The sequence below is a fragment of the Musca autumnalis genome, unplaced genomic scaffold (genome assembly GCF_047663935.1).
Source record: "Musca autumnalis isolate F117 unplaced genomic scaffold, ASM4766393v1 scaffold_1, whole genome shotgun sequence".
NCBI classification, from domain to species: domain Eukaryota; kingdom Metazoa; phylum Arthropoda; class Insecta; order Diptera; family Muscidae; genus Musca; species Musca autumnalis.
This window is the reverse complement of record NW_027411644.1, coordinates 125,226,829-125,298,917: the sequence shown is the minus strand read 5'-3', so window position 1 is coordinate 125,298,917 and position 72,089 is coordinate 125,226,829. Positions and strand designations below refer to the sequence as shown.

At 35.1% G+C, this 72,089-nt stretch overlaps 1 protein-coding gene across 1 annotated transcript; it reads right to left on the bottom strand.

Annotated features, from left to right (window-relative positions):
- Positions 1-21,415: 21,415 nt before the first annotated feature.
- LOC141406574 (uncharacterized) lies at positions 21,416-46,779 on the bottom strand. The gene is made up of 3 exons (XM_073992306.1): positions 46,536-46,779; positions 21,803-21,919; positions 21,416-21,744 (listed from the first exon to the last, which is right to left on the bottom strand). The coding sequence occupies exons 1-3, from the start codon at positions 46,662-46,664 to the stop codon at positions 21,565-21,567; spliced, it is 426 nt and encodes a 141-aa protein (XP_073848407.1). The 5' UTR covers positions 46,665-46,779; the 3' UTR covers positions 21,416-21,564.
- Between the last annotated feature and the right edge of the window lie 25,310 nt (positions 46,780-72,089).

Sequence of the window (72,089 nt, the reverse complement as noted above, 5' to 3'; positions counted from 1 at the left end):
GGCCTACAGAACGTCGGCCATTCAGAATTCTGTTAACAACTTTTGACAACAAACATAATAGATTTTGCATTATTGTGATTTGAGTTTCTTTGATCAGGGGCTCAATTCTGTTTCTATGAAAATGTGAAATGAAAACTTTTATAAAGGAAAAACCTGTCAAATGAAAAAATTAAAAAGAAAATATTTTTCATTTCAAATTTTCATAGAACAAGAATCCAGCCCCTGGTGAGCTTATTGGCCGACCTTGTACAGGCCTTGTAGCCAACGTTGGGAAGGCATTGGGTTTGTCCCTGTACATGATAAAACAGTACAACAAAATTTAAAATTACAAGAAACCCTGCACAGATCATGAAGGAGGACTGAAAAATAAAAGACACGTGTATTGGCGTTTTGCAACTTTACGTCGGGATGTACCAAAACCTCAGAAATAGAACCAAATCTGCAAAGAAACATCCCTTTAAGTGTAGAATGGAAACACTTCATGAAGAACCCAGTTCCAAAGCTCTGTTCCAATTTGTTCGTGACTGTAAAAACCGCCAATTGCAACAACAAGTGGCAATATAATAACAACAACAAATTTCTGCTTCACCACAGGGACTAAGTACATACCGCTTTTTTTCTTTCAAATATCAACCTAATAATAAACAAGGGAGCCAAGGCTATAGTCGGTTCGGGACAGACTATGTGATACCCTACACCACTACCACTATGCATAAGCTTTTGCCTGGTAAAATTCAAAATATTAAAGTTGGGATAGCTTAGCGCCTTTGCTCTGAATGTCTTCATTAATACAGGTCAATTTTGTTGAAACGCATTTAAACACAGTATCAGAACACCTCAAATAAAAAATGGAAAAGTGGGATGTACGCCAACCATCAATAGGATTCTTTCTCTGTGTGATGGGGATCAACCCCCAAAATTTCGTGAGGATCCGATCAAAATTGCACAAAAAATAGAAAAAGGGATGCATTACAGAGTATTGCGATATCTCTGTTGTTTGACCACTTATGACAACCTAATTCACATAGTTGTAAAGGTTATATTTTCTACTTTCCTTACCAGGTTTTGCTTTCGATATACCTCTTACAGAAGAGCGATATTCGCTTTGAAATAAAACGTTGGCCTTTTCTTCAAATAAGTTTTTCATATTCCGGCCCTGAATAATATCTGACCATTACCAAAATCAATAGGTTTTTCCCCTGTGGGACCCCCATTAACCCAAAATTTCGTGACGATCCAATCAAAATTGTGACGTGTAATGTGATTAAAAAAAAAATTTAAAAAATGGGATGTATTACCGACTATTGCGATATCTCCGTTATTTGGCCACCTACGCCAATCTGCTTAACATCATTGTAAAGATGGGATTTCTTCTTTCATAGTCAGGCTTTGCTTTTGGAAGGATCCCAACCAAAGCTGTGATATTCGTCATTATAATTAAAATCGCAAAAATGAAAAGTTATGTTCTATTAGCGGCTACGGCTATTGCGATATCTTCGTTGTTAGACCACATACGACAACCTACGTTACATCGTTGCAAAGCCGATATTTTCTACTTTCATTAGGGAGTTTTGCTTTTGCTATACCCTTATAGAAGCGGAGATATTCGCTTGAAATAAAACGTTGACTTTTTCTCCAAATAAGTTTTCCAAACATCACTAAAATCAATAGGCTACTTCCTCTGTAGGACCCCCATCAACCCCCAAAAATTCGTGACGATCCGATCACAATTGCGACCTGTAACGTGATTACGAGAAAAATGGAAAAATGGGATGTATTACCGACTATTGCGATATTTCCGTTATTTGGTCATCTACGCCAACCTACTTTGCATCATTGTACAGATGGGATTTTCTACTTTCATTGTCGGACTTTGTTTTTGGAAGGTCCCCAACCAAAGCTGTGATATTCGTCATTATTATTAAAATCGCAAAAATGAAAAGTAGTGTTCTATTAGCGTCTTCGTTGTTTGACCACCTACGACAACCTACGTTACATCGTTGCAGAAGCAGAGATATTCGCTTTGAAATAAAATGTGTTTTTTTGCCCATTCTGACCCCTGAATATTATCCGACCATCACTAAAATCAAAAGGCTTCTTCCCCTCCGGGACCTTCATCAACACCCAAAATTTGGTGACGATCGGATTAAAATTGCGACCTGTAGCGTGATTACAAGGTTTAGATGGACAGACGGACACACATAGCCAGATCGACTCAGCTAGTCGAGACATTCATTTTGGTATGACGATTATTTCGATGCGTTACAAACTTTTTGGCCAAACCCAACTTATAATACCCTCCCCACATAGTGTTGTAAGGTATAAAGATCGTTCACAAAAATTCATTGATAAAAAACATTCTTTCACAAAACACGTATGCCTTCAGAAAGCACCAATCTGCATCAACGTGTATAAACCACTTATACCCTAGACAGACGGCAGCGTTAATTTGCATTAACTGCCTTAATTCAAATTAATTCGTGCATTATCCACATTCTTAATGCACAAAATCGAGCTGCATTTAAAAGGCATTTAGGTATTTCAATATGGCAATGCCGTAGAAGAGAGCCCATATTCATATGGAGGAGAGAGCATATTCATGCTCTGAGACACTGATGGGCAGAAATGCTCGGCCTCACACACAAAAGTGTAAAAAATACATGAGTCTCTCGCAATTTGCCCACCATTGCTCTGAGACACAAGGAAAACAAAAAAATACATTGCAAACAACAACAAAACAGCAATCAGCTGTTTCGTAAATGCAGAAACTGTCGTCTGTCAGGCCAAAATTAAACACAGTTATTAATGCAAATTAACGCTGCCGTCTGTCTAGGGCAGGGTCGAGCTTCTTTGCTTTGATCGTATAGTGAGGGCGCTCACTGAGTTGTTTTTGCATTTGCTTCTCTCTCTCACGTACAGTGTAAATTAATGAAAACAAACAAAAACATAATGTGGTTGTTGCTTTTTTCACTCATACGTTCATACATGTCTTCGCTTTGGTTGTATTTCTGTGGTCGTCGCTGGTCTAGGGTATTACTTTTTACAATAAGTTAACGTAAAGGAAAAGGGGAAAAGGCTATTATTCTGTCACTGGACATTGAAAAAGCCTACATTCTACATGCGTTTGACACGCCATAAGATATAAAAACTGATCGTCAATTTCTTAACGCACCTTTGTAATGGACAAATGATCATTTAGAAATATTCAATGGGCTACCTCAAGGATGCTGATTGAGTCCCACCCTATTTCTATAGTCTATACGCTTGATCTACATTGTATCACAAACTCCAACACATACTTGTTCCACTTCCAGATGACTTCATCATAGTATCGGCTCATATAGATTTCGAATCTGTAAATATATAATCTCCAACTTAAAGCAAATAGCTTCCACAATCTTTTAACACGTCTTAATTTAAAATAAAACGCTGCCAATACAAAAGCTCCAAGCAAAGTACCCTCCATCAGGCTACATGATACAACAATCTCTCATGAGATTGCCTTCTTGGGAAGGCATATTAAAATTGGTTTATCATTAAAAGAACACTACGACGAAGTACTGCAGTCTAACCCTCAACACATTAATAAACAGTAACAAACAGGGTATTTATACAAAAATCTCCATCAACCTAACAAAATCGTTAGTTTTATCAAAAACAAAATGCTCTATTTATTCAATGGCTCACATACCTTCATACTTGAACAGAAAACTCACATCCTTTCAAAACCAGCTATTAAGAAGTAATCTTGGTCTCACTCTTTCAACACCACTGCAAAATATTGGAATAATTTACAATAAATTCAAACATATTCTCGATAAAATAGTAATTAATCAGACAGAATATCCCGTCGATAAAATCGTAATTATTTTAGATCTTTTCAAAACTACAAACCAGTAAGGAAACTAATATATCAAACATTGATGACTCGTTCACGACATATCCAATTCGTTGAGGACTCTTGGCAGACAGCCCTTCGGGACCGTTGATGACATTGTCACACAAGTGTCCCAGTATAAATGCACGGAAACGTGGGCGAAGTTGTCGTCGACGACGATCTGGATGACTAGAATCCCCGTGTTCCGTTGACGATTATTTCACCGCACCTGTCTTACTACTAGTCATCGATGACCGAAGTAAAGACAGTTTCGTTAATGTTGTCATGTGTCAAATTTTTATTTTTTTTTATTATAAAATATATTATTTTTACAAATTATTTAGTTAAATAATTAACAATACTTAGCTCCCGTACCGGCAGCAATCCACCATTTTCTTCGAGTTTTACCAAGCCTTACACTTCTTACCCCAGCCGACCAAAGGGCGACCACTCGCTATTTTTGGATTCTGCAAAAAATGATTTTAAATGAATGTTATGAATAACCACTAAATATTCTAATTTGTATCATGGTGTTCGCTCTCATAATAACGTACACGAATTAACCGGTTCATTCGACATGGTATACAATTCATAGCAACATGATTCATATTTTCATACTTTTTATTTACTGATTTTAAAGAAAGTTTCTGGCAAAAGATATTTGTCCTTTTTTCAGATATGTATCTAACATTAAATTATATTATTTTCATTCATGTTTTTTTCAAAATGTTGGTGTTTTCAGAACATTTTTTATTTTTCTATTTTCAAAATTAACGAGAGAGAGACCTGCCAAAATAACTTTTTGGTATACAGACTTTCTGGCAGGCATTTGATTTTTGTTTCTAAATTTATACGCGAATTTGAAACGATGGACAAGAAATGCAACTGCAATGAAAGAGAAGACGAAATTTGCCATGATTTGAATGTACACTAGTCGTTAAGCCGTTTTCCATTTATGTTTTGAAGTTTTTCTAAAAATGTTTGGGTTTTTAATAAATTTTTAAATTTTGTATTTTTCCTGTCATATTTAATTTATTTCGATAAATTCTCTCATTTGTTGAGATGGGAAATATTTTATCGCCGTTCTGAAAGCAATTTAAATTGAAAAATGTACAAAAATCGTTGTTCGTTCTCTAAATTTTGTATGGCAAATGAAGTAATTATATCGTAATTTGCGTTCAAACAACGAATAGAGAGCGATTTAGCTTTAGTATGAAAAATGCGTAAAATCTTGCCATATACCCATGGTAGAACAATAAACGGTAACAGCAATACACAGCTGACTGAACTGGGTTGTAACGTTAGTGTCAAATTCCATACGACATTTTATATATTTATTTCTATTTCGATGTACATTAGGGATGTATATTTTTTAAGAAAAATTATATTCATCAGAAAAAAACTATTTCCCATAACGACTTCTTCATATCATTGACATGTAACCTCCTCCAGGTCCGAACGACGTGCCGCACACTAAAACACCGCTTATAGAGGCGGTACAATATTTGTGGTATTTTGTTAAATTTGAAAAACATAATGCCCTAATAAACACGTGCTTCTTTGATTGGTGGTGTGGTGAAAAAAGTAGAACACATGTATTCTTATTAGAACTACCGAAATACGTCGAGCGTATACTTTTTGTAAGATTAAAAAAATTTACTTTGACAGAACGTTATTGTGTGTATGTTTTGTATTTTAAAAACAAAAGCCCAACAAAACATAAATTACAATTCGTTGCAAAGGAAAATTATTTGTTTTACGAAGGAAAATATTTAAGTTTCGGTCGCGGATTTTGTGTTATAAATGTGATTTTGGACTCAACGTATTTGGGTAATATGGACGCTCAGAGAGCGTTGTTGTGGTAGGTTGGTGAATAATTTTTGTACGTCGCGCTGAGAGTTAGGTATACGTAGCTGTCAAAAACAAAAGTTGGAGACAGCTTCTCCTTTTTCAATGAATTTCCAGCGACCCCAAACATTTTTGCAAGAATTCTACTTTCTGCGAGAAATTATGCATTTAGTGGAATGCTGTGGAAACATTCAAGTTGAAAATGTAACGAATCTTCATTCATGTTTTGCAACATTATCAATCAAATGTGAAAAATATTAGTTTTATAAATTCCAATAATTTATAGACATTTCCTTGTTTTGTTTACATGTACCGGTGACAGTAACGTTACAAACAAAAACAAATTCCTTTGTGGTTGTTGTTGAGTTGTATTTGTTGTAGTAGTTACTTTACCTTATATTTGTTCTACCATGCCATATACCACAGACATTGTATGGCATTTCCTGGCATTTTCAATGTTCTCCATGACATCAACCTACATACACGTATTCAAAAAATTGCTACAATTTATTTCAATGTATTTTAATCTATTTATTCTAACTTACCCTTTCTCTTCATAATGCAGTTGGTATAAATTCAAATTTTTTCAACAGTAACATTTATTAAAAATCAAAAATGTTATATTTGAATATATATGTATATTAGGGTTATACCTTTTTACAATTTTTGCAAATATCAGAAATACCACCGCATAGCCGTGTAGAGCATGAAAAACTACTGTGAAATACGGTGTCATTTTTTTCACTATGGCGAAAAAATTTCCGCACCAAATGCATTGAATGCATTATTTAATTTTATTTGTTATAATGATATATACTCTTTTCGTATTAACTTATTGATAGTTTTAGTCTAATTTAAAATCAATGTCGAACCATTCTGGACCAAGTAGTTATCAAATCGCGATATTTCAGAGCATTTAATGCACTTTTGACAATATTGATATTTTTGTTTTTCTTTATAAACTTGCGAATTTTATGTTTATATTTATTGTAAACATAAACGTCGTGTTTTGTGCCTGAAATTTATTTCTTTACTTTTTTATTGTTTATTGAATAAAAAAAAAACAAGTAAGAAAAGCGTTAAGTTCGGTCGTGCCGAACTTTTTATACCCTCCACCACAAATTTCAGCCATTTCGGTGGATTAATGTGGCCACAACCTTCAAAATACCGAAATGCGGAAGGTACCTTTGTATGGGGGCTATATGATGGCGTGGACCTATACCTAAAAATTTCTGGGGGAAAGTTTTATACGCCTAAAGAAGACTAAATATCAAATTTCAGCCATCTCGGTGTGATAATGAGGCTAAAACGTTCAAAATATCGAAAATCGGGAGATATTGTATTATGGGGGCTATATCAACACGTGGACCTATATAAACATTGTATTGTAGAAATGTTTCTTAGCCTCTGGAAACACAAAATACAAAGTTACAACCGATTCTTTGGTCAAATGGATCTAATACATTCAAAATATATTAAAATGACGCGTACTTTATAAGGGGCCTTATGGGGGGGCTATACCAAAACGTGGACCTATATAACCCAACTTTGGTAGAAATGTTTTCTGGCCTCTGAAAACACAAAATACCAAATTACAACCAATTCTGTGGTCAAATGGGTCTAATACATTCAAAATATATTAAAATGACGCGTACTTTATATGGTGCCTTATATGGGGGCTATACCAAATCGAGGACCTATATAACCCAACTTTGGTAGGAATATTTTTTGGCCTCTGGAGACACAAAGTACCAAATTACAACCAATTCGGTGGTAAAATGGGCCAAATATCTTAAAAATTCCTTAAATCGACGACGCGTCACGCGTCATTTTGTATGGGGGCTATACGAAAGCGTGGACCTACATAGCCCGCTTTCAATACCAAAAGTCCTACGTAAATATAACATATTTTCCTATAATTTCATCAACCTACGTCAATCCGTTCGGACGCTAGAGTGATTTCCACAGACGGACAGACGGACGGGCATGGCTATATCGATGTAGAATTGCACGCTGATCAAGAATATATATAGTTTGTGGGGTCTACAATGATTATTTCGAGTAGTTACAAACGTAGTGACAAACTTAATAACCCCCATCCTATGGTGGAGGGTATAATAAAAAGTGAATGCCGTCAAACTTGAGTTTAAATGTTTTTCTTGTCAATATTCCAATGAGTAACAGTCGAGTCCGACGGTTTCTCTTAAGACACCACTTATAGAGAAGTTTTACATGGCTGAAATACTCAGAAAATGTCGCCTATATTACTGAGGGGTATTTAGACACCACTGAAAATTTGATGTTGCCTGGCCAGGGAATGGGACCCCCGACATTCTGCATGCAAGACGGGTGTGTATACCAATGCACCACGGTGGTGGAAGTAATATACAATATATTAAAAAAAAATACATTAAATCACATTTTCTTTAAATTTCTAAGAACTAATATATTTATTCCTTTAAACTCCTATAAGGAGCATAGGGCCAGAACTAATAACCTAAAAATAATATTGAGTGACAATCATTTATAATTACTTACAAACTGTTGAGTATTTTCTTTCTAATAAAGAAGCTACACAACTATTCTAGTGCCCTAGAAATTCCCACAAAATTATTCCACGGAAAGTTATGTCGTTTTAATGTAGATAGGATGACATTTCAAATATCTTAAAAAAAGGGTCTTAAGTGTAGCCGTTATGCGGATCAAACTGCCTGGCTACCTCTGTCAAACCTTTTCGCTCTTTCCTACAAATCGAAATAATGTTTTTACCGATGCAAATTTCGCTTAAAACCAACCTAATACAATAACATGCCGCGTGTTATTTCAGCACCCTACGTGTAATCGTTTTCGACGATTTTTCTACTTCTGTTTATGATTTATGTAGAGAGTTTATATTACAATGTATTCAATTTAAAAATAGTGGCATTTAATTTAAAAATATGTAGAGAGTTTACAATATACCCCTAATGTATATGTACCCCTAATGTATATGTACAACACCAATAGAAAATATCTTTAAGACAACATTGATGAATCGTACACTACATTTTTAATTTGTTCAGGACTCTTTGCAGACAGCTCTTTGAGATCGTTGACGACCTTTTCACACAAGTGTCCAGTATTCATGCACGACAGCTTGGGCTACAGGGTAAGCGATTTCGATGACAAAATTCCCCTATTTCGTTGACGAAGATTTAACCGACACCGTCTTGCACAAATTCGTTGATGACAATTTTTCAGACCCTGTCTTGTACTCAGTCGTTGATGACAGTATTAAACCACTTAGCGCCGAGATTTTTTTTGCGTGAAAACTTAAAATTTTATATGAAAATTATATATTTGAGGCTTTCTAAGCATTTTTTAAAAAAATATTTTTTTTCTTTAAAACGAGGATTTTCCTGTAATCGGACCTTCTTTTAAAAATGCCGAAAACTTGGATGGGTAATATCTGTGTATTCTTACATGACAATCCTTTGGTTTTTTATGAAGAAACTTCTCTTACCATATTATAGCTTTGTTCCAGAACTACAAAGTTTTTACAATTTTTACGACTTTTACACATTTTACCCGAAAAACCGTTCTCGTATACAAAAAAGTTGTAAAATGTTCACTTCTCTTTAAACAGAAAAAAAATTGGCTGGTACGCCGACTTTGACGTTTGTTCCAATTTTTTGACGTATTTTCCATTTTTCCGTTCCCGAACTATTTCAAAAAACTTTTGTGTGTAAACAATTTTTTTACAGTTCTCTCTTTTACGTGTTTTACTATTAAAAAGTACGGGAACGAAGCTTATATTTATTTATATTTTTTGTGGTGTTTAAACGACCAGTGGCTTTAAGTGCGTTAAAGACACTGCCTTGCAATCAGTCGTCGATGACAGTGTGAAAGACAATGTCTTGCAATTAGTCGTTGGCGACATAATACCTTACTTTGTCGCCTATTTTCTCTTCAATGGCAATGACAGTTCCTCCAATAAGCCCATTTAAAAACAACAACAAAAACATTTTTTAAATATTTATTTATGTATAATTAGAATAAATTTAAACAGTGTATTTTTCAAAGAGTTATGCCTTGTTCATACTAAGGCTAATTCGTTCTCTATTCGTTGTTCGAACCCAAATTACGATATAATTACTTCATTCCCCATGCAAAATTTTGAGAACGAACAACGATTTTTGTACATTGTTCAATTTAAATTACTCTCAGAACGACGATAAAATATGTCCCATCTCTAACAAATGAGAGAATTTATCGAAATAAATTAATTATGACAGAAAAAATAAAAAATTTAAAAATTTATTAAAAACCCAAAAATTTTTAGAAAAACTACAAAATATGAATGAAAAGTAAACCGTTTAACGACTAGTTTACATTCAAATCATAACAAATTTTGTCTTTTCTTCCATTGCATTTGCATTTCTTGTCCATCGTTTCAAATTCGGGTACAAATTTAGAAACAAAAATAAAATGCCTGCCGGAATGTCTGTAAAAAGTTATTGTGGCAGGTCTCTCTCTCGTTAATTTTTAAAATAAAAAAAATTGAAAATATACTGAAAACACCAAAATTGTGAGAAAAAATAGAAAACATGAATGAAAATAATAGATTTTAATATTAAATAGATATCTGAAAGAAGGATAAATATTTTTTCACTTCATATCAATTAACTTTCCTCGTCTTTTGGCTGAAACTTTCTTTAAAATCAGTAAACAAAAAATATGAAAATATGAATCATGTTGCTATGAATTGTGTACCATGTCGTATGCACGGCTTAATTCGTGTACGTAATTATGAGAACGAACGACGTAATTCAAATCCTGGTATGAACATGGCTAGAGATGGTATTTACCGGGTATTTACCCGGTAAATACCCACACGGTGGGTAAATACCCATTTGTGGGTATTTATTTGGGTATTTACTATATTGAATGGCAAATACAACATTTTACACCCTATTCCTGGGTTTAGGTTGTAAATTCGTTTCAAAATGGATAGTTTTACAATACGTTAAACTAGTGGGTAAATACTTGGGTAAATACCCGAGTATTTACACAAGTGTTGGGTAAAAACTCATTAACTGCCGAACCACTTGACGTAGGCTGACAAAATTTGGCTTACATCTTTCTTATGTCAACAGAACTTCTGGTACTGAACATGGGGTCTCTGGGTCCATGTTTTGATATAGCCCCCATATAGCCGTACCTCCCGATTTAAGGTATTTTTCATCTATTAGCCACATTTTACAACCAAATTGGCTGTAATTTGGCACAGTGAGTCCTCAAGGAGTATAATATATCCTTGCACATATTTGTCAACGTAGGTCCACGTTTCCTGTAGCCCCCATACAAGGGTACCCCGATTTCGAGTATTTACCCAAATGTGGGTAAAAACTCATTAACTGTCGAACCACTTGACGTTGGCTGACAAAATTTGGATCAAAACTTTCTTATATCAATAGTAATAAAGGTATTGAAAATGGAGTCCCTGGGTCCATGTTTTGATATAGCCCCCATATAGCCGTACCTCCCGATTTAAGGTATTTTTAACTATTAGCCACATTTTAAAAAAATTCTGCTAATAGATGAAAAATACCTTAAATCGGGATGTACGGCTATATGGGGGTTATACCAAAACATGGACCCAGGGACTCCATTTTCAATACCTTTAATACTATTGATATAAGTAAGTTTTGAGCCAAGTTTTGTCAGCCTACGTCAAGTGGTTCGGCAGTTAAAGAGTTTTTACCCAAAATTTGGGTAAATACTCGAAATCGGGGTACCCTTATATGGGGGCTATTAGAAAACGTGGACCTATGTTGACAAGTTTTTGCAAGGGTATTTTCTATATATTGAGAACTCACTATGCTAAATTTCAGCCGATATGATTGTACAATGAGGCTAATAGGTAAAAAATACCTTAAATCGGGAGGTACGGATATATGGGGGCTATATCAAAACATGGACCCAGAAACCCCATTTTCAATCCTAGATATTCTTTTGACATAAGTAAGATTTATGCCAAGTTTTGTCAGCCTACGTCAAGTGGCTCGGCAGTTAAAGAGTTTTTACCCAACATTTGGGTAAATACTCGAAATCGGGGTACCCTTATATGGGGGCTACAGGAAAACGTGGACCTACGTTGACAAATATGTGCAAGGATATTTTCTACATATTGAGAACTCACTTTGCCAAATTTCAGCCACTATGATTGTACAATGAGGCAAATAGACAAAAAATACCTTAAATCGGGAGGTACGGTTATATGGGGGCTATATCAAAACATGGACCCAGAGACCCCATTTTCAATGCTAGATATTCTCTTGACATAAGTAAGATTTGAGCCAAATTTTGTCAGCCTACGTCAAGTGGTTCGGCAGTTAATGAGTTTTTACCCAACACTTGGGTAAATACTCGGGTATTTACCCAAGTATTTACCCACTTGTTTAAAGTATTGTAAAACTATCCATTTTGAATCGATTTCATAACCTAAACCCAGAAATAGGGTCTAAGATGTTGTATTAGCGATTCAATATAGTAAATACCCAAATAAATACCACAAATGGGTATTTACCCAATTTACCGAGTATTTACCCATTGGGTATTTACCCACTGTCCATCTCTAAACATGGCATTAGCATTAATAATTGGTCTGTTCCACTACTGCAAGAATCTACTAATTTTTACTATTTTTTTCGATAACATAAAGGAAAAAATGTTATCATAGTAAAAAGTAGTAGCTTCTTGCAGGTTCTGGAACAGAGCAAATAATTAGAATAGTACTTACTTACTTACTTAGCTGGCCCATTACAGAACATATGTTCCATAGGCCGAACTATGAAAAGATCTCCATTTCTCTCTGTTTATTGCTTCGCTTTCTGAAATACTGCGCATTTTCACCCCTTCATCCACTTGTTTGCGCCATCTATTCCTTGGCCTGCCAATTCTGCGTGCACCGCCAAACGGCCCGTATTTATACGCCTTTTTAGAATAGTAATATAATTATTGGTCTGTTCCAGAACTGCAAGAATCTACGAGTACTAATTTTTACTATTTTTTCCGATAACATAAAGGAAAAACTGTTATCGTATTAAAAAATAGTAGCTTTTTGCAGGTTCTGGAACAGAGCACATAATAACAATTAAAATAGTATTTTTACTAGGCGTTTACACCAGACAGTTTGTCTTCAAATACAACTCTGATTTACTAACAGATACATACATTTATCGGCTGTCTTCCAGCTGTCCATCATTTTTCACAGACAGTCGGGTTAACAAATTTTTGACATTTTTATGAAAAAGAAGTGAGACGATAATTCAAATACGTTGAAAACAAAAGAACATGAACAAAAACAAAGTATGTGAACGGAAAACAAAAAGAAATCCACGATTTTTATTCATAATTTTACAACTGTTTTTGCAGTTGTCTGGACGCCTACGTCACACGGGCAAGTTTTGGGTTTTGACAATCAATACATGAACTCAACTGTCCTGTCATGTGTAAACGCAGGGTTAGTATTTAATTTTTCCTAGAATTTGTTTTGTTTACATTTGCTCTGTTCCAGAACCTGCAAGAACCTACTACTTTTTACTACGATAACATTTGTTCCTTTATGTTATCGAAAAATAATAAAAATTAGCGGATTCTTACAGACCAATAGTTTTTAAATCGTTTTACCCTGCGTTTACACATGACAGGACAGTTGAGTTGACAGTTGACTTCATGTATTGATTGTCAAAATCCCAAAACTTGCCTGTGTGACGTAGGTAGAGATGGTATTTACCGGGTATTTACCCGATAAATACCCACACGGTGGGTAAATACCGGGTGAATACCCATTTGTGGGTATTTATTTGGTTATTTACTAAATTGAATCGCCAATACAACATCTTACACCCTATTTCTGGGTTAAGGTTTTGAAATCGTTTCAAAATGGATAGTTTAACAATACTTTAAACAAGTGGGTAAATACTTGGGTAAATACCCGAGTATTTACCCAAATATAGGGTGAAAACTCTTTATCTGCCAAACCTCTTGACGTAGGCTGGCGAAATTTGGCTCAAAACTTTATTATATCAATAGTATTAAAGGTATTGAAAATGGAGTCTCTGGGTCCATGTTTTGATATAACCCCCATATATCCGCACTTCCCGATTTAAGGTATTTTTCATCTATTAGAAACATTACACAACCAAATTGGCTGTAATTTGGCACAGTGAGTCCTCAATGAGTATAAAATATCCTTGCAAACATTTGTCAACGTAGGTCCACGATTTCTTATAGCCCCCATATAAGGGTACCCCGATTTTGAGTATTTACCCAAATATTGGGCAAAAACTCTTCATCTGCCGAACCACTTGACGTAGGCTGACAAAATTTGGCTCAAATCTTTCTTGTATCAATAGTATTAAAGGTATTGAAAATGGAGTCCCTGGGTCCATGTTTTGGTATAGCCCCCATATAGCCGTACCTCCCGATTTAAGATATTTTTCATATATTAGCCACATTTTATAACCAAATTGGCTGTAATTTGACGCAGTGAGTCCTCAATGAGTATAATATTTCCTTGCACAAATTTGTCAACGTAGGTCCACGCTTTCTTATAGCCCCCATATAAGGGTACCCCGATTTCGAGTATTTACCCAAATATAGGGTAAAACTCTTTATCTGCCGAACCACTTGACGAAGGCTGACAAAACTTGGCACAGTGAGTTCTCAATATGTAGAAAATATCCTTGCAAAAATTTGTCAACATAGGTCTACGTTTTCTAATAGCCCCCATTTAAGGGTACCCCGATTTCGAGTATTTACCCAAAAGTTGGGTAAAACTATTTATCTTCCGAACCAATTGACGTAGGATTGGAAAAATTGGACTGAAATCTTTGTTTTATCAAATAACTTTTGGTACTGAAAATGGGATCTTTGGGTCCACGTTTTGATATAGCCCCCATATAACCGTACCTCCCGATGTAGAAACCCATATAGGGCCTACTAGAAAACGTGGACTTACGTCGACAACTTTTTGCAAGGATATTTTATACATATTGGGAACTGACTGTACCAATTTATAGTCAGTATGATTGCAAAATGTGTCTAATAGCACTGTGCAGCAGCATTTTTGGGGGGTGGAAAATTTCTTTTGGAGATGAAAGCCCTTGATGAGTAACTAAGAAGCCAAAAGGAAATTTTCGCCATAGGTCAAGTTTCTGAGATATCGCGCGATGAAGTTTTTGATTTTTTCCCTATAATACTTGGGAAAATAGCTCCATATCTCTGTTTGGCGTTGTTGTAGCTTCGTTTTGAGGTGACATGTCTTCAGTCAAATCGATTGGCGAAACTTTTTGTAGAACATTTCATTCTTCTAACTCAATGCCTTTCATGTCCTTTTCGTTCTTCATTTTTTGAACCGTAGTGAAAGTACCACAAGATGAGATTTTTCAGCATCCAAATATTCTAAAAAATGTTGCTCAGAAGATTTTAGTTACGGTTCTCTTTGACAGCTAATCGATTTTGTCCCGTTTTCATTGTCCTTTTTGACATTTAATCTGTTTTGGTTCAGAAATAAACATGGCGTTGTCTAGTTTCTGTACGTATTTTTAATTTAGTTTTTAGAGGTTTATACGGACTCTGAGTTAGTATAATTTAAATTTATTGGCAGATTTTTTAAATTTTTTTGATTTTCCGCGAAAATAAAAACACATTTTGGAAATTTTGGTTCATCTACGGATGGATATCAAATGCTGTTACTGATATATGCTTACATTTTCTCAATACATAAAATAAGAAATTTTAAAATATTTTTTCTTTATAAGAGGATAAAAACCGCGATAACTTTTGTGCGCATCGGCCAATTTCGAGAACGCGAGCAGATTTGAAACCAGATTTTTTCCTTTAACTCTATACCAAAAATCGTAGATGTGCTCGCGAAAAAATTTTTTAATTTTTTTCAAATGGAATTGCAAAGGAATTTTGTTATTTGCCATATTTACATGTTCAATTTTCAAGCAATAAATGCAAAGATGGACAATTTTTTTGTCACTTTGTTCCATGTGATTTACAATATTTCACATTTGTGTCATAAGTTATATAGACTTAGAATATTACCCTGATCAAGAATATATATACCTTATAGGGTCTCCGATGAATATTTCGAAGTGTTACAAACGGAATGACAAATTTAATTATACCCTCCATATCATGGTGGAGGGTATAAAATGACGAATATCACAGCTTTGGTTGAGGATTTTGCAAAAGCAAAGTCTAACTATGAAAGTAGAAATTGCCATCTCTACAATGATGCAAAGTAGGTTGGCGTAGGTGGCCAAATAACGGAGATATTGTAATAGTCGATAATACATACAATTTTTTAATTTTTTGGAAATCAAGCTACAGGTCGCAATTTTGATCGGATACTCACGAAATTTTGGGGGGTTATTGGGGGTTCTGGATGTGAAAAAGCCTATTGTTTTTGGTAATAGTCGGATCACAGTCAGGGGTCGGAATGGGCAAAAAACTTATTTGGAAACAAAGTCAACATTTTATTCCAAAGCAAATATCTCACCGTCGATAAGGGGCATACCAAAAGCAAAACCTGATAATGAAAGTAGAGAATATCGCCTTTCTAACGATGTAAAGGTGGTAAACCAACGAATATATTGCAATAGTAGCTAATGCATACCTTTTTCCATTTTTATGCGATCACACTACAGGTCGGAAAAGGAAAGCCCGTCAATGGATCAGGAAAGTATAAAATTTATTATGATTCAAAATAAGTTGGCGCACATCCCACTTTCCCATTTTTTTATTTGAATTGTACTGGCGAATATCTCAGCTTTGGTTGGAAGCTTTCAACAATTAAGACATTCTGAGCCTTAAAATGTTCCTAATTGCGCTACCAAAATTGGTGAAATGCTTGAGATGTTGAAAAAGACTCTGGGATATCCCAATTTTATTTCCATGTCAGATATTTCTGGTTCTGTTGGACATATTCCAAGAAGGACTTGGTAATGAAACTAAACCATCTGAGCTTAAAATTAATACAAAATGTGACAAATACCTCTGCATCTATTTGGTGTATTAAAGTCCCAATTTACATTAGGCGAGTTTACTTGCGGCAATTGTCAGTTTGTAGGTGAGAGAGGGTGCTGAGAGGCAAAGGGTTACCATATGCCTCACCTCTCTCTCTCCTACAAAATGACAATTGCCGCAAGTAAACTCGCCCAATTTAAATTGGGACAAAGACATGTAAAATGCCAATCAAAAAGACTAGCAATGCTTCCAATCAATACCAAGTAGATGTCGACAGTAGTCAAATATAAAATTAAATATTAATTATCTTGGTTCAGTTCGCCTTCAGTCACTTGGAATAAAAGCCAGATAGGTGAAAACTTTAGTATCTCCCTAAAAGAAATGTTTACGAGTGAAAAGCTTATGTACAGGGGTAGTGGTGTAGGGTATCACATAGTCGGCCCCGTCCCGATAGCATTTTCTCACTTGTTTCTGTCTGCAAATTATGGTTTCGCTGGTTTCGCCGAAGTAAAACGCTGTGCTCCCCTAATATTTTTACTATCTCTTCCTGCCGTGCAAAAATCTTATTCAATTTTTGCGTTACAGTTGAAATTTCTTGTTCAATGTAATTCATGTTTGTTACTATATCATACATCTGTATAAAATTACAACAATTGTTTTAATGTGAAATGAATAAATATAATTTACACACTGTTGTGTAGCATTGGCAAAAGAACAAATCGTTCTTTATATGGCAATTACATTATTTTACACCTAGTATTTCTACAATCGAACGCGATTTCAGTTCCCGGAACATCTAAGCGGTCGATAAGTGAAATACCTAACTGGGTTCATGGAACAGGTAATGAGAAAAAGTTTTGTTGTCTTCCGATTTCAAACCCGTATACAATACTGTCCTCAATCCTTCTTATTTTTACCACGGAACCCAAGAAATCGATATTTTGTAACATAACAAACGACCTTGTTTGTGTGGCTTGATAGAGTGTGGCTTATATAGCAAATGGTATTGTTAACACTAATTAACTTTCCCTTTCGCTTGCTGTTCTCTCTTCAAAGTTGTTACGGATTTGTTGCAATATTTGGTGGTTTTTCCTTACAAATAAAATCGGCGATAAAATTGAAATTTTGGGTGTAAACTTTATGCTGATAAATTTGTTCTAGTTATTTCATGAATTAGTTTGAATTAATAAAGAGTTTTGTTTGTCATGAAAATCATATTTCAATGCAGAATTTTCCATTTTCCAAACAACAAGACAAGAAAATGTCATGCCAAATGGTAGGTGAAAATGACATGTCAAAGCATTGGTCAAAATGACATGTTTAGGATCCGACAATGAATGTCATCTTAAGATCCGAAAATGAATGTCATCTTATGGTGGTCAGGCTCATATAAAATTTATGTGTGAAAATGCTAAAAAGATGACATGCCAGATCACTTGCACCCATGATTCAATAGCATCCTTGGCATCGAAGATTTTGCTGGGATTGTATATTCCCATAGTTCATTTTTTCAATCATTATATTTAAAATTTTTCTCATTACTCCCAAGTCAATAGCATGCATAACGTCGATAGAAAATTGGGTCTCCATACTAGTTCCAGCCTACTCTAGATCTGTAGCAGTTGTCCTAAATCTAACATTATGATGCTGTGGATCCGCTCTTTTTTTAAGCATGTCATCAGTTCGATTTTCAGCCGCCTCTTTGGAAAAACCTCTAACATTGTTTTACGTCCAATCTGTAAGCTGGCCTACATCCATCCTCTGACGAATGCACTAGCATGGGCATCGCAAATGAACATACTTAAAATAAACTTTTTATTCTTGTCTCCATATGTTATCCCCTCCCGTAATAGGTCTTTTAAAAATCATGGAAATAAGAATTAACACACACAGGTTGTTATAGATGGGATTCTACCCGGTATTTACCCAAAACTTGGGTAAATTCCAGCTAAATACCAAATAAATATCTTTTTTGGGTGTTTATTTGGGTAAATAAAATTTTATTTTGAAATCAAAATTTTGTTTTTTTTCTGTCAGACAGAAAATCTAAAATGTTACCAGAAAAGCGGTAAAACCACGCGGACTAAACTTTTTATACGTTAAATTGGTCGTTGGAGTTGCTTGGGCGAAACAGTTAGCGAAGAATGCAAAAATTATAGCTTTTTTCGAAGAGGACTCAAATCTCAAGATTATCCGCTGAACTCGTGGGTTAATCCATCTGATATATCATAAAGTTTGGATTTCGGTCCACTATTTATGATTTTCTGCAAGAAGATATACAACAAATTGCTCTAAAAGTTGTCAAATACCGAAAATATGATGTCACAATATATGAGAGATTTACCAAAATATGGACCAAAATTGATCATATTTTAACTTGCCCTCGTATCCAAAAACGGTCATTTTATTCATAGTCATTTACAATTTGGTAAAACACTGCGTTTTCGCATCTAATTTCATGATTTTAGTTTCTGTGGTTTATACCCACAATTTGGGTAAATACCCGGGTATGTACCCATTTCTACCCAATTTACCCATTTTAATGGGTATTTACCATTTGGGTATTTACCCACTTCCCATCTCTACAGGTTGTTTAACCCCACAATGAACTCCAATAAGGAAAATTGATGGAACATTCAAATTAACAGTTTTGCCTAAAATGGGCCATAGAGAGACTGAACTACTTTTGGACAATGGCAGACCATCAATACATTTATCTAGCACAATGCTATCTGTATTATCCAGTATGTTACCAAGCTTTGAAATCTGATTTTAAGACCAAATGGTAATATTGACCTGGGTTCGCACCCTGAATATAATATCGTAATAGCGAATTTATCGTAATTTAAAATTTGGATGGATGAGCTGGGAACATTTAATTTTTCTTCATAAACAGGTAAATCTTCAAGCTATGTTGGTTCAAATTGGCAAAAACTTCAACTGGCAAAACTTCAACGCTGTTTCCGTTCTCAAATTGATGTAAGTTATTTTGGTTAAATTCTTTTCCCCGAAGCCGTAGTCTTCATTTGCTGTCAAATTTTTGCGCGAAAAGATAGAAGAAAATGGTAAAATATTCTTCTAGAAGCTTAAAGAAAGCTTAAAGAAAAAATATGCATATTTTTGGTGCATTAACGGGAAATAAGGCCTAAAGTACATTGTTAGGGATTAATGTAATAGTTCAGCCCCCTAAAGAACTTTCGGCGGGGGTAAAGCAGGAAATCAGTTGAATACACTATAAACGAGCTATTCTTGTATAAAAATGTGCATCAATTAACCTTAAAGTTAATTTTACTACTAATTTCCCTAATTAGCTGGCCAGGCTAATATGGACCATTTTTAGAAAAGTGGGTTGTACTTCCCCCACATATTGGGAATCTCAGTACGTTTTGACATTACTCGATAGTGCTTATACCAATACCTTATATGCAAATTTATTTCATCAAAATCTACTCATTTTTAAATGAAATCGAGTAATCTATTAAATTGAGTTTATTGTCCTTAATTACCTGGCCGCCACTTTTTTTGATAGCAAATGAGGACATCAGTTGGTATTGTTGTATCACCTTCTATCTTGCACCATGGTTTTACTTACCCCTTTTTATAGTATGCAAATTTATTAACTTTTATTTATATTGCCAAATTTCTTATACGAGTATATTCAATGGTTTAATTGAAAATAAGATTAGTATTGAAAACAAGAAAATAATTTTATGTTTGTTTTGTTTTTGTTGAAGATTCAATCATATGATTGCTTAAGTCTGGAGTATTTCCCATTGGCTTAACTTCATCATTACTTTCTTTACAGAGAGTAATGTTTACAAAAAGCATTGACAGCCTGCAAAATTTACTGATCGCTACCAATATCATGATTTCATCCCGGCTAAGGGAATTATCAATTGGCTTTTTAGTTTTTGAAATTATAATTTTTCTAGTGAAAACCCTGAACTCTTTAAGCATCGAGTGTTCTCATGTTAATGAGAATGATGCTCACTTTTCGGCTTTCGCAAAAAGACACGCGCAAAAAGGGAATTCCTAAATAAATTCCAACAACATACTCACAGGTAACTGTGTTGATGTTACTTCAACTTACAGAAATCGTTGATTTCTTAGTTTAATCGTTCTGTCAGCTTCAAATATTTTGTTCTGGTGTTTTCAGCTGAAATTCACGAACCTGAGCAGGAAAGAATCATCTAAAATAATCGAATTTTGAGCTTGAAGGACCGTTCCTAGAATCTTTTTATGTTCTAGAAAGTTGTTAATTGAAATCTTAGGTACATTTTTGTAGTTGACTGTATCCTTAATTTTTGGGAGGTTCGGTATCTGTGGACCGGAATCGGAGAAAAAAGTATAAAAATAGAATATTTTCAAAAGATTTTAGCTATTTTCAAATTTAAGAACCGGTCATAGACATTTCGTTTGTTCCAGAAAGTTGTTTGCTGATATCTTTGCGACATTATTGTGGTCCATTGTTTTCTTGAATTTTGAACGGTTTAGTATCTATGGAGCAGGAACCGAGAAAAGAGGATGCAAATCGCATTTGATTTGCTGTTTTGACAATTAAGAACCGTTTCTACAGAGTTCGTATGTTCTAGAAAGTGTACATACTCGTATAATCTATGCATGTATTACCTTAATTTATTTATTTTTTTCGTTTATTCTCTGAAACATATTTTTTTCTATTGGAGATGTACATATTGTTTTATTTTGTGTGTAGATTTTGTGTAAACATAATTTGCAAATATATATTGTGGGTTTTATTAGGAAGACGTTCTCTACTGCGATTTCTTTGCGAAGTAATATCAAGTATACATATGTGTTTATTTTACATCCCTCAATATCATAGCGTAACGCAACATAGCATCAATGTCGGCAGAAATCGAGGCTTCCGAAAGCAGAGAATGAGTTGATGTAGTATGAGTGAACACTTTCTCAGCATCGTATTCGGACCATTGGTTTCTTTTTGTCGCTTTATTAACCAAATCCAATTGTTTGTTAATCTGAAAGAAAAAAGTTCCAGTTATATTGTCGACAATAAAAAAGATTGAACAAAATTACTTTGGTGACCAAAAGAGGAGAGTTGTTACAATTAAAGAGCGCCGCCGAAAATTCGTAGATATTCGCTGGTTGTTTATCGATCATTTCGTGAAGCAGAACTCGTATAATTGCTCTTAACTATATGTTGAAATGTTGGAATTATCAAATAATTGTTAAAATATAAACTAGAGATTGCATTTGAAAATCAGTAAAAAAGGTTTCAACTCGGAAAATCCGACTGTAAGAATGTCTGCGCCACATTGGCCTCAATTTGACCTCGAATATACTATGCCTATATATTCGATGACCAATATGTTATACAAAATTAGGGCGGCCTAAAAAACGACAAAAAAATTCCTCCTAAATTAGTTCCATTGATCCAAAAACCGTATATATAACATTTTAATGCGATAAGTAAACGTTAAGCCGTGCCACCTAAGCGATCTTTGTTTCCATAGCAATTTGTATGAGGCCAAAGGTTCATTTTCATGAAAATTCTCTAAAGGCCACACTTAAGGTCCAATTGTTGAAAAAACGTTACCAGTTCTTTGTTGTGGCTAGAAAGCGAATTCTACAATTGTTTGTTCTTTTTTTTTGCCGCCCTAATGTACATATACAGTACACATTGACTTAGAAGCTCCGAACCTAGAGATTAGACTTGATAGACATGCATGCTCACTCATAACACTACTCGTTATTAAAACCAAGTAAAAACAATACAGGTCCAACAATATCGCTAAGGCCGGCCCCAATGACAGGTTTTTGAGGCAGAAATCATTTTTTCAAGTCAATCATTTAAACGAAACAATAACCGAAATCTGTTCTTATGACAAGTTTCTCTAAGATGTTTCGAAAACAAATTCGTTCGTATTACGCGACCAAACTGCTGTTATTGTAATAGCCCAGTCAAAATAGACAACAATTCTTACAAAACAAGTTAAAACAAAATAAACATAATTAGGAATTGATTGAAATATTTTGGTCATAAAATCCATGAAAGCCAATTTCATTATATATTAGCCGACCCGGTCCGCGTTGCTGGCCCTTTTCTTAAATCATCAATTATATTTTTCTTGCATCGCTAATTAGTCGGGATCACCGACGTACGCAGGGGGCCCCCCGTGCCCCCCCACCGAAATGTTTTGGTCGAACAAAATTTGTTAAGCTGCTGTAAATAGTTATTATATTTTATTCTCATAAAAATGTTTGTATTTTTGGAGATTTCAAATTAAAACTTATATTTTCTTAAGTTTCTGAAATGAAAATGTACATCATTAAAAGTTTTGTAAGAAAATATTTAAAAAATTTTTATTTGTATGCTGTTTTTGAGAGAAACTTGCAATGAAATCTGAATTACTTCATGTCATATCATTCCACTATCAAATGCGAATTCCTTAATGAATATACTCCAAGTTTATGTCATATTCGAACTATATAGAGCTCTCGAGGCTTAAAACTCATCCTGTAACAACAAAAATAACGAGTTCAGTTTTGTGGGAATGCACACTGGTCCCAACCTGCGACAAAAATCGATATCAGCAAATCTCTGCGACAATTTAGCAAGTTTTCTCTAAACATATTATGTTTTAGTATTCCAGCACTGTTTTTGTAATTTATAACACTATTTAACAAAACAATGCAGAAGAAGTTGGCATTTGCGTATAATCTCTTAGAAACTTTAAAAACATCAGTAAGGTTGTGACTTCTTACGCAAGTAACTCAAAATTGAAAGGATAAAATTATTTTTTTTCGAAATGGAAGTTTTAGTACAAGGTTTTCTAATTACTTTTACATTAAAAATTGTACACATTATTCGCATAAAATGTGCTGGAAATCACATTTTTATAATACTTTCTTGTGGGGTTTTTTCCAAGTCCTAAAAAAGGTTTTTGATCATTGAGAACTCCAAATGGCAAATTACAACCAATTCGGGCCGAAAATTTTGATAATATCTTCAAGATACCTGAAAACGGGAGGTATCGTAATATGAGAGCTATACCGAAACCTGGACCTAAGACCACAATGTTTGGCGCAGAAGGTTTTTGATCATTGAGAACTCCAAATGGCAAATTACAACTAACTCGGGCCCAAAATTTTGATAATATCTTCAAGATACCTGAAAACGGGAGGTATCGTAATATGAGAGCTATACCGAAACCTGGACCTAAGACCACATTTTTTGGCGCATAAGGTTTTTGACCATTGGGAACCCCAAATACCAAAGTACAGCCAATTAGGGCCGAAAATGTAGATAAAAGCTTCAAAATACCTAAAATCTGGTGGTACCGCTACATGGGGGCTATAGGAAAAACTGGACCCATATTGATGATGTTTTGGCTAAAGTATTTTTATACCCTCAGCCTTTAGGCTATGAAGGGTATATACTAGGGTGGGGCGATTTGTGTGGAAGCAAAAAAACCTTAATGAGCCCTTCGCGTTTCTGATTCCTGGGATTGAACTGAGCAAAAAAGTCCACTGGACCATATATCTACCGCGAAAATCGAGCCTCCCGATTTTGACTTTAAGTTTTTTATTGACGTTTTTTGGATATTTTGGCATATAACAGCCAAACCATTGGGATTTTCGATCCAACACAATGAAAAACATTGTAGCCAAGACAGTAATTGAAAACTCTCTAATACATCGCAAAAGCATTGGAACGCTCCTTCAGGCAGTTTTGGCCCTAAGAATGTGCAAACTTTTCGGAAAATGTCGATAAATGAAATTGTGCTACAAAATTTGACCCGAAAAATATTCAAGTGTTCTGATGCAAAATTATATCGTGTTGGGATCCATGGACAACGACAATGCCTTTATTTCGCTTGGGTCACTTCGTTTTATTTTTTTATAACGGTAAAAGTAGTGTAAATCTGGGTTTCTTACATTTTCAAATTTAAACGGGCATATCTTATTTTTTCCACAACGGATTTCTTTTGGTCCTTCTTCCTTTTAAAGGGGTGAATAATGTCTTTTGAATAAGCTATTATTGTTTTAAATCGGTTAACAAATGGCTAAGTTATAGTGGTTTATGTCTGAAAAACCCCACAAAAAACCTATAAAGGAATTTCTCATAATTTTCAAAATAATTATAGAACAAAACAAAAAAACATTATATTTTTGAAAATTATAAGAAATTCCTTTATAGGTTTTTTGTGGGGTTTTTCAGACATAAACCACTATAACTTAGCCATTTGTTAACCGATTTAAAACAATAATAGCTTATTCAAAAGACATTATTCACCCCTTTAAAAGGAAGAAGGACCAAAAGAAATCCGTTGTGGAAAAAATAAGATATGCCCGTTTAAATTTGAAAATGTAAGAAACCCAGATTTACACTACTTTTACCGTTATAAAAAAATAAAACGAAGTGACCCAAGCGAAATAAAGGCATTGTCGTTGTCCATGGATCCCAACACGATATAATTTTGCATCAGAACACTTGAATATTTTTCGGGTCAAATTTTGTAGCACAATTTCATTTATCGACATTTTCCGAAAAGTTTGCACATTCTTAGGGCCAAAACTGCCTGAAGGAGCGTTCCAATGCTTTTGCGATGTATTAGAGAGTTTTCAATTACTGTCTTGGCTACAATGTTTTTCTTTGTGTTGGATCGAAAATCCCAATGGTTTGGCTGTTATATGCCAAAATATTCAAAAAACGTCAATAAAAAACTTAAAGTCAAAATCGGGAGGCTCGATTTTCATCGTAGACATATGGTCCAGTAGACTTTTTTGCTCAGTTCAATCCCAGGAATCAGAAACGCGAAGGGCTCATTAAGGTTTTCAAATCGCCCCGGCCTAGTATATACACTTTCATACGGGCAAAATGTGCCTCATCGAAATAATGGTTTTAGACCCCAAGTATGTTTGGACGAAATGTGTTTCAGACAATTTGGAGTCGATTGAGCAATGTCCGTCCGTCTGTCTGTCTGTCTGTCTGTCTGGCTGGCTGGAGCGCACGATAACTCTCGAACGAATGAACCGATTCGGTTCAAATTTTGGCTTTCGTAATATTTTGCCCAAACTTAGTTTAAGTTCGAAGATGAGCTATATCGGTCCACTCCTTCCGGTACCTCCCCCACAAAAATTCGAAAATGTTCGGAAAATTTGTGCGCACGATAACTCTTGAAGGGAGTAACCGATATGGTCCATACTTTGCCCATCGTGGAGCGTGTACCAGACTTAGATCAGGTTTTAATATGGACTCAATTGGTCCACTCCGTCGGGTACCTCCCACACAAAAATTTGGAAAAGTTCAGTTTAGGACCATCTCTCGAATCGCTTTGATTTTTGCTTTAGCAACTTGTATTCACTGCCCTCCATACGACGGTATAAGTTTCCTCAGGGGCAAACCCATACTTCCTGAGAAAAGAGCCTGAAAGTTGCAAAAAACCCCTATGACACCGTGTGAGGAGGTTGGAGGGCAAAATAACTCTCGAACAGGTCTGCCGATTCGGTCAAAGTTTGGTCTTAGTAATATTTTGTCCAAACATAGTTTAAGTTCGAAGATAAGTCATATCGGTCCACTCCTTCAGGTACCTCCCCCACAAAAGTTCAAAAATGTTCGGTAAAATTGTGCGTACGATAACTCTTGAAGAGAGTGGCCGAATTGGACCATACTTTACACATCTTAATATATCTACCAGATATAGATCAGGTTCAAATATGGACTATATTTGTCCACTCCATCCGGTACCTCCCACACAAAATTTCGGATACATGTTCACTTTAAGACCTGCTTTCGAATCACTTTGATTTTTGTTGAAGCAACTTGCATTCGCTGCCTCAATTGCGATGGTAAAAGTTGTTTCAGGGGCAAGTCCATACTTCTTGAGCAAACATCCATTCTTTTTAGTATCTCCTCCGCAAAACTTTTGATCTCTAATCCTAATCAACATTTTTGTCAGTTCAAACGCCCAAAATTCCCTAAATACATGCATTTTTTTGGGAAAAAATTGTTTCAATATACACAGGCTGAGGGTATATCTCTGTCGGCCAAGCCGACTGATACTTTTTTACTTGTTTTACTTATTTTTAGCATATACTGAAAAAATCAGATTGATCCGACGATTATCAATATTTTTGTCGCACCTTCCCATACTAGTGGGACCACTGTGGAATGGAAGTATATGAAAAAATGTCTATTGGATACAATGTATGAAGGGTCGGTCCTTCGTGGACTACATCTTGAAAGCGAATTAGAAATTTGTTTTACTGCCATCGCCAACATTTTGTTATTCTATTTTAGACAAATTTGCTGCTAAACAGTATGAGAAAATAATGAAGACAAATGAATTTTTGTGCGTGACTTGTTTTTTTTCCTTATCATCACCGACGTTTAATTGTAGCCTCAGACTTTAAGGTTACGAGATTATATACACTAGAATACGATGCAAATAGGTCTCATCAAAATAATGATTTTAGACTCCACATAAATATGTTTGGAGATGATGGAAGTACTTACCACCGTCCATCCGTCTGTATCTCTGTTTGTCTGGCAGGTTGGAACTCATGATAACTGTCGAACGGATCAACCGATTTGGTCCAAGTTATGGATCTCGTAATGTTTTGTCCCAATTAAATTTAAGTCATATCGGTACCTCCGCCATAAAAGTTCAACAATTTTCAATAAAATGGTCGAAGGGACTAACCGATTCGGTCTAAAATCGAACCTAATATGGACTATCTCGGTCCACTCGAAAAATTACTTCCAAAAGTACTTCAAGTTCCAATAGAATATGTTTGGACAACATCTTCAGGTCACTCATACAAGTCTAACATAACTGCAGTTTAAAGACTGTTCGAGGATCCTTTGGACATTTTGTAGTCTTGTTTACAGCGATATCCTATTTTTCGTGGACAAGTTCATGCTTCCTGACAAAGCTCTCAATGCTACGGTGACCAACTAAAATAGCTTATGGGCGCGGTAACTATCCAGAGGAGTGTCTCTCAAAATAAGATTCATTTCTAAAATGAATTAGCTTATTATTAGCAAATAATTAAGTGGGGTTCAATAAGGATCGATTGTTATTTGTCAAAACTATATAGAACTAAGTCCATCAAAGTGTTTGTCATCGAGTCCAAAAACTTCTAATCGTACAATTAAAAAAAAAATATAATGCTTCTTTTTTAACATTATATTAAAAGTAAAAAAAAATCCTGAATCATAGTACGGTTACACTATAGTTTTATGCCGGGTTAACCCACTTCGAGAGGATTTATTTGACGTTTGCGTAATGGAATTGACATTTGAAATCCAAACCCACTTGGTTAATCCGGTTAAGTATAACAGGGGTATCAGACTGTATCTCTTCTGGTAAATAACACTATGCAGCATTTTTAAGGTAATCTTATGCAAACAATTTGAAGTGAGGATTTTTTGAAAGTACAGACCCAAAGTACAAAAGCCCTAGTTGCGTTTTGTTGAGTCAGATCTAGCTTGGATTTTATGGCCCCCGCTAAACATTGTTAATTATCGACTTTTTAAAGCAACACGGGGATATGTCCCTGAAACCAATGCAAATCTTCTTCTGACCTCTGACGCAAATTTGTAGATAAGGGTCAGAATAAAATACTTGGACAAATATTGAACTGGAAAAAACTACAATTATTACCTCAAATTTTATAATATTTCTAAAAATTATATAATTTGTATAGATTTCGCACCATATCTCCAAAACCGTTAATTTTTTCTTAATGTTTTCATTAGGAAACATGGCAACGAAAACGGCAGCCGATATTCTTAAAAATTAGGCTAAGATCCTAAATATTATGAATTCTTTCTATTGAATTTATATACTTTGTACCAATATTTCATATAAAATTCGAAAAATCGAACATGTAGAATGGAATATGTGCCAAAATGTTCCTGTCCATCGGACAAACATTTACGGAAATATTAGCTTTCGAAGGGAAACATTTATTGTGTTCTGTAAGTAGAATATAATCTAAAAGCGTCTTTTCCTCGAAGTGGCACTTTTGAAAGCGGTGTCCACTGTAGCTCGAAAATGGATGCTCCGGTCTTTATATGTTTTTTGGGACTATTATACACATAAACCATGTGCTTAACCGAGAGAGTCTTTAAAAAACTGCTGACGGAGTCCGTTTTTTTTAAACCGAAATTTTGATTTCAACTGTTCAAAATTTTCAAAAATTGATTTTTTTAATTCCGTTTCGTTAATGGACACGATTATTAGGTTCGTAATGATCCCACAAAAATATATGCAGATCGGTTTATTCTTTTTCGAACTACAGAGGGTACCGCAAACTGCTTTAGTAAAACAGTGCTTTATAGGCGGGCATCAGAAAGATTATACAAAAAAAAGTTAGAAGGTAACTCAAGGTTTAATAGATTTCTTATAAAAAATGCATGAAAATGGCTTTTCTGATACTTATACGTGGCCATAACCCCTTAAAATAGCTCAACGTAACGCTACACAACATTTGAATTTTTCAAGATTTTTGGCCAAGTTGGGCCCCCCCCGAAATCCTGCGTACGTCCCTGGTCGGGATCTGCAAGTGACTATAAAGAAAAAATCTTCCGAAATGTAGGTGTCGATATGCAATTTTAATATACCGCCAAAAAGCTGATGACTTGAGGCATACATTTATTTCATAACTGGAAGTGTTTTTCTGAAATCTAAAGGTGAATTGCTTCTTAAATCCTCAAGAATCGATCTAAAGCTTCTAGGTAATTTTTTATGTGGCATCGTACATTCGTTCCAGATGATAACTTCTATTTAATATTGCATGTGTGCCCTTCATTCAAATAAATGTCCAGTGGCAACTTAAGCGCCGACTGTGTCGTCCTTCCAACTTCTAATCTAAACACTTGCTTTCCAATAAGACATCATCTGAAAAATTACATCAAAATCGGCCTAGAAGTTTTGGAGATATAACATATTTAAAAAAAAAGGCATGATCGGACCTTTAGGTCCCAAATAAGGACCTTGGGTGGGAGACACAACTACCATTAGATTTACAAAAACAGCGTTTAAAAAAATAGGGCCAAGGAGAGGTACCCCTCCGAAATTCAACAAAATATATAGCCTCTTTTCAGAAGGGGTCACCCCTGTACATTCTTTGAAATTTTAAAGAAAATCGGTTAAGTACTTTTGGATTTATAACTTATTTAAAAAAGTGGGTGTGGTGGGGTCTTTATGCCCCAAATGAGTACCTTGGGTCGGAGATACAACCACCATTGCCTCGCAAATGAATTTTCTCTCCGATACGTTCGTCAATTTTGTTAAAATAGCGTTTTTAAAAAATAGGGCATAGGGGAGGTACCCCGCCACCTCCGAAATGCAAAAAAATATATAGCCTATTTTCACCACCCGTGTTCCCTGTACATTCTCTGAAATTTTCAAGCAGGTTAAGTAGTTTTTAGTCTATACGGAACATACAAACATACTACACATTGCCTTTTATATATAAGATTTGCTATCTAATTTTATACTAAATTCCGTTACATATTCCGTGTGTCATTAATATTGGATTAAATACGTGTTTGGTGGATCAAATACATAAAATCGGTCGAACATATACATGAGAAATGTTGCCAATTTCTTTCATATTCCATTTCCAAAGAATTTAAAATTCCGTACTATATCAACGATTTTTGGTATGAAGGATAAAGGCATGTTTATATTATAGCTTTTTGCTGAGTTAACCTTCGTTTTGAAGATTTATTTGAAATATAAGCAATGGAATTGACATTTGAAACCCAGTGGGTTTTTAAAATCCGTTTATATATAAACGTACTATAAGAAAAAATTCCTCAGTACGAATCTGTTTGCGGGCCTATTTTTGGTTGTTGCGACAATCTGCAGAAGTAAACTGAAGGGAACAGTCCTTCTAACCCAATCCACTTCTAATAATTCTAACAATATGCGTTCAAATGTTGTTATTGTTCTGATCAGGTATTTAATCAAGAAATTCAGTTAAGCCAATTAAGTTCGAAGAAAGATCTCCGACTCATAATATCACCGACAATTGTCGGTAACTCAAAAATTGAGTTAGAGAATCGCTCTACTGATATCCCAATGGTTGTTGTTCCGCCTTATTTCTATCTTAATTGTACGATTAGATGTTTATGAACTCGATGATATTTAAAACCTTCCAAGGACTATGACTTCTGTCGGCACAGCGGAGGTAAACTTATGAAAATTCATAACTTTTGTTTTCTCGAACACAAGTAAAAAATATCAGTCGGGTTTGCCGTCAGCCTGTGTAAGTTGAGACTTTTATCTATAGACAGATCGAATACGGGCTTCATATCCAAAATCTTTGTCCTATAAATTGTGTTGTCAGGGAGTTTCAGAATTTTGTGGCTTTTTTGGACGTATAAACTTTCCGACAAAAATATCGAAACATTTGGGCATAAAACTTCAAGATTGTGAGTGTTGCGACTAAATGCTTTTGCTGAGCTCATAAGTTTGACTTCGATAAGAGCGCAAAAGTTTTGCACTTTTGTGGAGAATATACCTGAAAGAATGGTCCATTTTGGAAGTGGACCTAATTTTGGAAGTCATTCTTTTGATAGTTATGGTGTCAAGCCGTTATTTTAGTTGATCATTGTAAGATTTAGAGCTTTTGAACCGTTATGTCAGGAAGCATTTACTTACCACGAAAAATAGAATATCGCTGTAACCAAGACCGCAAGCAGTAGCATTGGTCAAAATGTCCAAAGGATTCTCGAACAGCCCAAAAAATGCACTTATGTTGAAATTTTGTGAAGGATGTTGTCGCATATAGCCCCTCTTGGTACTTGATATACATATCGCTCATTTACTCAAAGAGTGGCATAACTCAACAAATGCACTTTCTGCGTTAGCAATTTCTATTTTTTCTACGACTTCTACTTTATCTTGTGTCAAATTTTCATGCTGATATCTCTAAAACTCGACGAGTTACAGCTGATTTACTACGAGTTTCGCATAGTTCAACACAAAAGTTTTTGGAGTTTATGAAGCAATAAAACACTTCAAATCATCTGGCTAGGTGTTTGAAAAATATGGTGCACGTAGTTATTTTGTTTTTTATATAATATTCTTTTTAAGTTGGGAAGTCAAATTTCAATCGCCAACTTAACAAGCATTTTTCTCGAAACTCGATTTTTTGAAATGTGCCACTCTTTGAGTAAATGAGCGATATATACTTCCGGAAGTAATTTTAGGATGTTCAAAGTTTCGGTGAAATCGGATATTGAAATTTTGTGTGCGAGGTACCTGAAGGAGTGAACCTATATAATCCATATTCGAACCTAATCTATGTCTCGAAGAAATCGATTTGGACCTTCGAGAGTTATTGTGCGCACCATTTTCACGAAATATTTTGTAGTCTTGTGGGAAAAAGGAATGAGCCAATAATACTTAAAGTTCGATTGATCCGTTCGAGAGTTCTCATGCGCTCGAGCCAGACAGAAGAACGAACTGGGCTAAATCGACGCCAAATTATTTGAAGCGGCTTTTGTCGAAAGATATGAGAAGTAAAAGGTCATTATTTCGATGAGGTACATTTTTATCGTTAGCCTAAAGGCCGAAATTACAGCAGATTTTAATACCATTTAACTAATGTTTGAGCATTAATTTCGGTTGCTTTCAGCTAATGGTAGGAAAAAAATTCTGGTGGGTATGCTATTTAGCAGATATTATCACTTTATGACGCACAACAATAAATTTTTCTCCAGTAAATAAATAATACAAAAATTAAGGTAGTAAAACAGTTTTCTAATTGGTTTTAGAGATATACTCCACGGAAAACACTTGATAAACAATAATAAACTCATCATTTTTTGAATACAGAATGAGTTTAAAGCCTCAAGACCTTTATATTCATTATAGAATTACTCGACCCTTTATTATTTTATAATGAAATTACTTGAGATAAAGAAGTAATTCTGATTTTACTGGAAGTTTTCTCAAAAAGAGTATTCAAACAAAAATTTTTTTAAATATTTCTTAGACAACTTGTTCATACAGTACATTTTTAGTACATAACCTTCAGAATAATCTACCTTTTCTTTTCAAAATTCCAAAAATAAAAATTATTTTAGAGAAAAAACGTAATAATTTGTTAAAGTAGCTCAAACAAATGTAGTCGACCAAATCCCTGGCTCGGGTGCTTGTAGACTGTCCACTAGATTGTGGCAGGGATGCTCATGGCTGTAGCAACCACGTAGGTACTACAACAATATCCTGTTGTGCTGATGCACCGGAAACACCTTTGGCACGTTTTAATATTTTCCACTGCGTAGCACTCACATTTGCATACCACGCTGGCGCCGCATACCTTACCACAGACCTGCTATTGCTTTATAAGAGGTCAATAATGCCAAGAAAAGTATCGATACTGTCAGCGGAAGTATAAAGACACATCCTTTTTGTCGCCGAATCTGAATCTAATCAAATACACAGAAATGTGGCAGGGACGTACGCAGGATTTCATTTCGGGGGTCCCAACTTGACCAAAAATCATGAAAATTGAAAATGGAGTGTAGGGTTACGTATAGCTTTCTTAAGGTTTTGCTGTTGATTTTATATGAAATATTGACACAAAGTATAAAAATTCAGTAGAGAAAGATCACAATATTTAGGATACAATTTTAACTTTTTACAGAGTATGAACTATAAGTTAAATATAAGATATTTAGAATTGAAATTGAAACCACGATTGGTATAGTCGCCATATAAAAGTTGCGCCCCGTTTTCAGTATTTTGGACCTATATGATTAAAAAATATAGGTCAACGTTTTGGTATATCCCAGAATTTTAAAAGTACAGAGAATTGCTATTATTTCTTTCAGTATTTCAAAGCTCTTAATCTAATTTTTAGAATATCAGCTGTAATACAGATTTTGGGATTCCTTTTTGTGAAAGAGCCTCCATGCAGAAAGTGGTTAAAATATATCCACGTTTTAATCCAATCCCTACTTAACTATATTCGCGAGTAGGGCGAATTGAGTTATACAGAAGTTATAGGGTATAGGGGTATAGTTCGACCGGAACATAACGCCTCATTTTTTTAATTACATATCGAAATACGCATACGACTTCTATAAATTAATTACCTTTAAAAAGAAGAATAACACGAATCTGCGAGCACAGATTGGACTTCTATATCTAGCTATTGTGTCGATAACCTAAGAATAAACTATTCTTTAATGCCATAAAAACACCAAATTTGATTAATTAAAAACTTTAGAAATTTAAAAACGGACAATACAGACTACGATTCATAGACTCCAAATCCTTCTCAGAGTACTGTTTGAGACTACAAAACTCATGTTTGGACTAAGCGCCAGCATGGTCGATCATATATCTCAGAAACCAATTGGCAAACTCTAGCTAAGTCGTGACAAAATAATATAAGTCGAAAATTTTCATGATTGTTGTTCCGGCTGCATTCTTTACTTTTGGTATAATGTTAAAGAACGCCTTAACTAACTTTAATTGAAAGGTGCTTACACTTGGGAAGTTTTTGCAGTTTCTGAAACTACAATGTTCATAGATGAGAAAAATCCAAAAACAAGAAAAAAATTTTTTGTTTTTTTTTCTCATCTATGAATAGTTACTGCGCCCACAAGCCATTTTAGTTGGTCTCCTTAGTATTTAGAGCTTTGAAGCATGGACTTTCCCCCTCAAAATTTGATATCGCAGTAAACAAGACTACAAATGTCAAAAAAGTCAAAAGGATCAGTCTTAAGCTGCACTTATGTTGAATTTTGAGAGGGACGAACTTGTTGTACATTTGGAAAAAAAAAATTATTTGAAGAACTGGACCGATATAATCAATTTTGGGTTCGATATATTTCTGGAAGAAATACTGCGATGTGCAAAGTTCAGATCGAATCGATTACTACCATTTTAGCGAAATTTTTTTCTTTACGAGATCCAAAACTTTGATCAAATCGGTTGATCCGTTCGAAAGTAATCATGCGCTCCAGCCTGCCAGAAAACTGAGATACAGACGGACGGGCTGTCCGTCCAAACATATCGCTCATTTACTCAAAGAGTGGCATAACTCAAAACGGGTTTTTTGAGTTAGCAATTTCTATTTTTTCTACGACTTCTATTTTATCTTGTGTCAAATTTTCATGTTGATACCTCTAAAAATCAACGAGTTACTTGTTTTCTGGGAGTTTGGCATAAATCAACAAAAAGGTTTTTTGAGGTTATAAAGCACTAAAACAATTCGAATCATGCTTGATCTTGCACAGAAATTTAGCACGAATATCTGGCAAGATCTGTACAAAAGATGATCCCAATAGTTATTTTGTTTTTTGTGTATTAACCTTTTTAAGTTGGGAAGTCAAATTTCATTCCGCAACTTAAAACGCGTTTTTCTCGAAACTTGATTTTTTGAAATATAAGTGAGCGATATGTGCAATTATAGGGAAAAAATGCAAGTGAGTATGCTACATATAGCAGATTTTAGCAGTTTTTGACGAACACAAATTCATTTTTCTTCATAATTTTCTCCTCTAGTTTAGCAACAAGTAAAAAAAATGTTGGTGAACGCAGCGAAACAAATTTCTAATTGGCTTTCAAAACATAGTCCACGAAGAACGCTTCATACATTTTGTCCCATAGACATTTTTCATGCACTTCCATTCCCACAATACTGAATTATTCTGGATTCAGGATGAGTGTAAAGCCTCGAGACCTCAATATAGCTTGAATAAGACATAACAAATATGGAGTATATTCATTACAGAATTCGTATTTAATACTGCAACGCAGTATCTTGTTCCAAAGTTGTCGTGCACTCCAGCCACTACACATGTGACCGTAGGGGTTTTACAGTTTCGACCAATTTTTTCAGGACCTCTAAACAATCAGTTTCAACAAAAATCAAAACTATTCGAGAGCAGATCTTAAACTGCACCTATCCGAAGTTTTGTGTGGGAGGTATCCGAATGAATGGACCGATACAGTCCATATTTGGGCCTCATATACGTCTGGTAGAAATTTCACCATGTGCAAAGTATGGACGAAATCGGTTACTCCCTTCAAGAGTTACAGTGCGCACAAATTTTTCGAACTTTTGTGGCGGAGGTGCCTGAAGAAATAGACCGAGATTGCCCATCTTCGAACTTAAACTAAGTTTGGACAAAATATTGCGAAAGCCAAATCGGTTGATCCGTTCGAGAGTTATCGTGCGCGCCAGCCAGACAGACAGACTCCAAATTGTCTGAAACACATTTCGTCCAAACATACTTGGGGTCTAAATTCATTATTTCGATGAGACACATTTTGCCCGTATGAAAGTGTATACATATACCCTCGTTTGCATAAATGCTGAGGGTATAAAAAGTATGGACCAAATGGGTTAATTTCATCGAGAGATCCGGGCAATGATGCGCACCATTTTTGCGAAAAATTTTGAACTTTTGTGCATCAATATTTTTAAACTTGATCTAAATTTGAACAAATATTAAGAGGACAACATTTTTGACCAATTTGTTACCATTTTAGGAGTTTATTCGTTTACCGAGGGCTGGTATTTTGACGTTTTTAGCTGCATTTTCAATCCGAATTATCTATAAATTGACATTTAGGGTTCCTATGGATGCATTAACTTACCAAAAATTTGGGTATTGGTCAATGTTTTGCAATAGCCCCATATAACGGTACCGCCCATTTCAGGTATTTTAAATTTTTAAGCTAACCGAATTAAATAACATTAGGTATATAGGGTTCCCACATTAGGTATTTAGGGTGTCCACCTAAAGTTTTGGACATTAGTACTTCCTAAACAGAAAGACAAAATATCATCAAATTCGGTCCAGCCGTTTGGGAGGAGTCCAACACCGTGAGAGGAGAATTCCCGCTATCGTTAAGATATATAAATAGAAAGACAGATATATTACTAGAATTTACACGGAGAACCCAAACAACGGGCCAGCAACTCGGACCCGGGTAAGCTACTATATATATTGTTACGAATGTAACTGCTAGACTTAAGTAAATTTAGATGAATTTCTTTTAATTTAAGAATTTGAATTTTAACGTAAATTTTTGTCAAGCATTTAGTTTATTTGTATCAGTTCTGCAACAACAACTATGACTGCAATCATGAAATTGCTGCTTAGTCTTGATTTGCACTCTTTTCTTAGATAAATTGTTTTTGTACTCTCTCTCTCTCTCTTACTCTCAACTATTGACTATTCCATTATGCTTCTACATTTCTAAGTCATTGTTGACACTGGCGCATTGATGCGTTGTTTACATTAATTCGTCTGTTTGTATACGAGTATGTGTGTATGTGCATCTGGAACTCGTTTGAACCAGTGTTCGAAAAGAAACAGTACACTAAAATAACGTACCGAACCAGGTACGGTATCACTAAAAAATATTTTAGTGTACCGTACCGGTACGCAACCACTAAAAAATATTTTAGCGTACCGTACCGGAGCACAACGAAAATCGTAGTGAACCGCAGTCGGTACACTAAAAAATCGTAGCGTACCGCAGTCGGTACACTAAAATATCGTAGTGTACCACTGGTCGGTTCACTAAAAAAATAACGTACCGGTAATGTACCACACATGTGTTTTTTTTAATTATGAGGAAATATGAATTGTTATATGCTTTCTTGGGAAAGAAGGCAAGTATAATAAATAAAATTCAATATTGTATAAATAAATTACATTTTAATCGTTTATAAATATTGAGAAATTTACTAGAAAATATAATGTTGTTAAAAAAATCGTGAATTATAAAATCATTTACATGAATGAGTAAAGAATAATTTTACTATTTTGATGTCATTAGCATTTTTTGGAAAAAGATTATTCTGAAAAATTTAATATTTGCTATACAATCCACATTAATATTACCAGTACCAACAAAAAATTCTATTTTGTTTGTAGCGAACAGTACTGTTCATCACTAAGGTTTTTTTTTTCCAAGCTATGTTTATTTACACATTTAAAAGTATTTGTAGCCAAATTACAAATTTTAATATGAATTTTTCAATATGGAATGTATTTATCATAACACCAGTATGAGGTTACTAATTGACGTCATAAGGATGTTTAAAATCCCCTCGTGTAAAATCATTATTATTGGCGGCACCAATAACAGAAAATCTATTCATAGCAAGGTAATGTGGACGATCAACGAGAATTTTGCCTGTTACTTTGTGGTACTACTGAAAAGGACGAAGCAGTAAAAATTCGTAGTTCGTATTGTTGGAACAATGAAAATAATATACATACATATCTGTAATGTAACATACATGTGTTTTTATGAATTATGAGAAAATGTAAAATTTTTAATGGTTTTTTGTTTTATTATGGAAGACTATATAAATTGACCCCATAATTGTGTTATATACATATGTATATCCAAAATATTTGTATAAAGTAATAAGGCACGTGTTGGTGTCACATTGATGTTTTTTGGGCCAAACAAACAGTGGAAAAAACACCGATATAGCGCGCCAAAACTGAAAAAATCACATACGCCGATTTAAAAATTATTGGTGCAGTATTGATCTAAGGTGTCCACAGAATCTAACGACAGTTAAAATAATTTGTTTACATCAGCCAAAGCGGAATAACGGTTTATTTTTTGTTCACAATTTATGGACTGGTTTTTATAATATATTTTAGTAGTAAATTTGCGATCGTCGTATGCAGTCTTCCTACAAAGTAATTTTAAAGGTTTTCGTGAAGACAGGTGAGTAAAAAATATTTTATATAATATGTTATTTATTGTAATTCGGATTTTACACATATGTAAATCACGTGACATCCGCTTTTCTTTCAAATTCTGTACTTTGTTAAAGCTATTTAGTAGGGAGTGTCGCGGGATGGCGCATAGATTTTTTATTTTATTTTTAGTACATATAGTTCTTACCAAATTTGTAAAGTTTTAGCTGCAACAAAGTGCAGCAACATATTTTATAATTGTTTTTATTATTATTTTCTATCTAAAACAAGTAAAAAAGTATCAGTCGGCTTTGCCGACAGAGGTATACCCTCAGCATGTGTATATTGAAACAATTTTTTCCCAAAATACGTATTATTTAGGGGGTTTTAAAAAATTTGGGCGTTTGAACCGACAAAAACGTTGATTAGGATTAAAGATCAAAAGTTTTGCGGAGGAGATACTAAAAGGAATGGATCGACATTGACCGTTATGGAAGTGGATCTCCAGCCACAACATATGGTGTCATAGGGGGTTTTTACACTCTTCGGGCTGTTTGCTCAAGAAGTATGGAATTGTCCCTAAAAAACTTTTAATATCGTAATTGAGGCAGCGAATGCAAGTTGCTTCAACAAAAATCAAAGTGATTCGATATCAGGTCTTAAAGTGAACTTGTCTGAAAATTTTTGTGTGGGAGGTACCGGATGCAGTGGACAAATATAGTCCATATTTGAACCTGATCTATATCTGGTAGATATATTAGGATGTGTAAAGTATAGACCAATTCGGCCACTCCCTTCAAGAGTTACCGTACGAACAATTTTTCCGAACATTTTTGAACTTTTGTGGGGAAGGTACCCGAAGGAGTGGATCGATATGGCTTATCTTCAAACTTAAACTATGTTTGGATAAAATATTACTAAGGCCATATTTTGGACCGAATCGGCAGATCCGTTCGAGAGTTATCTTGCGCTCCAACCACGGAGTTTTTCTGCAACTTTCATGCTATTTTCTCAGGAAGTATGGACTTGCCCCTGATGAAACTTGTATCGTCGTATGTAGGGCAGTGAATACAAGTTGCTGAAACAAAAATCAATGCGATTCGAGAGATGGCCCTAAACTGAACTTTTCCAAAATTTTGTGTGGGAGGTACCCGAAGGAGTGGACCTATTGAGACCATATTGGAACCTCATATTACTCTGGTAGAAAGTTTACGCTATACAAAGTATGCACCAAATCGGTCATTCCCTTCAAGAGTTATCGTGCGCACAAACTTTCCGAACATTTTCGAACTTTTTTGGGGGAGGTATCGGAAGGAGTGGGTCGATGTAGCTCATCTTCGAACTTAAACTAAGTTTGGGCAAAATATTACGAAAGCCAAAATTTGAACCGATTCGGTTCATCCGTTCGAGAGTTATCGTGCGCTCCAGCCAGCAGGACAGACAGACAGACGGACAGACAGACGGACGGACATGGCTAGATCGACTCCAAATTGTCTGAAACACATTTGGTCCAAACATACTTGGGGTCTAAAACCATTATTTCGATGAGGCACATTTTCATCGTATCAAAGTGTATATACCCTCCTTAGCCTAAAGGCTGAGGGTATAATTAGCAAAATTCGGGCGGTACATTTCTATCGGGGTCATATCAAAACATGAACCTGTGCAGACAATTCTCCGTCGGAATATTTTATACTCCCAACGTAGACTAAATGCCAAGTTTCAACTAATTCGGTTGGATAACGTGGCTACAACCTTCAAAATAATCAATATCGGCGGAACCGTTCTATGGGGGCTATATAAAAACGTGGACCTGTACCGAAAATTCTTATAGGAATGCATGTATAACCCCAACGGACACTAGATACCAAATCTAAGCCATTTCGGTGGGATAATGCGGTAGAAATCTTTAAAATACCGAAAATCGGCAGGTACCGTTATATGGGTAAAAGTAGAAATTTACTAAATATATTAATAAATGAAGTACACTTGTCAATCTATAGCTGTTCTTATCTAAATTATGGACAAACGTAAACGTATTCTACCAGCAGAAAGTTTGAGTTTTTGAGGCATTATTCTCATATTCTTACCATGGCAGAACTACCAGGTAGTGGTATCACACCAGCTGATCGAATATGAAAAGTAAAATCACTTTATAAAAAGATTATGTTTGTTGTAATTTCCCCAACAACATAAAGAAAGTTTTGATATAACATATTCAAATTTTTACGATGACACTACCTGTGTAATTGTGCCATGATTCTTACCATTTTTTTGTTACCTATTACAAACGGATTTTATGTTTTATGCAATTTTATTTTAATTAATTCAAACATATCAACATTAAAACTTCAACAGAATAAACATATTAAAATTTTAAAATATATTAGCTGGAGACTCAATCTTTAGTGATCCGACTGTGGCTGTTTTGTTTGTTCATGTGGATTGGACAACAAACATAACCTTTCTATGAATTGACTTTTGCCGCAAATAAACATCCTTATGACACCAACATATTAACGTTATTCTTTTCCATTCATAGAAATGGTTTTATGATACATGCATTATCACCCTTTTTACTTGTAAAAACTGTATAATTATTTAACTAGGGAACAAATAATATTTAAAAAGCAGTGTTTTAATATGTACATTGACTACAAGGACCCTAATGAGCTCATAATAAAATTTTCTCAAAGCGAGTAAATAGAAATACATACATTAATAATATGGATTTTAAACCTAATACTATAATAGAGGGTGGTTCACTAAAACTTCTTATAGAATTTATTAAAATATGTATTGGTTGGAAATTTTAGCTAATTTCATATTTTACACTAATTTTCTCAAAATTCGTATACCGACCGAATTTACCACATTCGTGCATTTAATTTATATAATCTTGAATTTTAGTTACTATTCTTGCCCTTATTCTCAAAAACATCAAACATATAATTTTTCATCACAATTTACAAAAAACACACGTGCGGTACATTACCGGTACGTTATGTTTTAGTGAACCGACCGGTGGTACACTACGATAATCGTACTGTACCACAGTCGGTTCACTAAAAAATCGTAGCGTACCGCAGTCGGTACACTAAAAATCGTTGTGTACCGCAGTCGGTACAGTAAGATTTTCGTTGTGCTCCGGTACAGTATCACTAAAATATTTTTTAGTGTTTGTGTACCGGTACGGTACATTATCGTAGCGTACCTATCCACCTTGGTACGGTACAGAACGGTACGGTACGATTCCATAGTGTTTATTTTCGAACACTGGTTTGAACATTGTAGAACCTCCCGGATGAAGGGTGCTGGAACAGTCTATGCATACGCAAACGGATATAAATACGGGTGTGTAGCGAGCGGGAAGTTAGTTGTTAATAAACCGTAAAGAAGTAACCTGAATAGAGTAAAGCTTTGTGCTTACTGTAGAGATAGCTGTGTGCTTGTAGAGAAATAAAGTCCTGCGTAAATAACTGAAGTAAATAACGTCAAAAACGCATTGTAGAATCGTAATCCAAAACTAACCCTGTTTTATTTGGTACAAATCGTATCGGGGAATAAAACAACGTCTACACGGGATTAAGTTCAAACCCTAATTCCGTAACAATATATATCCGCTGAAAAAGTTGCTGCACGGAAAGAGATTTCTAAAAGCCTGTTGAAAAAATTATATTAATAAAACAATTTATTTGGTATTTTTAATAGTTTGCCTTCTAGTGGTTTATTATGTTGTTGTATAGTTCGGCTATAACCAATGCCAAAAAGAAGTTTAAAACTAAATAAATTACAACAACAAATTAAAAATCTCTTACACGAAGAAGATGTGAAACTCACACATACAAATACACTCAAATTAAAAAACTTCAGTCACTACTACAACAAAATATCGATATGAAAATGGACAACAAAAACTAATGGTTTGTTAATACAACAACAGAAGACATTGAGTGGTTATTCTCATTCAAACCATTGGTGCTCGCTTCCTTACGGTAGCGTAAAAACAATGCAATGGGGAGAGTGTCTTACCACTACTAATACACCAACTATTCTGAGCACCCCTGATTCAAACCATCAACGACAAGGAGAAAAAAGAAATCGCGAGAATCAATCTAGTTCAGTGTTCACCAGCAACAACAAATTCAACCGCTGCGTTTGTGTTGGGCACACACACGAGATTATTTCTCGCTCTCTTGATAAACAGCGTGTGTGTGTGTAATCAATGGTGAGCAAAACAGAATTTAAGAGAATATAAGAGAATTTAATATTTGTCGTTTTTCATGATTTTTCCAAATTGTTTTTTAATTGTGAAAACACAATTTTAATCTAAAATCGTGGATGAAATTATTTATTAAACAATAATTACAAAAAATATTTAAACGTCTGAGTTTTCCTGAATTATTAGAAGTAAGAGTATTTTACAGCAGCCACTAGTGGATGCCCGTGCACACGGCTGGTTAATTCATTGCTGAAACAAAGAGTAACGTTGGTGAGAGTAACGTTGAAACTCACCACAATTGAGATTGTGTGTGTTCACACAGACACGGCTCGCGAGCCCAGTGGTGATTAACACTGATCTAGTTTCTCTCATAGACGAACAGATGAAGAAAACAACCCTTGATGCAAAAGATAAATTAATAGTCAGCACAGTGGGACGATGCAAAACGTTTTTGAAAGAAAATGATATACTTATAATGAGTGCCGACAAAGGAGCAAAACTGTGGTAATGCTCAAAAGTGAATATCAAATGAAAATGGCAACAAAAGTGGGAGATCTGTGCATTTACAGAAGACTGAAAAATGATCCAACATCTAACTTACAGAACAAAAATAATGCAATAGTGGAAAACTTATACCACCTTAATATTATCAACGAGACAGAAAAGGGTAAACTCCTTAATAAAGCTTCGATACCTCCGAGATTGAACGGGTTACCTAAAATACATAAGGAAGGTAATCCCCTCCGACCAATTTGCTCCACCATAAATTCCCCTAGAATTGGCCTTTGCAAATATGTAGTCAACATTCTAAAACAAATTACTAAACATGCAATATATAACATTAAAGACGGGAAGGAATTTAGGGACAAAATCAAAAACCATTCACATTGATCCGGACGAAATGCTTATCTCATTTGATGTGGTATCCCTTTTCTCTAGCATTCAAGTGAATTTAGCGCTGATCACGATAGAAGATAAGTGGGACGACCTACAGTCTTTCACATCAATACCTAAAGATCTTTATATGGATATATTGACGCTTTGTACTAAGCATTCTAGATATTTCATATATGACAATAAATTCTACAAACAAAACAAAGGTGTGCCGGTAGGATTGCCTGCATCTCCAGTGTTGGCAGACATTGTAATGGAAAAATGATTTGACTCAACAATAGATAAAATGCACACAAAGCCAAAAATCCTTACCAAATATGTTGATGATATATTTGCAGTCATCAAGAAACCAACATTAATTTGTACACATACGTACAGAGTTGCGCATATCAAAAGCAACAAATCCAGGATTACGTTGAACTCAGTTTTTGGATCCGTTACAATTTTTTTAAAATGTAATATTTTGTATCCATTTGTTCTTTGTTACGTACAGAGAGCTTTCAACAAGTTGTTTCTGTACTTTGTAGTTGGATGGGATAACGACAACAACAATATTGACTGATTCCTGAGAATGGGGAGTGCAAAAAAAATCAAAAACGGAATATTATTTAAAAAAATGTTGTGTTATCGGTATTAATCAGCTGTACTTTTGACTTAAGTTTGTTTTTTCGGGGCATGTTAGTGTCATTTTGGGAAGAATTTGCATTTGTTATCCTACCAGGGTTGCCATTTCCTACCACTTTTCCCATGGTCTGGGGAAAATTTTCTAAATTTTTTCCTTATATAAAAATTTAAATTGTAAATATTTATTCGGAAATTGATATAATATCAACTGTCCTTATGTTTGCTCTATAATAAAAAAGTTAAACAAGCGAACATTGGTAAACACAATACATCCTGGTGTAAACCTCTTGAGACCTAAAAACGTTGGGGAAACTTTAAAAATAGGAACTTCCAAGATTTAGTTGGGGTCAAGATTAATTCGCAGAAGAAGTTTTGAAAACAATTTGAAAAGTTATACACTGAATAAAAAACCATAGTCATACCCAAAGGAAGACAATTTATGAAACACTGGTAGAAAATACAATGTTTTTTTATGGATGTATTGTGTTTACCAATGTTCGGTTGTTTAATTTTCTGATACTAATCCACTTTCTGAATGAATATTTTACAATTTAAATGTTTATACAAGTAAAAAAGCGTTAAGTTCGACCGGGCCGAACTTGTTATACCTTCCACCATAAAATATTCTGAACTAAAAAGGGATAATTATTTTCTTTCCTGCCCACAATTTTAGGCGGAGATATTTTGTGACCACTGATACAAAATTGCAAGTAGTTTTTTTTAAATGTAATATAAAAATCGGGATGTACCGTTATAGCCCCCATATAACAAAACATGTTAAAATAATATACCCTCCATACTATGGTGGAGGGTATAAAAATGCAATAGTGGGATGTACGCCACTAATCAATAGGCTTCTTTCTCTGTAAGACCCTCATCAACCCCCAAAATTTTGTGAGAATCCGATCAAAATTCCGACCTGTAGTGTGATTGGGCAAAAAATGGAAAAAGGGATGCATTGCCGACTATTGCGATATATCTATTGTTTGAACGCCTATGACAACCTACTTTACATCATTTTAAAGATGGGATTTTCTACTCACATAGACTTTGCTTTTGGAAGGTCCCCAACCAAAGTTGTTATATTAGTCATTATTATTAAAATCGCAAAAATGAAAACTTGTATTCTATTAGCTGCTATTGCGATATCTCCGTTGTTTGACCACCTACGACAACCTACATCGTTGCAAAGGTGATATTTCATTAGCAGATTTTGCTTTTGATATTCCCCACATAGAAGCGGAGATATTCGCTTTGAAATAAAACGTTGATTTTTTCTCCAAGTAAGTTTTTTGCCCATTGCGATCCTTGAATATTATCCGACTATCACCAAAATCAATAGGCTTCTTCCCCTACGGTACCTTCATCTACACCCAAAATTTGGTGACGATTGGATTAAAATTGCCACCTGTAGCGTGATTACAAGGTTTAGATGTACAGACGGACGGACGGACACACACATAACCAGATCGTCTCAGCTCGTCGAGACATTCATTTTGGTATATATAAGTATGGGTCTACGACCATTATTTCGATGCGTTACAAACTTTTTGGCCAAAACCAACTTATAATACCCTCCCACATAGTGGTATAGGGTATAATAAGGGGAAAAATTAGATTTGAGGGTATTATGATATTTTCCCCAGACCAACCCTGTTAGGATAACAAATGCAAATTGTTCGTTAAATGACTCTACACGCCCTAAAAAACAAATTTAAGTCAAAAGTACAGCTAATTAAAACCGATACCACTAAAATGTGTAATAATATTCCGTTGTTGCTTTTCTTTTGCACTCCCCATTCTCAAGGATCAGTCAATATTTTTGTTGTCCTTATCCCATCCAACTACAAAGTACAGAAACATCTTGTTGAAAGCTCTCTGTACGTAACAAAGAAAAACTGGACACAAAATATTAAAATTTAAAAAAATTTTAACGGATCTAAAAATAGAGTTCATAAGTAATCCTGGATTTGTTGCTTTTGATATGCGCAACGCTGTATGTATGTATGCTTCAAAGATGTACGTTAAAATAAAAGCTTAAAAATAGCGATTTGGTGTAAACTATGAATCAGATTTATGTCGAATGGTCAGATATTTTAATAATATTAAAGTTCAATTGCAAATATCTTATTTAAAAACGATTTTCTGTGGTAATTATAAAAGTAAAATAAATACCTACATTTGTATGTATGTACATAACTGCAATGGAAGACTGGATGCAGTAGATGCAGTAACTTAATTTGTTTCTATGCTTTACACGGCTATGTGGTGGTGTTTCTCATATTTTCAAAACATGCTCAAAATGTATAATCCTAATGTCAATGTTTTCGTTTGTCTAAATTTATTTTGATATTACGCACCTCTGGATGACGGCATAAATAACTGCAATTTACACGGTATAAATGTTTTCTGCTAGATCCAACTGAAGTGTAATGTTTCACTGATTCTTGGCTCCAATTATTCTGACGATACGATTTTGGTAAATCCATTATAAAAGTTTTATGATTTGATGTTATTGTAATAAAAAGAGGCAAAACTGACAATAAAATATTACAGCTATACCCAAATCACGACGCGACGTACAAAAATATTCTGCTCCCTACCACAACAACGCTCAAATACGTTGTTAATTATTTAAAACACTAAACAGCGACAAAACGTATTTAAAATTTACAATTCATAGACACCAATAATTTTGATTTACAATAAATTATATTTGGAGGCAATATGTAAATTAGTGCGTGTTGCGAGTGTGTTATTCAAAACAACAACAAAATGCATGTATTTCAAATTTGAAGTACATGTATTTTCTTTTTGTTTTGAATAACGCACTAATTTAGGTTTTACCTTTATGTTTTTTACTTTGTTTTCAAACACACAAAATATATAAATACAAAGCACATTATAAGTTCTGTCGTAGTTGACAATATTCAACTTTAAAGTTTATACGCTCGACGTATTTCGGGAGTATTCGTTAGAATACATGTGTTCTACTGTCGTTTATTTTTTATACGCATAACGTATTTGGGTAACTTTAATTCAAATACATTATTTAAATCTAGTTTTGAATAACGCAACACGCAGTTAATTAGGCAATGGCCTAAAATAAGTTTTCAGAATTTAAGGCCCATACCTATATACGGTATGCTTTACACGGCTATGTGGTGGTGTTTCTCATATTTGCAAAACATGCTCAAAATGTATAATCCTAATGTCAATGTTTTCGTTTGTCTAAATTTATTTTGATATTACGTACCTCTGGATGACGGCATAAATAACTGCAATTTTTACTGTATAAATGTTTGTGCTAGATGCAACTGAAGTGTAATGTTTCACCGATTCTTGGCTCCAATTATTCTGACGATACGATTTTGGTAAATCCATCGATGTTATTGTAATAAAAAGAGGCAAAACTGACAATAAGATATTACAGCTATACCCAAATCACGACGCGACGTACAAAAATATTCTGCTCCCTACCACAACAACGCTCAAATACGTTGTTAATTATTTAAAACACTAAACAGCGACAAAACTTATTTAAAATTTACAATTCATAGACACCAATTATTGTGATTTACAATAAATTATATTTGGAAGCAATATGTAAATTAGTGCGTGTTGCGAGTGTGTTATTCAAAACAACAACAAAATGCATGTATTTCAAATTTGAAGTACATGTATTTTCTTTTTGTTTTGAATAACGCACTAATTTAGGTTTTACCTTTATGTTTTTTACTTTGTTTTCAAAAGTCCATATTTACATTAGGCAATTTTCCTTGCGGCAATTGTCAGTTTGATGGAGAGAGAGGTGAGGCATATGCTAACCCCATGGTAGAACAAATACAAGGTAAAGTTAATACTACAACAAATACAACTCGAACAACAACAACAAAGGAATTTGTTTTTGTTTGTAACGTTACTGCCAGTTGTATTTGTAAACAAAACAAGGAAATGTCTATAAATTATTGGAATTTAAAAAACTAATAATTTTTCACATTTGGTTGAATATTTTGGAAAACATGAATCGTTACATTTTCAATTTTTATGTTTCCAGATCATTCCACTAAATGCATAAATCCTCGCAAAAAGTAGAATTCTTGCAGAAAAGTTTGGGGTCGCTAGAAATTCATAGGAAAAGGAGAAGCTGTTTCAATGTTTTTGTTTTAGAAATCAAAGAAGCACATGTTTATTAGGGCTTTATTTTTTTAAATTTTAACAAAATACCTCACATATTAACAAACGTTGTATCGCCTCTACAAGCGGGGATTTACTGCGCGGCTTATCGTTCGAACTTGGAGGAGTTTACATATCATTGATATGAAGAAGTCTTTCTGGGAAATGGTTTTTTCCGAATGATACTTTTTTTCTCAAAAAATATATGTCCCTAATGTACATCGAAATAGAAATAAATGTATAAAATGTCATATGAAATTTGACACTAACGTTACAACCCAGTTCAGTCAGCTGTGTATTGCTGCTACCTTTTCTTATTCTACCATGTGGTAACCCTTTGCCTCTCAACACCCTCTCTCACCTACAAACTGACAATTGCCGCAAGTAAAGTTGCCTAATGTAAATATGGACAAACACAAAATATATAAATGCAAAACACATTATACGTTCTGTCAAAGTTGACAATATTCAACTTTAAAGTTTATGCGCTCGACGTATTTCGGGAGTATTCGTTAGAATACATGTGTTCTACTGTCGTTTATTTTTTATACGCACAACGTATTTGGGTACCCCCCATACCATTGCTATCGCAAACGATTCGTTTTCGAATGTTTTTCGATAGTTTTGCGGATATTTTGTTCGAAAACGACACACGAGAACGAATTAAAAACGATTCACTCGTCGCTCAGTTTGTGGCAGGAAAACCTTCGAATTCGAATATCGTTAATAATATTATTAGCGAATGAAAGACGATAGTTTTTACGATAGTGGCGAAAAACATTTTTGTGGTGTTTCTTGATGTTTCTGTTATGTACCTTTTCCGTTTTTATTTCTTTATGTTTGCGACTCGATATGTAACTGTTGATAAACATTGTTGTCTTGTGTTTGGCAACCTACCCATATGTTGTCTTTATCAACACTTATTGTCTATATTATACGTAGCATTTATATCGAAATTATTTGAAAAAAGCAAATGGGAATTTTTTACAAACAAACTAAATTTTTTTTTTGAAACAAAAAAATTTTCAAAGTAAAAAATGTTTCTCGAAACAATTTTTCTTGTGAAGAAAAAACATTCGCCAAATGTTCGAAAACGATATCGTTTTTAAACTTTTGACGAACAAAAGAACAACGTGCTTGTGTACACCCGAAAAACATTTGCCAATTCTTCGAATGTGATATCGTTTTCGAAACTTGTGCCGAACATTCGAATATTATCCGCACTTGGTATGGGGGGTAACTTTAATTCAAATACATGTATTTAAATCTAGCTTTGAATAACGCAACACGCAGTTAATTAGGCAATCAGAATTTAAGGCCCATACCAATAGAACACATGTATTCTTATGAGAACTACGGATATACGTCGAGCGTATACTTTTTGTAAGTTGAAAAAGTTTAACTTTGACAGAACGTTATTGTTTGTATCTGTGTGTGTTTTGTATTTTAAAAACAAAAGCCCAACAAAACATAAACAACAATTCATTGCAAAGGAAAATTATTTGTTTTACGAATGAAAACATTTAAGTAAGTTTCGGTCGCGGATTTTGTGTTTTAAATGTGATTTGGGACTCAACGTATTTGGGTAATGCGGACGCTCAGAGAGCGTTGTTTTGGTAGGATGGTGAAATATTTGTGTACGTCCCGTCGTTATTTAGGGCAAACACAAAAACAAAATACATGTATTTCAAATTGAAAACAACAACAAATACATGTATTTTGTTTTTGTATTTTTGAACGCACACGCAACACGCAGAGCTATATGTTTCGCCGTTAGGTTTAGCAGTAATAGAGTCTACTCATCAAATTTAAAAATTCGTCCATGGTGTAATATGCCATTTAGATATGACACCATTAGCCGGATTTAGCCCATTATCAGGTTTTATTTGCTAAATCCAGCCAAAATCTACCAGATTTCCCATACAAAAATAAATCCTCCTATTGAGTGGATTTGTTTTAAATCTGGCATAAATCCTCGTATACAACTCTGTTTTTTGCAACATGTTGCTAGAAAATACAAAAAGTTGCAAGCTGGCACAAGAAACAAGGTAGATGCATCGGTGAATTGCTACACTAAAATTAATTTAAAATGTAAAAATTTGTAAACAAGGCGGAGAAATTAAATTTGTTTTGATGTACAAAGTTGATTTTAATCAACCAAGACTAATATTTATGATGTCTAAACGATAAAATAATTCGTTTATTTATTTTAGATGGGCAAACTACGATAAAATAATTCTTTATTCGCTCTTTATTTAGCATTAGTAGCATAATGTGCTAACATTTTCAGTATTAAACAATAAATTTGTAATTTGACGTATGTTTTTTGAGACCAATTCTATTTACAAAAAATTCTTTTGACTTTTCAAATTCGTTCAGATGGGCTAATGCATCTACCTTGGTAATTGTGCTATGAAGAAAAATCAGCTGACTGCCATTTAAATCCTCCAAAGTGTATATCTAAATACAATGAGATTTGTACTGGATTTATTAAATCCAGTCGAGGATTTATGGCTAGTCTAAATGAGCTATAATAGTATGCCTGTCTGCGTACTCGATAATTTGTAAAAAAAGTAAAAAGACACACCAATTATTACAAATGTTTCGAATTTTGACAGTTGTATAATGGAAAAGTTGCTGAAAAAATTGTTTCAGCAACATTTAGTAATGGGTACTTTACACGATATGTTTTTTATAGCTCATTTAGACTAGCCATAAATCCTCGACTGGATTTAATAAATCCAGTACATATCTCATTGCATTTAGATATACATTTTTGAGGATTTAAATGGCAGTCAGCTGATTTTTGTTCATATCACAATTACCAAGGTATGTAGATGCATCAGCCCATCTGATCGAATTTGAAACGTCAAAAGAATTTTTTGTAAATTGAATTCGTCCCAAAAAACATACGTCAACTTGTTGTATTTTCCAGCAACATGTTGCATAAACCAGAGTTGTATACGAGGATTTATGCAAGATTTAAAACAAATCCACTCAATACGAGGATTTATTTTTGTGTGGGAAATCTGGAAGATTTTGGCTGGATTTACCAAATAAAACCTGATAATGTGCTAAATCCGGCTAATGAAGTCATATCTAAATGGGATATTACATATGAGTTGTCACTTCTCCCGTACTAAATGTATATGAAAAGTGACAACTCATATGTAAAAAACATATCGTGTAAAGTACCCATAAGTAAAAAGACACACCAAATATAAGGTGTAAGTGACAATCATACGGGTTTGAACTTTTTTTATAAACTGAATTGTCAGAATATATTAGGATCTACCCCGAATATTCCAAAATGTAATAAATATATTTCCAATTTGTTCAATTCAGTGCCGCATAACAAATATAGGTTAGGTTAGGTTTGGGGATGTGTAGTCAATATATATTGACTACGCCTTTTGGAGACCTTTCGGTCCACTGTGATCATCCATAAAAAGAGGTTCAGAATTACCTGAAAAGACAAGAGAAGAGAAAAGAGAGAAGAATAAAGAAAAGAAGGTGTGGTTTGGAAAGTAATAATAAATGGATTATTAAAAAATGAAGATATAATAAAGAAAGAGAGGGTGGTTTATTTGGTGATGGTAGAAAAACTGTCAGAGAAGTAGTTGCGCTTATGGGTCGCGCCGTCCCAGCCAATTCAAATTTTTGATGATGTTGTTTATGATTGTTGGTTCCATGTTTGAGTAGAAGGTTAAGCTTGGAGGAAAGCATATTCCTGTTAATCTATATCGCTTTCGAGTTGACATCCGGCAACGACATATGCTCAATCGTCTCCGTTTTCTCCTCATCTTCACAGAGCCTGCATTAGTCCACGCCATCATCCTGCCATTTGCCGATAAAAGCTCCGATGTTGCAATGGCCGGTAATGAGTCCCGTCAATACCCTGATTTCTGACTTACTCAAACTTAAAAGTGAAGTTCTTCTCTTTGTTGAAAGAGTCGGCCAAATAGCCCTTGACACGTTGCACCTTGATTCATTATGTCATAGTTCCTTGGCTCGTTCTTCAAAGAACGTCTCCACTCTCCGAAAAAGGTGACATATGGGTGGTTTGATAGAATCAGTGATCGCTTGACTTGTCGATTGAGATCCATGTCTTGCCAGTTCATCTGCCTTCTCGTTTCCCACAATGTCACAGTGTCCCGGTACCCAGCAGAGTCGGACAGCGTTAGTGAGGTTCGCCAAATCAGTTCTACACTCAAGAACGGCCTCAGACTTGATATTGGGGGATTTGATGGCTTTAAGAGCCGGCTGACTATCAACGAAGATAGTCACCGGTTCAAAGATTTCAGCATTCAGACTTTTTATCAACTCTGCGGCCATTTTGATCGCGAAGATTTCTGGTTGGAATACACTACAGTCGCTGTTCAACCTATATGAGTATTCGAGGCAAAGCTTTTCGCAGTAGACGCCAGCTCCGGTACCGTCTTCCATCTTGGAACCGTCTGTATAGAAAGCCAGACCGTCCAGAGGAGGGTTACTACGGATCCAGTCATCTCTACTAGGGATAACGACCTCAAAATCTTCAAATCTATGGATTGGTGATAAGTAGTCGCTGAATTTCCCCTGCAGATTCAAGCTAAGGTTTGGCCCTAGCTCCCGAAGAATGCATGCATGACCATAGGTGCTGTCACGCCAACAATTCAATTCATGTGGCCTTAGGGCACTACGTGCTGCTTGACCTTTGATGCTAAGTCCCGTGGGCAAGAGGTTTAGCATCGCATTCAGAGCTGCTTGTGGTGTACTTCTAAAAGCTCCAGTTATCAGGATCGAGGCTGCCCTTTGCACCTTGTCTATGTTGCCAGAGTTCGATTTATGTAGAAGCGCATGCCACCAGACAAGACATCCATAGGATAGGATGGGTCTCACAACAGTATTATACAGCCAGTGTATAATAGCTGGATTTAATCCCCTACTTTTTCCAATCGAATTCTTACATGAATAAAGTGCAATCATACCTCTCTTCGTCCGTTCCTCGACGTTCCTTTTCCATCTCAATTGAGAATCCAGGATTGTACCTAGGTATTTGGCCTCAGGAGACAGATGTAACTGCACTCCATCCAATGTTGGTGGCATGAAGTCGCCAAGCTTACGCTTTCTGGTGAACAATCCAGTTCTGTTTTCGTTGGATTTACACCAAGGCCATTTGTGGTGGCCCAACGGGACAGCTTTGATAAGGCTCCTAGCATAAGCTCCGAAATTGTGGACAAGAATTTGCCAGTTATTAGTAAAACCACATCATCCGCGTATGCGACAACCTTGATGCCCTGATTGTCGAATTCCGCCAAAATATTGTTTATCACAAGTAGCCACAGCAGCGGTGAGAGTACACCTCCCTGGGGAGTACCTCTAGTTACTGTCTTCCTTGTTGTCAACTCCCCAATGGAATTAATGATCCTGCTCTCCAGCATTCTCTTTATCCAGCAGATCAGGGTTTCCGGGGTGTTGACCGCTCTAAGCGAGAGATGAATGGATTCAAGTTTTACGTTGTTAAAGGCTCCTTCTATATCCAGGAAAGCCGCCAAGGTGAAGTTTGAATTCTCCATATTTCTCTCAATGAAACCCACAACCTCATGAAGAGCAGTTTCGACAGATTTACCTTTCATGTAGGCATGCTGCGAGTTGCTCAGGGAGGCAGTGTCTACAAAGCTCCTAATCTCCAGATCGATCAGTCGTTCGAGTGTCTTGAGGAGAAAGGAGGATAAGCTAATAGGTCTGTAGTATTTCGGTGCAGAGCGACTGGCTTTCCCCGCCTTGGGGGATGTAAGTTACCTTTACCTCTTTCCACAGATCTGGTACGCAGGAAAGAAACAAACAGGCCCTAAAGATCTCCTCAAGAATTTGGTATATCTGCGGTGCGGCAAAATGAAGCATCGCAGGAATTACTCCATCTGGACCAGGTGACTTATAGGGTTTGAATGTACATACTGCCCACTTTATTTTGTTTCTGCTTACAACCTTATCAATGAGGCTCTCGTCCACTGACTCTTGGACTTGGAAGTTGTCACATTCAATGTGAAGGTTACTGGCGTCCGTGCAGTCAGGGAAGTGGGTCTCAGCTAGAAGGTTTAGAGTCTCAAGATCTGAGTCTGTCCACGTGCCGTCCGGGTTTTTGACACTACCAATGGATTTGGGGTCCTTCGAGAATATCTTACGGAATCTGGCAGCGTCGTTTACCCCTTCTACAGACTCACAGAAATAAACCCATGACTTCTTTTTGGCGCGCTTGATTTCACTCTTGTATTTGTTGAAACTCGATTTATACGATTCCCAGTCACTGTCAAGTTTCGTCGAGTGCGCCCTGTTGTACAGCTTTTTGGTGCATTTGTTGGATACCCTCCAGTTCTTACGACAGAATCATCTAAATTTGACAGAGTTAGATCAATGGTAGGGTCGTTTCCTTTATTACATATGCTTAGATTGTAAGATAATATAAAATTGAAAATCGACTCACCTCTAGTGTTTGTATCTTTCCTGCCCCAGTGAAAATGGTGGGCGTTGGCGTCACATCCAAGGATTACGTTACAAACGCCCAGGTTCTCCTTTAGCAGCCTGTGTACCCCCTGATTTGTTGGATTAGGGTAGAGTGGCCTTTTCTCTACCGTTCTCCAGTCGCACCGTGCACATGTCTCCATTACTATATTTAGATAGAAAGATTAGATTGAGGTTCTTCCTACCTACCACACAGGTCCTCACCTTGTCCCCTTCGGACGATGCGAAGACCTCGAAGTTGGCATTGTTCAGTCCAGAGACCTTATTTTTGTATATATAAGGTTCCTGGACTAGAACAATGTCCACCTCTGAGTTCGTGAGGGACAGGAGTAGTTCGGCGGCAGCTGCTTTACAATGATGCAGATAAATCAGCAAAATGCGTAGCACCTGCCGCCTACCTACTCCTATGATTTTCGCGCGGTGGAATCAGTCGGAACCGAACCCATCCTGAACCAAAGTTCAGTTTTCCCTCACGAACCTTAAGGTACTCCTCTCCTGAGGAGTCTACCGCCATCTTAACGTCCATCCCTCCATTCTCCTTACAAGGGGTTAGACTCATTACAGTCCAGTCCTTAGTAAGGAGACCTGGCTTCTGGAGCTCCAGCATCCTCAGCAAAAGTTCCTTATCCACGGGAGTTGGGGGAACCCATGCTGGGAATACCTTCCTAGATGGAATCTCCGCTACAGACACCGCAGCAATTTTTGCCCCCTCCCAAAGTTTGTCAAAGCCATTAACGGTCTTCTTAAGGTACTCTTGCGAGCTCCTGTTGAGACATTTAATAACTTTAACTCCCTTCTGAAGGAAGGCACCACCAAACTGACGGTCACCCTGGTTCGCCTCAGTGGACACAATGGCTAAGCGAATTCGAGTCTCGAAGAGCAACCAGTGACTTTCGCTGATTTTCCCGAAGGGATCAGCTCTGTCGATGATTGCAACTAGGAGCTCGTCATCGTTTGCCACTGTGGCCGTTTTGGCGTAGGGTTTCCTACGTCCTTGATCACGGGCCATGGTAGCAGCTTTGCCTGAGGAGGTGGACGCCTTCTCAGTACTGGTGCTACTTCCCTTGGCTTTGCGAGCAAGAACACCAGCATAGGAGTCCGCCGTGTTGACAGTCTGGGAGATCATCGTCTTCTTTGGCGAAGGCTGTGGGCCTTCTGAAGAGCGAACCCGCTTCACAGTCTTTGGCTGCGAGGACTTGTTCGTCTTCTCCGAAGTCGATGGTGTCCCAGTCGATCCATCCGTCGTTACTCCCGAGTGACTTGCGCAGGTCTTAGACACCTTCTGTTCATCCGCTTTACCCTCGTCAGTTGGGGTAGGATCCGGATTTGGGACAGTCACCTTCTCCAGTTGACTACCCTTACGATAGTCTTTTGGTGTCGGATTATGCCCCTTATCCTTTTCCAGTCCTTTCTGGCTCGGGTTCGGCTTCGGAACAGCATTAGGTTCCACCTTACTGCCAGAAGCAGCAGGCTTCACCTCCACCTTTTTGCTTGTCACCGCAGTCTCTTTTGAGTCTTTGGCTGAAGCAGGGTTCGGGAGGAAGATTTTGTCCACCAAGAGCTCGCACCTGGGTGCATTTGGATAAGTTCTTTCGAACTTCCTGATGTACTTGAGCTTGCTCTTGATGAACATAATCTCCCTCTTAGTATGCGAGCTCGCGTCCCTTCCCACGAACTTGCGCAGATACGAAGCCGCACGTTTATAGTGCCTCGTATCTGAAGCCTCTTTGGCGGAAATTGCGGCTGCGTCGGTGTCCGTCGATGAGGTTTCCTTGGATTCCCCAACGCAGGCCGGAGACTCAGAGTCAGTGGCTATTGTTGGAGTTGCCGTTAATTCCCCCTCGTTGGTCATCGACTTAGAGTCAGTGGCTGTTGATGGATCCTCTTTTGATTCTCCATCAACATCCACTGACTCCGTGGCAATCTGCCTTCGAAGCTTAGTATCGGCTAGTGCCGGTACAGGACCAGACTGGTTGTGACTTGTCTGTGGTTGCGAACCTAGGTTCACAACCTCTTCGACCACATCACCGTCAGTGGACATGTCATCGTCAGACCTCCTTGTTGACTTGACTTGTAAAGGGACAGACCAATTACACTGTACAACAAAATTGAACTTTTTTTAAAATTACAAGAAACCTCGCACCGATTATGAAAGAGGACCGAAAAAAGAAGACACGTGTATCGGCGTTTTGAAAGTTTACGTCGGGGAGTAACCTAAATATGCGTGGCAAGTTTCGCCCATTTCTAAAGGTTTTGAAATATTCGACATCAGATTCCTTGGAATCCTTACATTTTAGGTATAAAGTGTCTTTGGCAATATTACTGACAACAATACGGGGTATCTTTTTATGTAAAAAATTAACCCTCATGCGAGTCACTAAAGGGGTCTTTTTGGTACATTTTTTCAAAAAGGTTTAAAAACTCCTTTAAAATGAGATCGTATCAAATCAAAATATTCCACAAAATTATTTGTCATAAAATTTTACTATAGGTCCCTGAATACACCAAAACTCTAAATCGTACCTAAACGCCAGGAATCTGCCAAAAGTAAAATCACGTTTTAGGGTTAACGTTGTACTTTATCTGAGTTTATTACGTTTTGTCCCACAAAACTTCCTTCTAGATAGAAGACGTCAAAGACAAAAATATTCTCCATGAAATTTCAGTATAAGGCATTCTTAGCTCAGCCCCCAGATGACATACACATCTAATTTTTAGTATACCCGTTCCATATATCGTTAAGGATTCCTCATTTAAAAATCAGCGCTCTACATTTGCGCTAAAGCGAGTAAATCGATCTACAAAATTTGTCAATTCGTGTGAGAAGAATAAAAATTTTTACAAAAACTGGGGGTAACAATATATATCAAGAAAATGTATACATCAAACTTGCCAACAAAACACCCAAATATTTTTTGAATAAATTTGTTTTGTTCTTTTTTCGGGTTGATGCATGAAAGTAACATGAAATTTAGTTTTAGACGAAAGTTGTTAAAAGAAGAAATATTCTACACAAAATTTCACTATAAGTCCCAGAACAAACTATATATCTAAGCAAAATACTTTGTTAAGAAAATTACGTTACAAAATTAGATATTATAGGTAGAAATTGTTTGCTAACCTTTAAGAATCTTAATTGAAATTTATTCCATTCTTAGTCAAAATCTCCTAAAGTACTTCACTTTTTGGGGATTGTGTCAAAAGAAGAAATGTTCCAAATCAAATTTCATTATGAGTCTCTGAACAAAAGAAGTTAGTAGCTATAATATTTAACATCTCCAGAAGCTTTCGCTTTTCATATATGATTTAGGACCATATTCTACCGTTTTTATTCACATTTTCGTTATCTTCGGTCACAAAATATATTTTATTGATGTTTTTATACCCTACACCACTATGTGGTAAGGGGTATTATGTGTTAGTGCATTTGTATGTAACATACAAAAGGAAGCGAGATAGACCCATAGTTCCTTCTAGGGATATACATAGAATCACTTTCTGAGTCGATTTATGCATGTCCGTCCGTCCGTCCGTCCGTCCGTCCGTCCGTTCGCAACATACAGGTCGCATTTGTTGACCGATTTCGCTGAAAATTGGGGAATACCATTTTTTTAGCCGTCGGAAGGTCAAGTTCGAAGATGGGATATATCGGTCCACGTTTTGGTATAGCGCCCATATAACGGTACCCCCCGATTTACGGTATTTTGACGTTTTCAGCTACATTTTTAGACCGATTTGGCTATAATTTGACATTTAGGGTTCTTAAGTGTCAATAAACGTATATAACAAAACTTGTGGACATAGGTCCACGTTTTGGTATAGCCCCCATATAACGGTACCCCCCGATTTGCGGTATTTTGACGTTTTTAGCTACATTTTCAGACCGATTTAGCTATAACTTGGCATTTAGGGTTCTTAAGTATCAATAAACTTATATAACAAAAGTTGTGGACATAGGTCCACGTTTTGGTATAGCCCCCATATAAGGGTACCCCCCAATTTACGGTATTTTGACGTTTTTAGCTACATTTTCAGACCGATGTATCTATAATTTAACATTTAGGGTTCTTAAGTGTCAATAAACTTATATAACAAAAGTTGTGGACATAGGTCCCCGTTTTGGTATAGCCCCCATATAACGGTGCCCCCCGATTTACGGTGTTTTGATGTTTTTAGCTACATTTTCAGACCGATATAGCTATAATTTGACATTTAGGGTTCTTAAGTGTCAATAAACTTATATAACCAAACTTGTGGACATAGGTCCACGTTTTGGTATAGCCCCCATATAACGGTACCCCCAATTTGCGGTGTTTTGACGTTTGTAGCTACATTTTAAGACCGATGTAGCTATAATTTGACATTTAAAGTTCTTAAATGTCAATAAACTTATATGACAAAACTTGTGGACATAGGTCCACGTTTTGGTATAGCCCCCATATAACGGTTCATTTAAGTTCATATTTTCGTATAGCCCAGATACCTCCGAACTAGCTGTTAATGACATTTGAAGTTCCCACGTTATGTACCGATTTTCGATATTTTGAAGATTCTAGCTAAATTTTTTAACCGAATTAGGAGTTATTTGACATTAAAAGCTCCCATCAAAAACTGTCAACATATGTCCATGTTTTATTATAACTTCTATATAACAGTACCTTCCAATTTCTAGCCCACCAAAAATTGTCAACATACATAGTTGAATGAAGCATAAATGTACATAAACATTATCTGACATTTTAACGTACCCACTTAAAGTTGGGGACAGGAATGAAAAGTAATTATTCCATTTTAGTTCAGAATATTTTATGGTGGAGGGTATGAAAAGTTCGGCCCGGCCGAACTTAATGCTTTTTTACTTGTTTCATAATAAATTCTTTCAGAAGATTCTGCGTGCACGATCCAAACTGTTTTTGAAATATTTATGGTGAATATATATAGGGAAAATATTGATAACCCAGATCGCACTTTGAAAAATTACGTATTTTAGTACTATAAACTAAAATAACGCCATCAGGATAAGCCATAGGTCCCTGATATTGTATGTCAAAATGCGGGGATAGTCTACGGGTATTGTCCAGTGAATGTATATGTTACATACGGGTCTTAACATCCATGATTTTGACATGGCCCTAAATACTATAATGATGGCAGCTACTCCTGCTCTGACAAAATTTAATGAAATAGACATAAAAACATACAAACATGTGTGTATCATGAATGATCATAACAAATTTAGTTAGAATATGGCTAGTTACTTCGACTTCAAGGGTTAATTTATTCAATTTTGTCAGAGCAGGAGTAGCTGCCACCATTATAGTACTTAGGGCCATGCCAAAATCATGGATGTTAGGACTCGTATGTTAGATATAATCACTGGAGAATAGCCGTAGACTATCCCCGCATTTTCACACACAATATCAGGAACATATGACTTATCCTGATGACGTTATTTTAGTTTATAGTACGAAAATACGTAATTTTTCAAAGTCCGATCTGGGTTATCAATATTTTCCCTAAATATATTCACCATAGATATTTCAAAAACAGTTTGGATCGAGCACGCATAGTCTTCTGAAAGAATTTATTATGAAAAACATCAATAAAATATATTTTGTGACCGCAGATAACGAAAATGTGAATAAATACGGTAGAATATGGTCCTAAATCATATATAAAAAGCGAAAGCTTCTGGAGATGTTAAATATTATAGCTACTAATTTCTTTTGTTCAGAGACTCATAATGAAATTTGATTTGGAACATTTCTTCTTTTGACACAATCCCCAAAAAGTGAAGTACTTTAGGAGATTTTGACTAAGAATGGAATAAATTTCAATTAAGATTCATAAAGGTTAGCAAACAATTTCTACCTATAATATCTAATTTTGTAACGTAATTTTCTTAACAAAGTATTTTGCTTAGATATATAGTTTGTTCTGGGACTTATAGTGAAATTTTGTGTAGAATACTTCTTCTTTTAACAACTTTCGTCTAAAACTAAATTTCATGTTACTTTCATGCATCAACCCGAAAAAAGAACAAAAAAAATTTATTCAAAAAATATTTGGGTGTTTTGTTGGCAAGTTTGATGTATATATTTTCTTGATATATATTGTAAATACATATTTCATTTATTTTGCGACTTATATTGAAATTTCATGGAGAATATTTTTGTCTTTGACGTCTTCTATCTAGAAGGAAGTTTTGTGGGACAAAACGTAATAAACTCAGATAAAGTACAACGTTAACCCTAAAACGTGAGTTTACTTTTGGCAGATTCCTGGCGTTTAGGTACGATTTAGAGTTTTGGTGTATTCAGGGACCTATAGTAAAATTTTATGACAAATAATTTTGTGGATTATTTTGATTTGATACGATCTCATTTAAAAGGAGTTTTTAAACTTTTTTGAAAAAAATGGACCAAAAAGACCCCTTGAGTGACTGGGATGAGGGTTAATTTTTTACATAAAAAGATACCCCGTATTATTGTCATTAATATTGCCAAAGACACTTTATACCTAAAATGCAAGGATTCCAAGGAATCTGATGTCGAATATTTCAAAACCTGTAGAAATGGGCGGAACTTGATACGCCTATTTAGGTTACTTCCCGACGTAAACTTTCAAAACGCCGATACATGTGTCTTCTTTTTTTCCGTCCTCTTTCATAATCTGGCCGAATTATCTTGTAATTATTTTTTGTGTTGTACAGTGTTATGTACAGTAGAGTTGGGCAATATAGTTCCTGGAGCGGATCGATCTTTCTAGTTCCTTTTGCCAAAAGGAACTAGTTCCTTAATATAGTTCCATAGTTCCAAATAGTTCCGAGAGCGATATAGTTCAATGCATCTTTCTCGTTCCATGTTCTTTTTATTTCCTTCATTCCAAATAGTTCCGGAACCGTTATAGTTCAATGCATCTTTCTCGTTCCTCGTTCTTTTTATTTCCTTCATTCCAAATAGTTCCGAGAATTAAGTAGTTTAACGCATCTTTTTCTTTCTTTTTGTTTTCATTTTTTGGTGGATGAATTGACATAAAAATAAATAAATTGCAGCAATGTAACGAGGATGTAATTTACATTTATTTAACAATGTGGCCGCATCTGAATGATGAAGGAACCAAACGTGAAAGATCGAAGAAAGAAAATTCATTATATAAATGAAAGGAATTATATGCACGGCTGGAACTATATGAACTAAAGGAACTATATAAATGAAAGAGCCGGATATAGTTCCAATAGTTCCTTGTCCGGAATAGTTCCTTGGAACTAGTTCGTTCCGGAACTACACAACTCTAATGTACAGAGTAATTTCGATGCCAATTAAAATTAAATTTTAAATCTTTTCATTTATTTCCTGTAAATTTTTCTGAACTATTTTGACCCTAGTATTCAAATGTTGCCATTGACATTTAGTTTAAACACATGCATGGATACAACTGAATATATCAGTTCCGACATTTTTCAACATTGAGTGAGTATGGATATGTAGAATGTAGTTTCAGTTACAAGTTGATACTGATACTTTTTCAAACAGGTATGATATGAGTTGGTATAGACAGAAAAAAGGAACATATTTGTTTGTATCTGGTTTGTACAAACTGATATAAATGGATATTGGTGTGATACAATAAGTATTTATTGTATGTAGCCCAAACAAAAAAGGAATTGAAATAGAAAAATTCTCACAGAGCTGAATTTTGGTGGAAATATAGGATTTGTCATTACAAATGAGGTCCTTAAAATCTCTATTAATCCCATGCGTGCAAAGAAACTTATTCATGGTCATAGGTCATATTTTTGAGTTTTTTATATATGTCAAAAACTGTGAGACTTACCAAAAAGTGACTAAAGCAAAAGACAACGACCGTAAAATTCTCTATAAGACATCGCGTTCCTAAAAGTCACATAATAATGATATGCACATATAAAGCACCTATAACTTATTTGACCCGAAAGACAGGATACGAAATCTGGTTAGAAATGGTGCTACTGGACCGAGTACTACAAACCAAATCAAAAATGTGAATTTCGAATTTCTTCAGAATCATTCCATGGACCAATAACAAATTCTGCATCATGAAAATCATTAGGAATAACAAAATCGTTTAATTTGTTATGGAGGGTATATTATGTTTGCCATTCTGTTTGTAACTCCTCGCCTGCTTCTACACCGATATAGCCCCATGACTGTACTTCTGTGGAAATGACTTTAATGTCCGAAGTATGTAGGTGGATAATACTTCGGTAAATGTATTGTAGGTCCATTCAGCTTGGAACAACCCCTACCTTACCTTACCTTTTGAAGGTATTATTCTCTTAAGGTCAATCCCCGACCAGAACAACAACATTTTCGGCGGTGGTGGCCTGAGTATTTCAGCCATGAAAACTTATTTACAAGTTGTGTCGTAAGATACTCCGTTCGGGCTCGGACTTGATATGGAAGAAGTATCCCTTTTCCCTTCCATGATAACTTATTTACAAGTTGTGTCGTAAGATACTCCGTTCGGACTCGGCGATAAAAGTAGGTCCCATATCATTGTGCTAATATGAATCGCTGTGCACTCATTGATATGGAAGAAGTATGCCTTCTCCCTTCCGGGATGTTGTAGGCACATATAATATGTAAGTATTTGTTTAAACTAACCATAAAGCAAATATGTTACTCTCCATATCTCCCTCTCTTTTTAATCAGTACCACACCAATTCAACACGTTCGCGGACGTGAATGCTATAGCATTCATTTTCATGGTGACGTAGTATGACGTGAATTCTATAGCATTCACTTCCAAAGTAAATTTTTAGTCATTTTCTTGTATACAATCGAATGTTTTTGTGATTATTGCGACTAATTTCATAAATATCCATAGTACAATAAATTAAAAAATTATAATAATATTAATAGTTAATTAATAAATACAAAAAAAAACTAATTCCGAAAAACTTGGGTGTAATTTTTTGCACCTCTCTGAGTTTTTTTGCGCCCGCGAACGTGTTAAAAATGTAACAAGCTAACACTTCCCTGCTGGAAATAAATTGGTTTAAAGGTTTCATTATTAGCTCGGAAACTTTTCTAGAAGTCCTCGTACATTCCACTCACTGAACCCAGAACAACATTCGAATTGATGCGTTCAGTTATAACAGTTCATGTCTTTAATATTTATTTATCCCCTAAATAATAAAAATATTTAAAAATGTTATTTTTTATGAAATTTTCCTAAAGGTAAGGTCACATTAGGCAAATATTTGCTCTAAATTTGTTTCCTCATATTTGCCCAAACAAATGTGAATTTCATGCAAATTTTTGTTTGCGTTCACATTAGAGGCAAATATTTGGTCTATTTTGTTTGCTCAAACAGTGACAAATAACGCAACGGGCAAACATGTTTGCCATGTGTTCACATTTGAAAAAATATTTTCACCCAAAAACTGTTTGAGCAAACTGTCGACAAACATAAATTTATTTGGACTAGAAAAATAGAAAGAGAGAAATAAAAAATATGGCGTTCGTTTATTGTTTGTTGTGGAGAATGAGAATAAAATACCATCTGTTTGGCAATGAGTGCCTTGTCGAATTGAGTTTATTTGCGTATTGTTGCGAATGTATGTACATACATATGTACATATATGATGGCACATTGACATTGTGCTTTGGAAAATTATTTTTATTAACAGCTTTTAATTTTTAGTTTGCAATGTAATGTTTTCAAAACCAAAAAGGGATTTTTTGTGTTAATTTATTAATAATGACAGATAACACGGTGCGCCTGAATCAATTTGGAATAGAAAGTGCTTACACCTGGGAAGTTTTTTCGGATTTTGAAACTACAATGTTCAATGAAAAATCAAAAAATCGCCTAAGCGATATTTAAATATGTCGCGGTCAAAGTTCACATTTTTCGGGTCTTTATAGGCGTTCAAGATTTGGCTTGGAAACCGCAATTGAAATTGTAGCATTGAAAATTCTATACACGATTGACCATTATTACTTTTTCCTATTGTTTACAATGTTTGAGATATAGAAGTTCAAATTTGGACAATGCACTGACTCCATCGACTGCTTATAACTGCATGTGACTGCAATGTCACAATTTAAAGTTATATATCTCAAGAAATATTACAATCTAGGAAAAAATTACAAAAGTTGTAGAGAATATTCACAGCTATAAGATTATCTCTAGTCCAATTTCTATAAGACTTCAAGCAAAATCCTTGAAGAGAATTTCTATTCAAAGCCTTCTTTAGTCCCATTTCGATAGGACTTTCTGTTTCCAAGCAAAATAAAACACCTAAAAACCCCCAAAGAATATGAACTTTAAACGGCAACGCGTTTCAGAATCCACGAAACTTCCCAGGTGTAAGCACCTACCATTTAAATTTGGTTGAGACGCACCGTGATAAAGATATAGTTTTTTTTCGTAAAAATTGGCCGACTTTTTGAAGACAATAGACACTAAAAAATAAATCCACGAATTAGTACAATAATAACCAAAAAAATTATTTAATTGTAATGCAAGCATTGAAATCAATGTTCATGGCATTTTTGCAGTCCCACTGACTAAATTTAGGAATATTTTCTCTAATTATGAGGTTTTCCAAAATAGGTTTGGATAGCGGTATTCTACTTCCAAAACATCCATCAACGATAGATTCCACAATAAAATTTCGCGTTTTGCCTCTTCTATTTTCCGTTATAAAAAACAGCTCGCCTATTCCTATACCTAACAAATATACACCTAAAATGTTATCGAATTTGGTCCAGAGAATTCGGAAAAATTGATTTGGGCATCATTCAGTATCAGGGAATACACACACACCTACATACATATATAAATCCCTCAACTTCCAATTGTTTATTTGTTTATTCATTAAATATTCGCTTTGTATTATATCCCAGCGAAAAGTTTGCCTCCAAAGAGGCAGTTAAATGATATGTACAAGTGATTTGGAAGTGCATCAAATTATGCATTTTCACTCATGATTTTTACAAGGGAGTGACCCCGGAAAGAGGCACTCCATTGCATCGCATTTTAACTGACCCTTTGGCATTGCATTTTAACTGACCCTTTGGCATTGCATTTTAACTGAACCTTTGGCACTGCATTTTAACTGACCCTTTGGCATTGCATTTTAACTGACCCTTTGGAGTAGAATAGGAGGCAGTCCGGAGCACGTGTTTTAAATAACAAAATAAAATGCATTTATTATTCGTGTAAAACAAACATATTAATAATTTTATTAAATTAACACAAATTATGAAAATTCTCTATTGAATTCAATCGCAAACATGTGTGTTTCACCCGCTCTCCATTTAATCCAAGCTGAACTGTTCTTGCTTCATCCGCTAAATGGGTTTGATATTGTCTTCCCATCACCAGTTAAGATTTCGACATGTACTCCAACAGCACTCCATTGGGAAATTTTCTTCTCGTGAGTTACCGGAAAAATGTTTACAAATTAAATATTATTTAGTTTGTATTAACAAATGTATTCCGCTGCTGTAGAGATGTACAAACTGATTTATGTACATGTAGGGATCTCTAACAACTGCTAATAAAATGTAGTGAACGGAGTGCCTTTTTCACGACTCCGTTTGCACTGCATCCGGATGCTGTTAAATTGTGAGGAATTGGAGTGCCTTTTTCACGACTCCGTTGAACTGCCTTCGGATGTTGTTAAAATGTGACAAATGGATGTGATTCTTTGGATTGCATCCAAATGCGGTTAAAATGTGAGGAATGGAGTGCCTTTTTCACGACTCCGTTTGAACTGCATAAAAACATGCCGTGAAAGAACTAGTCTGCATTGCACTACTTCCAATTTATTTTGCTGGGTATATTTACAAGTAATGTTAACTTTTTTATATTCATAATATCCTTTTTTAATAGGTGACAACAATGTGTTTCAGCAGAGATTTGCCCTTGTTTGCTCTTACAAAACTTTTGTAAGACCAAATAAATATTTGCACAAAAGAGTGAAAAATATTTGCTCAAGAGTGTTCACATTATGGGCAAACTGGAAAATTTTTTGTTTGCTGGCAAATGGTTTTGTTTCCCCAAAATCAGCTGTTTTCTTGTTTGCCCTTGAAAAATATTTGCTGGTCAGATTGAAGCAAACAAATATTTGTCATTTTTTGGCAAATATTTGCCTAATGTGACCCTACCTTTAGAAGTTATTCACACAAGCCTGTTACACCTATAGTATCTGTTGGTATCTGTAGTATTTGAAAAATATCTATTGTACAACAGATACTTGAGAACGAAAAAACAAATAAAGTTCTCACTCGTTCATATACAACACAGAACTGTTTCTAACAGTTATGTTATTGTGAGTATACACAACCCAAACAATATCATAACTGTTACACCCATTCCCACATTTATATCATATTATATCTGTTATGTATATGATATATCTGTTTTGTTGATATAAACAGTTATACCATTGCACGTGTTTAATTTAGTTCCCATAAAACCATGTTGTTATTGTAAAATTGTTAGTTGTTGTAATTTAGGCAAACACCTTAAGCTGAAAACACATCCTACCATAGACTAATGAAAACATAGACGACGGAATGTTCTCACAGAGTATGTTCGAATTGAGTGTGCTGAAAAAGAAACTCAAATTAAAATGCCAAAAAATACAAGTTAATAAATATTTTGTTCTGGCAAAAGGCTACATGGGGTTAGTTTTTGATGGGAACAATATCCTCAGACAAAAATATCCAAGAAAATATTGTCATTTTCCCCAAAAAACGTCTTCGAACTTTTTTGAGTTTTCGGATTTGAGTAACTTGACAGCGGCAACATTGAGTATTTCTTCGTCTATAAATTTATTTGTCTATGATCCAACGTTTGAGTAAAGTTTTGTGTTGGGCGTTGAGAAAAAAACAACAACAACAAGCGACGCCGACACCAAAGTGCAGCGTTGATATGTTTGCCGGCATATATTTCAAATGAATTTGAATTTTTCGGCATCATGTCGAACAGTATAAAAATGGGCAAAACGACACAAAACGAAAACAATTCTGAATGCATTTTGCTTCAAATCTGTCCTATTTTATAAGGCTTTCAAAATGTGTTTATTTTCAGATTTTATTTTCAATAATGTCGACGTTTTTCATCTCAAAAATAGGACACATGTATTTTAAAATGTGGAACAACGCTCGAAAAATATGGTGGCGGTGATGTTATAGTTTGGGGTGTATAGCAGCATCTGTACTGCGATTCTCTAACTCATTTTTTGAGTTACCGACTAAAATCGGTAACATTAAAACCCAAAATTATGAATAAAAATTCAAATAAAAGTTGACAAGACTATTGCTATCGGTAGAACTTTCCGACCATATTTTATTGGTCGCTAACTTACCGAATAATATCGTTAATTACCGAAATTATAAGCATTGTAATGTTACCGATTTTTGTCGGTAACTCAAAAAATGTGTTAGAGAATCGCACTACTGGTGTGGGCCAACTTATATTTTTTGAATCGACAATGGACAAGTATGGTTACCTAAACATCATGAAACACAACTTGAACCAAAATACAGAAGAACTTGGCTTAGCTACTACATTTTGTTTGCATCAACATAACGTTTCAAAGCATACTGCTGAAATGTTAATGCTTTGGCTTTTATATAATGTCCAGATCTGCGGTTTGACGTAAAAATTCCGGTTTGTTTATAGTTAATTATCACTCTCTGTATGAACTAATAAGTTCTATCCACAGTTTCACCAATATTTCGATAGCTTTTTCCATAATTTACGTAGAATTTTCCTTTTATCAATGCTTATTTCTATGCCCTTGCTTTCCATTCTTGAAAAAAATTTACTTTTTTAAGTTATGTGTGCAAACGAGCTCACAGAATGATCAATTGCAACTATATTGATTAAAAATGGGAGAAAACTGCAAAAAATGTCAAAAAAAACTAACGGTACTATGACAACATACAAAGTGAACGCAGACTTTTTGGGGCTTTAATTTAGCAGTTGTGACACTTTTATACCGTTATGTTCGTAATAGTAATGTATTTTCTGTAATTTTCCTTTTTATTCTGGTACTAAAGAGTGCGAATAAAATATTTATGAAAGCGTTTGTCATGAAAGCACAACCAACATGGAAAATCCCCATTGTTGTTGTAAAAAACAAAACAAAATGCATTTGAAGGAAGAAAAGATCGAGGACAGCGAAGCCGCTCCACATCCGATATGTATGAGGAGACTTTAACAAAGTAGAAACATGTCATGTCACATAGTGGTGGGTGTGTGGGTTCGAATCGTCGTCGGCTTTCCTTTTTCACTTGCATTATTGATTGATCATCAAGCTCGATTCCAACAAGAAATTAATTAAAAAAAGAAAAACTGTTCTCATTTACCCATTTATGTAATGTTTAACTATCATTTTTGAAAAGTAGTAAGGTGAACGCAGACTTTCTGGACTATGTGTACATCAGTACCAACGAAATATATCAAGCAGTGACGAAATATATCACGCAGGGATGCCAAAAGTGACAATTTTTTTGGCAAAAAATATATATAAATGATTTTTACCCCTAAACTGATTACATAAAGTGCCTGTTCCACAACCTGCAAGAATCTAAAAATTTTTACTACGATAACAATTTTTCCTTTATATTATGGAAAAAATAGTAAAAATTAGTGGATTCTTGCAATTAGAGACCAGACCAAAAAAAAAATTGTTTTTGTGCACATTTTAAAACATTGGTTGTGCTCCAGAACCTGAAAAATAGTAATATTTTTACAATTTGATGCTAGAAATACGTTCCCGTATTCCAGAAACTAGCACTCTCTTCTCTTATTTTTGTTTTCTAGCTTTAACAGTAAAAAGTGTGGAAACACATACAGTGAAGGACAAAAGTTTACATACAATCCATAAATCTCGTGTTTTAGGGTAAGTAATGATTTTTATGAAATTCCCAGTACACAGTTTTATTTTTTCTCACTAATAAACAACAAAAGTATATTCCATAATACAAATAATGGTAAATTTTACAAAAAATGATAGGCACAAAAGTTTACTTACACCCCAAGGAAATATGTGTATCAACGTAAAATTTATGGAATTAGCAGCAGAATTTATACATTTTAGTGTTTTGGCGAATGTCTCTGGTTCTTTTGAGACAAATTTTAGAAATTAAAAATATTAATTTTTGGGGGCTAAATGCCGTTATTAAAGATCAGACTTTTTTATAGCTCGTTAAATCGAAACGCTGCTTATTTCTTTTCGTTTTTTTAGGTATTGTACTTATAAAACTCAAAATTAGTTTCACATTGCAAATCTTGAGATCTTAGAAAACTTTGAAGTTGTTCTTGTGCATAATATACCTTCCTGGGCATCGATAAATGCACGTTTTCCCTGAGATTTCTCAGAAGTTAATAGATTTCGAGGAATTCTTGCCGAAACTCTTTGCCCCTATAGTGACGGTAGTGATCATAATATGTAAACGACGTTGTTCACAGTATAAATTTCATGCTTTTTTGGTAGTGCGTTTGATGTTTGTTAGTTTGATGCTTTGGAAACGTTGGGAGCAGTTTTGTATATCCCGGTTCACACTAGAGTGATTTCATTGAAAAATGTCATGAACTTATGCGTCTCTAGATCGAGTTGCATAGTAAAGTAATATCATGAAATTGTTGTAGTGGGGAACGTGATCTAAGAACATCTAATTTCATGAAATTTTTTCATTGAAATTACTCTAGTGTGGACCGGGACTAACAGAATATTTCACATTTCTGTTTCAATTGATGTAGATTATTTCCTGCCTTAACAAAATGTATTAAACATATTATAGTCTTGCCACATTCATTAGTAAATGTGGGAAGATTGTTTAGTCAAGTGAATTTAAATAAAAATAAGTATCGCAATTGAATTCCTAATTCAAATATTTATTTAATGCTCTGTTCCAGAACCTACAAGAATCGACTACTTTTGAAATTTTGGCAATATTTTACTTGATAAATTTGTCAAAAAAGATTAAAAAAATAGTAGAATAGCAGGAAAAGAAATTAAATTAACTTCTTAAAACTTCTAGTACCCAGCAAAAAAAGTCCTCCCAAAATCATGGGTTTTGTATGGGATTTTTGGCAGCCGTAACTACTCGCAAACACCCTTTCTTCCCCATTATTTTTACAAGGACATGTCGCACTCAGTTTGTAGTTATTTTATGACCACTAGAATAACTAGTTATTCTGTGGCCAATAGAAGTTGAAAAGTAAGTTGAAAAAAAAAAAAAAAATTTAGAACAGTTGATGTAGAGTTTTTTTTTTAATTTCATCACACTTCTTACTTTTATTTTAGTTTATTTTATTTCGCTCGCTGTTCGAGTTGAACACACGAACCATCCGATTGCTAGCCAAAGACACTACATACTATGCCACGCACACGAACATTAAGGGTTGCTTAAGAACTTAAATGTGCAGTGCACATGTGCACCACAAACTGTTATTTTTTAATTAAAAAAACTCGCGTGCCAACAGTGAGCGTTGAACACACAACCCTAGGATTTATAGTCGGACACACACTCACTGTGCCACCGTCCTCATTACTTAGTGAGAAGCAAAGTAAGTAGGTTTGCCTTGTAATTGTTTTAAGAAGTATCTCATTACTTTTCAGATTACTTGTAATGGGAAAAGAAGCTTGTTTACATTACTTTGTAATGGGTTACGTAATGACTAATGGATCCGAATTTTTGCTGGGCCCAGCAAAAAAAGTCCTCCCAAAATCATGGGTTTCGTAAGGCCAGTAGTCAATCTTTCATAATCACTGCGCTCATAAAATAAGTGTCAAATGAAAATGTTCGTTGCAAAATATAAATCACAAAAACGTTTTAAATAGGATCGGATTTTGATATAGCTATATAGGGCCCAAAATACCCAAAATCGACCAAATATGCGTATTGGAGCTATATCAAAATTCGATCCGATTTTCAAACTTTTTTGTAGAAATCGTTTTTTAGCCACATTAATGAACTGGTAAAGTTTTTTCATCGATCGGACCATAATTGTGTCATTTAGATAATTCTGGTGAAAATGCGCTTTTGGTCCCATACAAATTATTATGGAAACAAAGACCACTAGGTTGGCAAGGGTTAACATTAACCGATCGCCATAAAATTTTATATAAAAGTTTTTTGGTTCAAATTGGAAAAATATAGGGGGTAGCATATCCAAAAAAAAATTGGTTTTCTTGGTTCACCCTAATGTATAAGTTAACGATA

What these genes read in the sequence shown, in the direction of transcription:
- LOC141406574 (XM_073992306.1), bottom strand. Translation starts at nt 46,664, where the DNA reads ATGGATTTACCAAAATCGTATCGTCAGAATAATTGGAGCCAAGAATCA. An exon ending in ATTTATGCCGTCATCCAGAG is followed by an intron (nt 21,920 to 46,535) that starts GTGCGTAATATC and finishes TTCAACATATAG; the next exon opens with TTAAGAGCAATTATACGAGT. An exon ending in CTCCTCTTTTGGTCACCAAA is followed by an intron (nt 21,745 to 21,802) that starts GTAATTTTGTTC and finishes TTTTTCTTTCAG; the next exon opens with ATTAACAAACAATTGGATTT.